Source organism: Biomphalaria glabrata, chromosome 9 (genome assembly GCF_947242115.1).
Source record: "Biomphalaria glabrata chromosome 9, xgBioGlab47.1, whole genome shotgun sequence".
NCBI classification, from domain to species: domain Eukaryota; kingdom Metazoa; phylum Mollusca; class Gastropoda; family Planorbidae; genus Biomphalaria; species Biomphalaria glabrata.
The window spans coordinates 4,893,964-4,966,052 of record NC_074719.1 but is presented as its reverse complement, the minus strand read 5'-3'; the positions used below and the strand labels follow the sequence as shown (position 1 = coordinate 4,966,052).

At 35.8% G+C, this 72,089-nt stretch overlaps 1 protein-coding gene, 1 long non-coding RNA gene and 1 pseudogene across 2 annotated transcripts; 2 read left to right on the top strand and 1 right to left on the bottom strand.

Annotated features, from left to right (window-relative positions):
• Positions 1 to 18,180: 18,180 nt before the first annotated feature.
• Positions 18,181 to 37,228, bottom strand: LOC129928051 (uncharacterized). The gene is made up of 5 exons (XR_008779639.1): positions 37,109 to 37,228; positions 34,607 to 34,625; positions 24,994 to 25,105; positions 20,410 to 20,674; positions 18,181 to 18,509 (listed from the first exon to the last, which is right to left on the bottom strand). It is a non-coding gene; the product is annotated as an uncharacterized LOC129928051 (long non-coding RNA).
• A 28,563-nt stretch (positions 37,229 to 65,791) lies between these two features.
• On the top strand, positions 65,792 to 66,700 carry LOC106072842 (craniofacial development protein 2-like). The gene has a single exon (XM_056041124.1). The coding sequence runs from the start codon at positions 65,792 to 65,794 to the stop codon at positions 66,698 to 66,700; it is 909 nt and encodes a 302-aa protein (XP_055897099.1).
• A 2,739-nt stretch (positions 66,701 to 69,439) lies between these two features.
• LOC106050273 (ankyrin-3-like) overlaps positions 69,440 to 72,089 on the top strand; it is a 20,024-nt pseudogene continuing 17,374 nt past the window's right edge.

The window sequence follows — 72,089 nt, the reverse complement described above, 5'->3', positions numbered from 1 at the left end:
GGCTCAGATTTTCAAAAAATTACACCACCTTTCAATGAAAAACTTCAGGGGAGGTAACTTTTTTAAAAGGTCAGGGAGTTCGTCATCAAAACAATAAATCATACTTCATTCATAAAAATCCTGCGGTCGCCCATGGTGTTTTCGGTATTTCCCCAAAAGGCATTAGTCTACTTATAAAGCATTAAAAAGATAGAAAAAAAATTCCGAAAGGAGAAAAGACGCTTTTAGTTTTGTGTGGCCAATCTGTCCATCTGTCCGTCCGTCCGTCCCATTTAGATCTCTGAAACTACAAGAGAAAATCAAAATCGGACATCATGATATTTTAGATCATTCAAAGTTCTGATGCAACGGCTACTTTTTTCTTTTCGAAATGTGAACCATCTAATTTTCAAAATTATATATGCAAGCAGATTTTCAAAAAATTACACCACTTTTCAATGAAAACTTCAGGGGAGGTAACTTTTTTAAAAGGTCATGGACTTCGTCATCAAAACAATAAATCAAGCTTCATTCATAAAAATCCTGCTGTCGTCCATGGTGTTAGTTGTATTTTAGGTGGTCAGACAAGAAAACAGCATATCGGCATGGTTAGTCAAGCATGTACTTTACACTATAAAATAATTATACAAGTCAAATGTTTTAAAAACTCCAACGATTTCGTTTCTATTTCTTTGGTTACTAGATCTAAATTTAAAATTCTAAATCTATGTTATATAATGAAATTTTAAACTTTACCGGCATGAGAAAGAGTTCTGGTTATAATGAATATAATTTTAACCTAAGAGTACCATTCTTTTCTAAAGGTTTTAATTCAAGCCAAAATACAAGCACACATATTTATTTAGACATTTTTTTTTTAATTTTAATTTATTGTGCATTAAGGTTTATGTAAAAAACATATTCCTTAATACTGATTTTATAATTGATAAATATTTCTACAATGTTAAAAGAATAAGATCGAACGTAGGAATGCAGTCGGATCATAGTCGGATGATTATATCTATATAGTTCAATACTTCCCCCCCCCCCCAAAAAAAAAAAATGTTATGAAAATTTTAATTAATTTTCTTGAAATTAGTTTGGATTTTGAAATTCATGATAAACTTTTAGTTTAACTACTTTATTTTAGTTGAAATCTAGTTTCAGTTTAACTTTTAAAAGGTTAATTTAGTTCCCATCATTAGACCTGATCAAATTGTGACACTGAGATTAATTTGAATAAGTTGATTGTTTGTACCTGGCCTTGTAAATAGTAATGCCATACCCATATTCTTTTTTTTAATTTCAACTTAATCTGCCCCCCCCCCTTCCTTTTCCAACGCCCCTTTAAAAAAGTGAACCATAGTATCTGTTACATCAAACTAGCTTTATAACGCAACCTATTTTAAAACCATGTTAAAGCCGGTGGACACCCTAGTCCTAAATACACTATTCTACTATCTGTATTGAAATATTTGAAAGGCTCTTTGATACTTTCAAACACTATCATCTTTTTTTAAATCAAAGATTAAACAAGTTTACAAAGACGGTTTGTGTAGAAGCACAAACTCAAAATCGGTCCCCGAAGTGGTCCACCCAGGCAGGTAAAAAGACAGGTTTCAATATTTTTCAGAAAGACTATCAGAATAAAATTCTATCAAAAGCAATTGACAGAAAAAAATGGAGAAAGAAGTTTGACAGATCTAGTGTGGTGCCCCAACGGTCCAGCTGACCAAGAGATAGGTGAAAGTGAAGGGGAACTTGGCCAAACTGTTGTCATTTAATGATTATCTAATTGATCTAATTGTTTTGTAAAGGATCAATCTCATATTCAATGCCACAAAAAAAAACAAAAAAAAAACATTTCCATAACAAAAAAAAAATCCTTTTGTTACTTCTGTGCGGGCCATAGTGTAGCGCTGCGATAATATAAAAAAACTACTTATAAATTGTTGTTTTAAATTATGTTCCATTTATATGCAAACTAAATAGATTTTTTCTTTAAAAAAAAAAACAACATTTTTTGTAAATTTAGTCGAGATATAAACGAGGTCGGACGGACGGACAGACAGACCACACAAAACTAATAACGTCTATTCCCCTTTGGGAAAAAATCATCTTAACAGTATCAGGATTGTATGGTGCCCCAACGGTTCAACAGACTAAGGGATAATTGAATGTGGTGAAAGTATGTAATTTTCTAATGCCAAATCAAGAAACATGCTTGTGTAAAAAAAAGATGTAGCTTCGGAACTATTCGACCGTTTACTTCGCTCGGTTGAATAATGTCTTAAGGAAGGATATATACCCGAAGTCCGTAGTGCTTTTGGACGCCTCCAGGAATGAGTTGGCGGAATACATCGCAGTGCCTTTCTTAAAAAATATTATTGTCTATCAAGCAAATCTTCTATATTAATCTGAGACATGGGTACTTTACAGAAAGCAACTAAAACTTCTTGAACGCTTTCACCAAAGATGTTTTCACTCCACCAAGGACATATGGCGGCAAGGCCGCACCACAAACAGCGAGGTTCCAGCGAAACGCCGGTAAGGACAGTATAGAGGGACTTTTTATGGTCCGACAGTTATGCTGGAGAAAGCACCATTCCGTATGGGTGACGGGCCTTTGCAAAAAGGCATTTTTTTTTTTTGTGATCTGAAAAGTGGTAGACGTGTTAGAGTTGTCCTACAGATGCGCTTCAAAGACCAGCTTGGCACCAACTTGCTTTAACTGTAATTGAATAGTGCATCTGACTGCAGACAGCTTTAGAACGAGATAGCTGGAGATTTGTTTTAAAAAAGGGCGAAGAATTCACATTATCGACCCAAAAAAATCTACTGTCGAGGATAGACATAGACGTAGACGGCGAAAAGAGATTCTAAATTGACCATCGGCATATAATGATTATGTTTGCGTTGGTTGTGGCAAACTATGTAGGTCGCAGCTGGGGCTGCGTATCCACCTAAAATACTGGACTCCTCCCTAACCCTAACCCTAACCCTCCTTAAACCTTAGTCATCTGCCGAAATTGAAAAACACTAAATGTGGCTCAACAAAGATGGTTAAGAAAGATTTTAGGAGTCATTTATAGAGATCGGATCTAAATCAAGGACATCCTATGACGAACTTGGAGTCGACCCCTTGGTAAGATTGTGACAGAGCGTCGCATGAGGTTTGCGGGACATGTTCTCCGACAAAATGAATTACGCATAAGAAGAGTTGCGATGACATCCTAGTACAACTTGGCTCCACAAAATTCATGGAGGTTCTAAGAGCAGATGGGAAGAGGCTTCAGACATTACCAGTGACAGATTTTGTGGAGAAAAATTGACGGCAATGCGGCGAACTGCGCGGGAGGGTCTAAGTCAGTAAGATTAGCACATTAGGTTTTGCAATAAAACTTTCTAATAGCAGGAAAATGTACTGTAGATACCTCAGAATATGCATTTTGTTGGCTTTTAATACCAGAAATAGTATTTGGCGACGGGGCTTCGCCCCGAGCTGGGGGAGCTCCTAACGCTTTCCCCAGGCCCCTTGCAAGCAATGGAGTCAAAATTTTTCTACTAACTACAGGAAGAACGTCTTCCGAAAGAATGAAGGGTCAGTATGTAATAAAGATTATGTACACACACATACATACATATAAATATTTTTTTCGCTGTGGGGGGAGGGGGGGGAGAACCCCCCCCCCCCCCCCCGAAAAAAAATCCTGGCTACGCCCATGGGGAATACTGATATTACCGAATATTACTGATAATATGGATTACTAATATTACCGAGTATTACTGATATAGTGGATCATACACAAACCAAGGCCTATAGGCCGCGGATAATATCCGGATAATGAGAAAAAAACGCAAAATGAATAAAATAATTTATTTAGACTAAAATGTGTTTGATAGGCAGTATGTCTTTAGCCTTTGCTAAATGTAATTTCAATTTTCAATCAGATAATTCTTGAAATAAAAGAATCGTATTTTAAAATGGTAATACACATAATTATAATTTAATCTATTTTCTTTTTAACTAGTCAATGAGAAATTAAAAGATTCAGAGACATTGTGCTTAGAGGGCATCCAAACCCAAGTAGGGGCAAGAACACAGCAATGATTAACGTTATTTTCTTTGTTGAACCATTGGGGGCACCTCACAAGATCTGTTAGCCGTCTCTCTCCATTCCTCTTTCTTCATTGTCTTGAATTTCTTAAACGCTCAGAAAGACACAAAGATAAAGGCACATTCCTCGTTCCATATGCTAGGACAAATTTGTACAGACACTCCTTCTTCCCTAGTGCTATTAGAGCATGGAATGGGTTGCCTGAGCTAGCCAGGAAAACCAGTGACTTGGCAGAATTCGAGTCATTGGTTAATATGCGTGGCTAGAGGCATGACGCGTAGGAAGTATTCATCTTCTTTGTTGAAGTAACGTCTGTATTATATAAGATAAGATTAGAATTGTATTCAATGACAGACCTTGTATATTTTATAGTTTCGCTTTTAAACTCTTTACTTTTTGTTCGCAATTTTCTCTAATATTAATAACACTCGGTTAGCTCAGTCGGTATAGCATTAGACTTTAGATCGGAAGGTCAGTAGTTCAAGCCTCTAATAGCAAGACTTAAAAAAAAACAATTTTGAATAGTATCCTTTGTTTATTTTAATTTTAGAAAAATTCAGTAATGTAAGTTAATCTACATAAAGTTGAAACTTGTTTGTTGTACTGGTAAAAAAAAATACTTGTTTTGGAAGACTAGTCTTATAAAGCGAGCCATGCATTTAGATTTAATATAGAATAAAGCCCCAAATGTTTAAAGGAGCATGGGGGTGGTGGGGGAGGGGCGAATAAGCGAGAGGGGAGAGAAAAGTAATATAAAGTTCACAGGCCAGAGTGCCGCCAGAGGTGAATGTGTTGGGGAGTGATGCTCGAATTTTACGGGCTAGTCTAATTCAACGAAATAGATCATAAAATCAGCTGCTCGAAGGAATGTATTGGGCAGCGTTTAAATCCCATCTCGTGGTCGAGAGGCTAAGCACGCTTGAACTTGGTTTGACTTGGCAGACTATATCTATGAATGGGGGCTCGAGGTTCGACACCCGACTTGAGCAGAGTTGTGTTTTATTGTGCGCCTAAAGGCAGCTCGGAAAAAAAATTGTCTTCTGATTACATATGTCTTTAAAAGAGCCCTGCCCTCAATGGACTTCCAGTGGTACGTTTCTCCCTCAAAAGCTACGGTGTGCGGGCTATTTCTGGAACTTACTCCCCAGTGATCAAAGACAGACAACACGCTACACTACTGTCGTGAATTTGCTTATTTGGTTGTCGCCCCTTAGTGTTTGTTTACATTTGTTAAACTGTGTACTGATGGTATTTCGTGTTGTGATCTCTACTATGTGTGTAGTTGTTTGTCATTCAGTGAAATAAAGCTTTGAATGTAACATGGTATTGTATTATTAAGTACAACTACTACATTCAAGAAGAAAATTAAGACCTACCTGTTTAAACTTTTTAGATTAGTTTGTCATTCTAGCTCTCGTGTTTATGTTTGGAATGTTATCACAGCGCCTTGAGCCTACATTTTGTTTGTTAACAGCGCTTTATAAATAACATTATTATTATTATTATATCCCCCCCCCCCCGGTTGGTCCACAAATGAGATTAGACCATATCGTCCTGAGAATGCTATAAGCATGAAAGTAGTGCTATATAAAAGCTATAATTTATTTGTATTATTAATGTTAGTGAGAAATAACGGGGATGGGTCCATGGCAATATAAACAATAAATAGCCCCAAAAAAGCAGGTGGGCAATGTTTGTATTTAAAAAATCTAAGGTAAGCCCTCAACTAAAGGAATGAACAATCACAAAAGTTCAACTTCTTACTAAAACAAAAAAGAAAAGAGAGACAGCCATCAAATAAAAAGATAGGCCTATCAATACAACAATCGATGGGCTGTAATTCAGTTTTCATTCCTTGCTCATATAAACATACACTTTGATATCCTATTCTGAACATTGCACTGGTGTGAATTACAAGCATCGACTCAATAGAACAGTTAAAATAATATAAAAGAATGTATTCCTTGCCTGGTTCTGCCACCATTGATATTTTTTGCTAAAGAAATAAAAACCTGTATATTCCCTCTAAACAGTGTCAAATAAAGAGTTTTCTGATGCATATTAAATAAGAAATGCAATATGAAATTAAATAAACAAAATTAAATTAAAAAGTGCGTATAAGATTTTAACTCACTAGCCTGGAAGACAGCAATGGAGATCAAAATGAATGCAACAAATATCTCAAAAGGCTTACAACTTCTTCAGATAGTCAATGTTCAATAGTGTTAGTAACAGCCAACAACAGACACCAAACAATCTTCTTTTCAGCTCCTTTTATATTCTTAACACCATATCGAAAATCAACTTAATTAAAGGTGAAAACATTCCCCCTCCAAAAAAAACAACTTTAGTTGTCTACAGTGGCGAAGTTAGGGTGGGGGGCAGGAGGGGGGGAGAATATGAAAATCTTCCCAGGCCCTCACTTGAGGAGGGGCCCCTGAATGAGTGGGGGTTTTTTACTTTAAATATTAAATATTACGCAAAATGCAGGGGCCCCAAAAGAGGTCAAGCCACTCGGGCACCCAAATAGAAAATTGCTATCTACGCCCCTGTTTGTCTAGGAATTGATTGAAACGATAAAAAGAGTCGCTGTGTGACTATAAACGTCAGTTAGTCTACCTTCACTGACAGGCACGGTGGCCGAGGGGGAATTCGCCGGGTTCAAATCCTGGTGAAGACTAGAATTTTTTTTTTATTTTGGGCGCCTCTGAGTCCACGTGACAACTTGGCTAACCGTGGGCCACAGAAACAAAAACATTGACTGCCCTAGAGATAGCAAGGACTACAACTTTCAACGATTAGATTAGAAACATACAGAAAGTTATTTTATCTCGTAGATTTTTATGAAAAAATAGAATGAAGTTGTTTTTTTTTTTCAGGTTCTTGGTCTCTCTGTAACAGAAGAAAGGATAAAGTTTCAACTACAATGCGCTGTACTGGTTTTACTTTAAAGTGATAAGTGTAACTCTTGAGTGTTTAGAGAGTCCTACAGATATAATATTCTTTACTATTTTATAATTTTGCACGCAGACAGTGACCGTTTCTAAAACAATATGTAAAAGAAATTACTTTTTTAAAAAACTTAAATTATACGCCTGCAAAGCCCACGAAAGTTAAGATAGATAGATAGATATAGATAGATATAGATAGATAGATAGATAGATAGATAGTTAGATAGATAGATAGATAGATAGATAGATAGATAGATAGATAGATAGATAGATAGATAGATAGATAGATAGATAGATAGTTAGATAGAAAGATAGATAGATTAGATAGATAGATAGATAGATAGATAGATAGATAGATAGATAGATAGATAGATAGATAGATAGATAGATAGATAGATAGATAGATAGATAGATAGATAGATAGATAGATAGATAGATAGATAGATAGATAGATAGATAGATAGATAGATAGATAGTGTTATGGCTTTTCCACCGTGTCAAATCCAAATAATGAAGAAAGAAGGAGGTAACCTTTACCAACTCAGTAAACACCGGGCGAAAGGCCGAAACAATCAAATTAGGTAGTCCACACGAGTGTTAACAAAATAAACGATTTTAATACTGAAAAAAAGGGATCCGTTCAATGTCCTTCGTTATTAGCCGTCTGTATCTTCAAAAGACGTGGTGTTTCTAGGGTCGAATAGAGCGTTCTTGTTTTTTAAAGATCTGTCACGTCACTTGTCACTAAGTAAAACTTTCCCCTTATTCCAGAAACAAATAACTAAATTCTAATCATGTCATAACAACTCCTCCCCTTCCCGCTAAAAAAAAATTGCCTGTCAGTTTTTTAATCTACTGTCTTAGTCTTACAATGTGCAAGGGCCAAAAGGTAGGGAAACATAAAAGACAACACAACTTGAGTCTTGCTTGCGGTTTCAACTTCTTCATCATTGTCCCAAACTCAAGTTGACCTGACCACATATTTTCCTCAAGTGTCACAAAGAGATACTGTCCAATGTAATGTGCCGTAGGTGACCGCAGATGTGGTTCGTTTGCGCTGACGCTATAGGTGTGCCTAGCTATTGTCGATCCATGTTCCAATGGTTGCACAATTTTCCCTCACACGTCAGGACAGACATTTCACCTAGTACAATAAATGTACAGTTATCACTACTCGTTCTCCCACTATACACCTAACATTTTTTCGGGCATTTACAAGTGTATTTTATTTCCTCTCTCCACTTACTTGTCCCCACACGACCTAACTCTTTACTGATGTATGGTCATGCTCAAATACAAACAATAAATTATAAAACTTATTTTCCTTGATATCACTACATCGTCGCCTTATAAATGCCCTATCATTTCATACCTCCATACATACAATTCCTACATACTACCCAATATAAATAACCAAACTGAGCCAATCTAATAATAACCAAATTACATGTATATTATAACATACATATACTATTCCAAGATACATTAAAACAACCTAAATACCTGTCTAGTTATGACTACTAGTTAAGTCAATTAATTAAAAACAAACAATTTAAATAAAATCCAACTTATTTACATACTATGATCTCATAGTGCTATGTTTCACAGGCTATCTACACGACTCATACATTTGTTCTCTCCAACTGGAGTTTACATCTCTTCTTACGCCACTATAGCCCGCGTGTGGCCTTCTACCTCTGTATGACTTGCGATTACCGCTACCACAGTCATCTCTTCTATCATCACTGTCGGATACAGGCCTGCGCCTCCTATCCGAACTCGCAATCTTCTGTTCAGACTGTTCTGCCCTATTCGAACAGTCTCTAGCTATGTGCCCATGTTTATGGCAGTTAAAACAAATTCTCTCCTTTTCAGGTTTGTTTCGCCTCATGTTACTTCCTCAACCTCTAACCTGTTTGTCAGCAGCGGCTCTGACACCTTCTACATTTCCTAGCAAGCAGGACATCTCTCGATAACCTCGGCGTGGCTACCCCTTCACAATACCCTGTATACAATGGAGATCGAAGGATTAGCATGCTTCGAACCTCTTAACTGCGCCGTCTGCCAATCTGACCGATTTAGTATAGCCTAAATAATTCTTAGATTTAACTAATCCCACTCGAACCGCGAGTGTACTGCTAGCTGTGTCCCGGATCACATTTATCTGTTTATTATTTATCATGCCCGGATATACTTTAAATCTATCTTCCCCACAATCAACGTAATTAATTTCTTCATCTGGTTCACTATGTCCACTATCACGATCCCTGTCTTGGATGCTCCTTACAAAATTAACCCTATCCGGTGGCCGATTATCCCTCTCTTGTCTACGGTTTCCCTGTGTCACGGATAAATGTGTGTATGTATGTATAATCTATTTTTACATTCTGCGCGAATGACCGGAAGTGTGTTGGTTGTTAGACAGAGACCAGCGTGTGTGATATGCAGTAAAGCTGATTAATATTTATTCGTTCGATCTAGTGGTTTCATTGTTTTATGTTGTTAACTAGAACTGAACCAGGGACACCTAGACGTATCGAGACCTAAGGTAGATTCTATCAAGATATTATTATAAATATAATAAGGAATCTGTGACATATTTGGGGGCTCGTTTATCTTGTTACTTGACTTAGTCTTGGAAGACATTAGGCAGAACTGCGGTTCGCCATTGTGAAAAGGTCAAGGACCAAGAAGTCGTGAAGTGTGTGCGCTCACGTGCAATGGCGGAAAAAAAAGTCAATCAGGCGAGACGAAACTAGGTCAAACACTGCGATAAAGCAATTTGTATTGTATATATCTGATGCTACACACATAAACAAGGATGGCAGACAAATTATCACAGATAATAGCCGCTGGAAAAGAAATGGGATTGTCGGGGACAGCTCTACAGGAGTGGGTGAAAGAAAGAGAAAACAGAGAGCGTGAGCAACGTGTTAAAGAGAGAGAAGAGAAGAAAGAAAAAGAAGAAAGAGAGCCTGAGGAACGTGTTAAAGAAAGAGAGGCGGTGGAAAGAGCTAAAGAAAGAGAGGCGGTGGAGAGAGCTAAAGAGGCAGAAGCAAGAGCTAAAGAGAAAGAAGCTGATGTAGAAATACACAAATTGAGAGTCAGAGAATTGGAGCTTAGAGAGACGAAAGGAGAAATCAAAGAGCATATAAAACCTGTATGGAAGCCAAAGTTGCCATCTTTTAATGAGAACGTGGATCAAATGGATGCATATTTGGCGAGATTTGAAGTGCATGCTCAAGCTACAGAAATACCTAAAACTCAGTGGGGAAGTCATCTTTACACATTATTACAGGGAAAGGCACTGCAAGCTTGTATCAACTTTTCTAAGAAAGATTTAGAGGAATATGACAAGGTGAAGGAAGTATTAATGAAAAGATACAACTTGACAGATGATGGGTATAGAGAGAAGTTCCATAAAGCTAAACCAGAGAGAAACCAGCCATTCCATGAATTTGTTGAGGACAAGCTACTTAATATGTTGGGTAGAATTGTCAAATACTGAAAAGACATTCGAAGGTCTCATTGATCATTCATCAGAGACAAGATCCTCAATCATGCAATCCTCAGTTAGTGGCTTTTCTACATGAAAGGAAACCGAAAGATGTGCCAACAGCAGTCAAGTTGTGTCAGCAATATATTACTGCACATCCAGAGCAGACAATTCAGAGAGAGGAAGACTTGATAACTAGCAAGTTTGCCTTTGCTGCAAAGACTAATGATAACAGGAGTCGATTTAAACAAGAATGGAGACAGGAACGTCTGCAGAAAAGAAGTGTGGGTGAAAAAAGAAAATGTTTTAAGTGTTTAAAAACGGGACATTTAGCAGCCCAATGTAGAAACAAAAGCCCATTAAGACGAAATGAGACTATGGGTTCAAGCAGAAGTCAGGAGTTTAAAACCAGCAACAGGGGAAGACCAACCGGACATCCGTACAATGCGTCAGTTTGCATAGACTATCAACATAGTGAACAACTCCCTCATGAATCTGATCAGTTCCAGATGGCTGGAGCAGTAACTTGTGACGCTGGGAAACTAAAAATGTATCCAGGATTTGTTGGGAAAAAATCTATTTGGGTCTTAAGAGACACAGGAGCGACCACAATCGAAGTGAAGAGACATGTGCACCCTCACCAGTTGACGGGTAAGAAAATCCAATTTATGACATTTGGAGGAACAATTGAAGAATACCCAACAGCTGTCATTGACATTGATACGCCATTTGTATCTGGGAAAGTTGAAGCATGTGTGTTGGAGACGCCTGCAGCTGACTTGATTCTAGGACACGTGACTGGCATAACTGAGCCTATCATCACAGATATCTACAAGTGGCAAAGGTCAGCAATCTCAATCTGGTGTAATAGAAAACATGGGACAACCGATCCTACATAGTTCAATTGAACAGCCAGAATCAGAATTAACATCCAGTTATGCATTGAAACAAAAGGAGGACCAAACGTTGGTTAAACTTTTTGAATTGACTGAGCGTCCTACCAGTAAATTTAATGTGAAAAATGAGCTTCTGATGAGACAAGATAACAAAGAGAAACTACAGCTAGTCGTCCCTGCCGCCCAAAGAAAAAGAATTTTGGAGTTAGGTCATGACTCACTATTTGCGGGTCATATGGGGACAGCACGAACAAGAAGAAGGATTACCTCCCCTGTCACTAGTGCCACTATTACCCTGTGCATTTCTATTGCCAGCTCCATTCCCTTTATGTTTCTTACACTGGTATGCCATGTGTCCCTTTTCTTGACAGTTAAAACATGTCACGTCCTTAAGGTTTCTATCACCCGCTTTAGGTATATCTATTTTCCTATCATAAATTTCCCTGCCATTGTTTTCATTTCCCCAGGATCTGTTATTTATGCTACCATAACTATCCCGACCATTGTTCCCACGTTCCCTGGGCCTGTCATTTCTCCTACCATAGGTGTCCCTATCACTAACATCATCCCTTCTACCATAATCCCTATCATTGCTATCATTTCCCTTGACATAACCTACCAGGTCAATGACTTTTCTGTGGTCTTTAACCGAAAGTGGGTTGTTTGGGTAAGCATTCTTAAAGATCCTAATGATTTTTACGAAGTCTTCAATTACATTAGGGTTTCTTTCTTTTATAAAGGACTGTAGCTGAGGGTCGCACTTATTGATAAAATTATCAACCAGAATGAAGTTCTTCAACCCCTCGTAGGTGTTCTCCACATTCTCGAATCCGAGCCATTTAGTGAAGAAGTCCTTTTCTAAGTTGATGGTAGTTTGGCTGAATGGTGTATTCTCGTAGTACTTTTTTCTGAATGTTGCCGCTTTGTGCCCGTATGCGTTTAGCAGTTCCTTCTTTAGCACCTGATAGCTGTTTTGCATCAAGTGGTCGTGGTTTTGGCAAATCGTGAGGGCTTGTCCATGCACGAAGTCCAACAAGATTTCAGACCACTCTTTCTCTCGGACATTAAACTTCGCCAGCTTGATTTCAAAACGTTTCAGATAGTCGCCGATGTCCTCCTTGTCTTCCGCAAAAGGCTGTATTTTCTTTTTCATCCATGCAGCGATACTATGGCTTTCTATGTTGGCGCTATTGTTGTTGTTTCCTTTGGTGGGCACACTTACGCCAGCCTCTATCCTCATCTATTCAACTTGAATTCTTACTTTTCTGTCCGCCTCTTTTTTTTTCTCCCTCTCGATGCGTTCCGCTTCTCTGACTTTTTCCCGTTCTACACGGTCTGCCTCTTCTCTTACCTTCTCCCACTCCAGGCGTTCTGCTTCTCTAATCCTCTCCTTCTCTAAGCGTTCTGTTTCTGCCGCCACCATCTGCTGCACATAGGGGGCCAGTTCTTTGCCGCGTAGTTCCAGTTCTGTCTTGGCCTCTTGGATTAACTTTTTTCCTAAACTCTTCTAGGTCGTAACCTGGAGCAGTTGCCATATTACTTATTTGTTACTTTACCCTACAAATTATCTAAATTATGGTACCTCTTGTACCAACAAACAAAACCCTTTCTTTACTCTGTTCTATACCAAGAACTTTTGGAATCAACCTCGCTCCGAGGCTTCCCACTATCTCCCAATTACCAACTTAGGTTTACCACAACTCCCGTTTTCTAAAATAGATAGATAGATAGAGAGATAGATAGATAGATAGATAGATAGATAGATAGATAGATAGATAGATAGATAGATAGATAGATAGATAGATAGATAGATAGATAGATAGATAGATAGATAGATAGATAGATAGATAGATAGATAGAAAGATAGATCGATTAGATCAGATCAGATGAGATCAGATTAGATTAGATTAGATTAGATTAGATTAGATAGATTATAATGTTTATAATTATGTTTCGAAAGGCTAAGAATGCACTTTGTATGTAAATCTCAGGCACAGCGTAACGCCGAGACATGATATGCTGCTAAACTAATTCCTTACAAAATTTTAAATAATAAGGTTTTATTTATTTTATGTTTAGTGCCACCATCAGGATAAAAGTCACTTATTTTTATGCTTTTTGTCTGTTGGTCGGTCTGTCCGTCACGTTTATAAAAAAACAAACAACTAAACGCTATTGAAGATTCGATTTAACCAACCTTTAATGTTCCTTCCAAAACATTGCAATAGATTTAAGTATCTTTTGTTCCGGATGTTTTTGTGAAAAAAAAAAAACAATGCTATTGAATGTTTGTTTGCTCCTTTAAATTATATTACATATAATCTCCGTGCAGTGAACTATAAAGAACTATGAAGTTGCTCCGGATATTATTTTATTAATAGAAAATGTCAAACGATTATTTGAAATAGCAACATTGACTTACATTACCCTTATATTCTTGGACAGTAAGTCACTATAGTTCAATTATCGATATCCAATTGTTCCGTATTTTAAACTTAAAACTAATTTATGTCAAATGACTATATGTTTCAAAAATATTGACAATAGGTTGTTCAGGATTTTAAAATAAGGAAGTAATTTGCTAGAAACGATTACTGAAAACAAAAAAAAATGTTTTTACAAATCGTCGCAAACATTGTTCCAAATTTTATATGAAAAATCTACTAACACAAACAACTGTTTGAAATCATTCTTCTAATAAATAAAACAAACAATCTTCTTCTCATGAAAACAATTCTAACTCTATTTATGTAAAATCGCACTTCTGTCGTACATTACAGTTAATTTTCTAGCTAAATGTTTTAAAAATCTAATTATCGTTAATATTATGTTTTTTAAGGGAAACAACTTCCTAACACCAAAATAAGGTAAAAAAAAAGTCTCTCCAGAAGGCTTTGGTACATATTAATTTCATAAGAAACCATTCCAAAAATTTAACTAACGGTATTAGATTTATCTAGAATTCCCTTTTTTTTCTCACTATATAATACAAACATCCGGAACAATCTATTATAGATACTTAAAATTATTGCGATGTTTCGGAAGGAAAATCAAAGGTTAATCACAATTTCAATAGTTTTGAATTGTTTTTTTTTTTCGATATTAATATGACGGACAGACAGACAGACAAAATGCACAAAAATGCGGCTTTAATCCTAATAATATTTATAATATCTTTAAATTAATTCTTTTAGAACTCTGTCCATTAGAGGTCTTAAACCCTTATGAAATCTCTGTTGTTAATAAAAACATTTTTTTTTAAGATAGTTTACTTCCTAGTTCAAACCTCACGTAGGACGACGGCTGATGGGAGCTCGCAGGGTTCGAACCAGGGACCATCGATAAATCCGAACGACAGTCCAGCGCGCAAACTGCACATTTTTTTTTTACAACAGCAAAGGAATCTTTGAAATATTATTTCTTTTGACCATCAAAATTAAATGACGTCTTAAATATTCCTTGCGAATAGACGAATCTAACAGAGATCGACTCCGACGGGGGCCGTCTCTGAGTTTTTGTGGTAACACAAACTCTCTTTGTAATCTTGTTCTATGATGTTTTTAAGATGGCTTTTAATATAGTTCCAGAGGCCATCAACTGGTAGATTAACATCTTATTCTAATAGAAATTATTTAAAAGTGTAATGCAGCTTTCTATCATTACCTTAGGTTACATTTATTCCCGAATAAGATTTTGTTTTTTATTTTTGTTTGATTACAGTTTATATTTCAATATATCATCCCAATGATAATTTACCACTATCTTAAGTTGAGAGGAGATCTAATGTGTTGCTTAAACATACCATTTTTAATATAATTGGATCTAAACTTTATTTCTATAACGTTTCTATATAAAAAGTCATAGATAGACAGACAGATAGATAGCTATAGACACTAATACAATTATATATATATATATATTAATACAGAGATTAGATAGATCGAGATAGATAGATAGATAGATAGATAGATAGATAGATAGATAGATAGATAGATAGATAGATAGATAGATAGATAGATAGGCAGATAGATAGATAGATAGATAGATAGATAGATAGATAGATAGATAGATAGATAGATAGATAGATAGATAGATAGATAGATAGATAGATAGATAGATAGATAGATAGATAGATAGATAGATAGATATCAAATTCATATTTGAGTAATAACATGCACTCTTCAATTCCATATTTTGACTACCTGCTTTCTTCAAGGCTTCATGAATCTTCGGTACGTTTATATTGTCTCTTGTAACAATATATTCACCTGTACCTGTTATCAAACTTTAATTTCCGCCAAAACATTTTTATAACAACATATTTGCATGTTTTTGTTTGTTTTGTTTTTTTTTTGTTACTGAATATAGCGTAACGTAAAAAAAATGGTTATTGGAAATTTACACATATATAGCAGTGTTTCTCAAATTGTTATGTCTCGTAGACCACTTGCCATGTTTTCCAATTTTGTTAGACCCTTGCTAAGATAATTATGTATTTTTAAAAACTAATCCACTTCAAATGTGTTGTGTGTGTGTTTTTTTTTCCACTGATTTTTAATTCCTATATATTTCTAAATAAAATTTAAATTAAAACGAATAAGGTCATTAGTGAGATGCTTGTATGAGAATAATTCAATATCGGCTACTCTTTTAATCAAATTTTATATTAAAATTTCTTAGTGCTATCCAGTTTTCATTAGAAGATTGGAAAACCTTGATAATAAGTAGGCACTATCATGTAAAATCTTTTTTTTAAGTTAGAAGAACTTATATCCCTGGCAAAATCTCTTTTTTTTTAGCGTACAGTGTACGGTTTTCTGAATTTTTCTATAAGTAGAGATATTGTAAGACACTCTTGAAGCTCGCAAGTGATTTTGAAGCTAACATATTGTCCGGAAAATATATATATACATTAATACAGAGATTAGATAGATAGAGATAGATTAATGATAGATAGATAGATAGATAGATAGATAGATAGATAGATAGATAGATAGATAGATAGATAGCTAGATAGATAGATAGATAGATAGATAGATACATACATACATAGATACATAGATAGATAAAGAGATAGATAGATAGATATAGATAGATGGATAGATTCTATCAGAACGTGGAAAATAATTAAGGAGATAAAGAGTTAAAAGTATCTAACAACTATCTATGTTTTACTTTTTTTTTCAAAAATGTTTTGGTTGTTCCTATAGGGTTGAAAATAATCAACATCTTGAGCAATAATTTCTTGCAGTACGATGGTGGACCGCAGTGGGTAGACTATGAACCCAAGACAATTGAGATGACCGAACGACAGTCCAGCGCGCTTACCGCACAAACCAGACAGCCATCTTTCAACAGCAATTTTGGGTCCCTATTAGTCATGAACCTCGCTCCATGGTAAGTATAGCACTTTGACCATGCGTTTACCTGGACTTACGTTTTAGATCAACTCTACTAAGTCTTGGGGCATTCTCTTCTTATTTCCATTGGAAGACAACGGCCACCCGCTCCATCAGAACTACGCCAGGTCGTCGCGAAGTGGGCGACTGCTGTCAATCAAAACAAGAACGGAGCGGTACAAAAACTCGTTCGTACCTCACTCGGTCAGACTCTATCACCGCCACTCATTGATCAGGGAACATGAAATGCACCAAGATACCTGTGTGTAGTCGCTGAATGAACTCTTTATGTTGTCTGTTGTATTTATGTGTATGTTTCTGTTGTGTTGTCTTTATATGAGAAACGAGTCATTGTAATCACAACAAATTTCCGTAAGGATCAATAAAGCAGTCTTAGTCTTAGTCTTAGTCTTAGTCTTAGTGGCTCTAGGGCAGTGGTTCTGAAACTCTGGCACGTGACCTTCGAATCGAGACCTCAAAATAAGATTGCTCGTCTCAATTATAAATATCTTAATGTCAATTACAAATTATATTTTTTTTTAAATTAAAAAGTAACGAAGTGTCATATAAACTCTACACATCTACCAATAACTTAAAAGTATAATGTAAAGAAGAATCGAATTTAATATAAACGTATTTACTTAACATTTTCACTTCATAGTAAACAACGTCAAGACCATATAATTGTATCCTGACGTCGCTAACTTTAAGAATTACTAAACTCACATAAATTTGATTACCATTACTTCATGCCTATATTTTTAAAATGCACATTTATATCCAGGTTGCTGACTATTTGCTTTTTATTTGTTTTTCGTTGCACCACTGTCATAGAATGAAAGTCTAAAACTTCCTTTGTATTGAAATTATTTTTGTGCAAGACTTGGAAGAAGTTGGATGTAATACTGCAGCGCTAAAAAAAAAAAATAACACAAACTTCTATCTTCCTTTTAAACAGCATTAGACATACAGTAGCTTACCAACACTTCCTTTATTTTTTGTACACCTGATATACCAAAAAGATTCCTATTTATAGTGTTTTCCGCCATGCATGAAAGTTTCCAATAAGTGAAAGGAAATAACAAGCATAAATGTAAATGAATGACAGAAGAACTGCAACAATATTAGTTTATATATATATATATATATATATATATATAAGACATAGAAAATAAAAACAGACCTAACAAATAAACTTCTTCCATGTGATAATAATTATTTATGATGATCTAATCTAGTTTTAGATGTATACAGTTCTAGATCTAGTTTTAGATTAAAAATCTAGTTCTAGAACTAGATCTAGTTCTAGATCTAGTTTGTATGATAAGCCGCAATGAAAATATTCATTTCTATTTGCGAGGTAAAAAGTCTTGTCCAAGTCTGTCAAGTCACTCTTTAAAGTACGACAATAATTTTTTTGTGCTGCCAATTGTATCTAATTTTGTAAGAAGATTAAATCTTTTTAGTTTCTCTTTATGTAGCATGTTATACATTTTGAATGTAAGGATAAGGTTAATAATTATTGTTTTCAAAAATATAAGTGTACGCTAAATGAATTTATGGAGATGCTGTGGCTGAGGGGTAAAGCACTTGGAACCGGAAAACCTGTGTTCAAATCCTGGTGAAGACTCTAGGTGGACCTCTTCGACGGCCGATTTTACGAAATTACACTGTAAAAAAATAGAAACAAGTTAAGAAAAGTAGCAAGAGAAACATTTATTGATTATTTATTTCATCTCTTATCATTGTAAATATTCGAACGTTGGTTTGTAGCTCCAAATAGTGAACATAACTATACCGATGTAGGTGTATCAAATCTTAATGGAGAGCATAAAATGAACCTAATCAAGCTTCTTTTAAAACCAAAAGGAATAAAACTTTCATTAATAAATTAACACAGTTTGGTCTTATAAGTAGATATATATATATCTTATAAGGGGCAGCTTAAAAAACACAATCCCATTATAGATTCATGCCAACATGAATATTTGTGGAAACTATAAAAAAAAATTCAAATGTAATCATTAAAAAAAAATTAAATGCTAGCTACCCACACGTATCGAGAAGTTTCTAGACAATGGTCTACCAGCCTATCCAATATGGGACCAATTTCCAGACCCAAAATCTGGTCTCCAGTAAAATTACTTTACTGAAATGTAAAAATTTTCACTGCTTTGTTAAATGTTTTTTTTTTCCAGAAATGAAATAAAAAACATTTAATACAAAATAATTTTTCTGTCAGCAACAGAACACACTTCAATATAGTATAGGCCTAGATATCGAGAGTTACTCAAGAGACAGGAAATAAGTGGAAGAGACAGGCATCTGTAATTAACTCTATCGCATTTAGTTCGTCTTTATATTCCCCACTACTTCTTGTATCCGGCCGGTTTCGACATGATAAAAACGTAAACATAACGATGTTACGGCCCTTGGGAGTATTGATATATATATAAACAACAGTTCTTACACTTAGATAAGGCTTGCCTTTTTTTTTAGTATTTTTACAAAACTTATATCAACTCACTCTGTGTCTGTCTTTCTAACCAAAAGTTTGTACACGTTATTTCTCCGACACCCAATCTCAGATCAAGCTGAAATTTTGCGCAATTATTTCTTTGACGTTGAGGGCCCAGGCCCTTTTGAAATATCAGTCTTCACCGAGATTCGAACCAAGGATCCTAGGTTCGGAAGCCAAGCGCTCAACCACTTAGCCATCGCCCCCCCCCTTTTCTGATATCAAATTAGTCCAAAAAAGTCTTAAAAAGGTAAGTCTTAAAGTTCTTCTTGAAAGTAGTGTAGCATGTTGTCTGTATGAAATCAATGGAGAGTGAGTTCTAAACCTTTGGTCCGTGTACTGAAAAAGCCCCTCAGACCGTAGCTTTTGAGGAAAGGAATCAGGAAAACGCTTAAAGACGGATCACGCCACTGACATCGCTGTGAGCTTATGGCAATCCTTCAGACCATCGTGCTGGATGGAGGGTGGAACCTGCTACCGTTCTACTTCTCGCTCCAGAAGAAATCTTTTCTAGTTTACAAAAGACTTAACAGAAACACTACTCCGAAAAAAAATGGACTAGTTCAATGAAAAAAAAAGTGGCTGAGGGGCCAATTCCTCTTCGTTTCCTATCAAGAGGTTCGAGTTCAAATCCAAACACAATTAGCGTTATGTTTGTGGAGCAGCATGGAAACCTTCTCCACGGGTACCTACTCCCCCCTCTCACTGTTCCACAAAAGAGGTGGGACAATAGCGCTTTGGGCATGCTATACACTAGCAATTAGCACTAATGAAAAGCAATTTAAAAAGAAGTATCAATTCACATTGTGAAAATAAAAGCTAAAAAAAAAAAAACTATAATAGGCCTATTTCTTTAATATATCTTTCTTTTTTCATTATATTATACCGCCTTCAGAACTTCAGATTTTATTCACAATTTTTCGTTTACAAATACTGGTTGTATACATTTTGTATTTCTTGATTATGACCTCAATTTTTAAAGCAAATTTATTTTTTAAGCGCGAAATTTAAATAAAAAATATAATTAAATTACAATAGAAACTGATACTCACAGTACTCCTTCTGGGCTAACAAGAAACGAAAGTATTTCGCCCTGGCCTCGTAGTAGTGCTATAGTCTGTGCTGTCATGCCACTAGTGTTGACAATATCCATGCTTGCACCTGAGCTTATTAACAATCTTACTATGTCAATGTGCCCTTTGTAGGATGCAAACATCAGGGCAGTACCCTGTTAGTTATCAGTCATGTTCACATTTGCTCCTTTATGCAAACATCAAAGGTGTCTCCCCATTAACATTTTCAGCCTCAATGATTGCTCTATATTGAATTAGTAAATCAACAATATTAGTGTATTCTTTGACAGAAAATTAATGTACCGTCAATGCAGTCCAACCATTTACCTCTAAATGATTTACATCTGCGCCAAATTGTATTAAAATCCCGACGATTTGGGACAAGTCTTTATCAGCTGCAAACATTAAAGATGTCCAGCCTTTTATATCAACGTCATTGGCATTTGCATTAGAATCAAGAAGTAACTGTACAGTCTCAAAGTGTCCATTAACAGAAGCAAGCATCAAAGAAGTTTGGCCGCTTTTTGTTCTTATGTCTAACGTCAGCTCCATGTTCTATAAGTAATTCTACAATCTTCGCCCTTTTATGGAAGCAAACATGATGGCTGTAGATTCATCTGTTAATATAGCATTTACTAATGCTCCATGTTTTAAAAGTAATTTAACTGTGTCCTTATGCCCATTTTGAGATGCAGCCATCAATGCTGAGAAAACATTTTCGTCTAATCCATTCACTTTAGCTCCAGCTTTCAGGAGAAAGTTGACTCAATCATTCTGTCCTATAATACACATCAGCATCAGTAGCACCCAGTCTATCGCCTGAAACAATTTTAACTTAAACTCTGAGCTCAAAAACACATACATTTTTACATTTCTTTTCTCGGTTTCGGGAGCTTGACCCAATAAGTTCAAAGCTATTTGTAACAATAAACGCTCATCTTCACAGCAACAGCTAAACTTGAACTGGAAATACTCAGAAAACACAAAAGCATTTAGCTCTAATATTTCTGACCTTAATGCTGGCAATTTTAGTATTTCTTTTGCATTCGGAACTGCAAAACAAGCAAAATATCTATAGTTTTTTTTTTAAGTTTATTTAATGGGAAAGAACTCCGCCCTTACAACTAAACCAATAATGTACAAGTTATTTTCCTTATTCGATACCACACAAAATAATCAATTAATTACCAATAATTAATTGACTAATTGGGTCTTTTTTTAAATGTTCATGTTTTGTTTTATGGTGGCCTGATTTGCTTGGGGATGCGGGGACATATATGTTACTGGATTAGAGACTTCCTACAATATTCATAAAATAATATACCTATTGTATATCAATAATATTTACAGTGTAGCATGAGCGGGTTTACTTAAAACAAAGTGCAGTACACAATGACGTGCCTGATAGTTCTTCCATATTGATATTAGTAAATTGGTGTGGCGAATGTTCTGTCATTAGAAAACAATAGGAGTTGTTGCTGAACATAAAAATTATATATGTGTCAGACGCGAATAGCCCAATTTTCAGTAAAAGAAATTACAAAAGTCATTTCTCTATAGAAGAAGTTACGCAGGCTATATAAAATACAACCACAGACCTATATATACTACAATAAATATAGGTTTTTGATTGCTAGTTACGATTTATTTAGGTAGGTGCTGTTTTACTATTACATACCACGTATTAGAGTTTAGAAAAACCCAAGTTTGTTTCTTGAGCAACGCTATTAGCTAACAACTCATATCAACTATCCATTAGTATATTTAGATCTATAATCTAATTCTAGCCTAGATCTATATATAAAAATCGAATAGATCTAGTAATAGTATAGATTCTACCTTGAGACTAGATTGCCGAGTCTAGCCTATGCTATGCCTATAGTCAGTTTTTATTAGAAAAAAGTCTAGATATTAATAAAGACTGAAGTTTTTTAATTATTAGATTATTAGATATAGACATAAGACATAGATCTAATAATACTGTAATACGTTTACTATACTCTATACTTAATCTATTAAACTAGAGATTTATCTATAGATCTATCTATAATCTAGTCAATCTAGATCTATACAATATTCACTATAATACTTCTACTTATAATGACTAATTTAATAAGTTAGTACTTAGACTATCTTAGTACTGTCGAAGCTCGATAGAAGAGTTTACAAACTGGTGCACCGACAACTTTCTAGAACTGAATGTAACAAAAACTAAAGAACTTATAATAGATTTTAGAAAGAAAAAACAAACTATGCTTGAACTGCAAATAAACACTACATCTATAGAACAAGTAAAGGCATATAAATATCTAGGCGTTATCATCAACAACAAGCTTTCATGGGAAGACCACCTTGGAACTCTGACAAAGAAAACAGCCCAGCGACTCTTTTTTCTATACAAACTCAACAGTTTTAAATTAAACAAGAAGATCCTTGAGACATTTTACGTCGCGACTGTACAGAATCTGCTAACATACGAATAAGTTGTTGGCAAGGCAACGCCTCATCTAAACTGTTGCAACGTCTAGAAAACATCATTAAAAAAGCATCAAAAATTACACTTACAACATTACCACATTTAAAGGAACTTTTTGAACAAACGTGCCTAAGAAAAATCTTGGAAGACAACGGCCACCCTCTCCATCAGAACTACGCCAGGTCGTCGCGAAGTGGGCGACTGCTGTCAATCAAAACAAGAACGGAGCGGTACAAAAACTCGTTCGTACCTCACTCGGTCAGACTCTATCACCGCCACTCATTGATCAGGGAACATGAAATGCACCAAGATACCTGTGTGTAGTCGCTGAATGAACTCTTTATGTTGTCTGTTGTATTTATGTGTATGTTTCTGTTGTGTTGTCTTTATATGAGAAACGAGTCATTGTAATCACAACAAATTTCCGTAAGGATCAATAAAGCAGTCTTAGTCTTAGTCTTAGATGTATTATAGTTTATTAATAGATTTACTTTTCAATGCCTAGACCCAAAAATTGCGAATGATGTCTATAATGACTGATTTTTTTTTTTTTATAATAATAGGCCTACTAAATCTAGGTCTAGAATCTACTTAAATCTAGTCTAAAATAATGACTGTCTAAGACTCTAGATGATTGAGAAGTTCACATAGAGGTGTTTTTAATAATACGGCATGTCGGCTGAAAGTATATAAAGTGCTTGTTTTGTTTTTTTATGTAAAAATAAAAAAGAGGCTCCGGTACTCAGTGATAGATTGCCTAACTTTCAACTAATAATAAATTAACAATTAACGTTGAATTACAAGAAAAGTAATCATTTTCCCGACATTGAAGAAAGGTGCCGGTACCCCATACCGGTGCGTACCGTCACAAAAATATATGTATATCTAAATCTTCTTTCATTTAATTTTTTTGCGGGGTTATTGCTACTTAATACATTGATACCGGATCGATTAAAATAGGGCCTAAGTATACAAGCAGGATTTTGAGCATTGGATAAATTTATTTTATAAGTACAAAGTTTTATGGAAGAGGCAATATATTAGTTGTTTGAAGTTTGTAACTTCTTAAATTCAGGCAAAAATATCGAAGCCTACATTTTTACACTCATTTCTAAACAATTAGAAGAGATGGACTGACTCATAGTGTAGCTTGTGTACATCTGCAAAAACACAAACTCAGTTAGACTTACAAAACTATTAAAAGAAAAACTTAGTGATTATTTTTACTGTATAATTCTATTATTATTCCTTTTTAGAATTAGGATATACAAAAAAAATTGCCATATGACTTTGTCTAACAGAAAAAAAAATGAAACTTACGTCTATTTATGCGGTTATTTATAGTTACCTAGTAATATAAAATATATTGAACTAACACGTACATTCATCATAATGCAGCCATGCGATTTTTCGTTTATAAACATAGCATTATTTAGGACCAATATTTTACAAAGGCTGCTTGGAGAAATCAGGTATACCCATTAGGAGAAAAACGACCCCTTTACTCAAGAAAAATTTAAGAAACTAGAACAGACACAAAATAAACATTGACATTCATAAGAAAAGAATATTCAAAATTGATTAGAGTAACACCTTTTTAAGTAATCATTTAAAGTTTAAAATCACTACAATTTTTTTCAACAATTATTTTGTGTATGAAATTGTGTATCGGAAAATGCCGGGTAAATGAAATAAGCTAGTCCTAAAAAAAATAACACAGATCTTGGGTAAAATACTCATCAAATAAAGTACTGTAAATGTGTAGTTTCACGCGCTAGTTTCAGGTCTTTTTTTATAGCCTCTATCGGATTATATCCCAACTACCCGTATTTTTGTGCAGAATTATTTTCTCTATCAGGAACACTTAAAATTATAGCATAATAATGTCAGTTTAATTTAAAAAGAGAACTGAAAAATACAAAGATATATAGGGAAAAAAAGCGACTTCCGGGCCAATACTTTTTAATCAAAGAAACGAAACGGACGTCCAACAAACCCTATAGATAATAATAAACTGTAATTCTTACGATATTTATACTAGAAATATTGCATGCAATCGTAATTTTTTTGGAAACAAATATTTTTACCTTTCAAAATGTTACTACATTCTTTCATCGTAGCTCTGAAATGTTCTCCAGATAAACCAAAACCTACTGTTTGAAGAATCGTTAAATTTGTATTATCAGCCAATTCCTTCCTCTGAAAAATAATTTCAACACATTATGACAATTAACATTTCGTCTTTTTATCAGATCAATTATATTAGTGCCGGTATTAATTTAAATAAAAAAGGCACTCTTCTTTTTTGTATGTTGTAATTCTCACGATTAGATTGCAGAAAGAACTTACGCTTTTAAGAGATCGATTAATGATAACTCGTATTGGCTTTTTAATTTTGGATTTCTGAAAACCAGATCGTTAGTAAAACATACATAATAGTTATGAAAGACAAAGCTTATATTAAGTGTAATTGTATCAATAAGTCTGGATCAGTCATGTAATTGTATAGGCTATACATGGTTGACCTAAATATATAAATCTTGCGATATAAATATTTTTACCAATTCTTTTGGTTCAGCTTTTAGCCTTCTCAATACGCTATGATTCTATCACTTCTCTGGACCAGTTGGGAAAGGGGGAGGGAAGATGAGAGTATCTTGGTGAATGTTTATATGATCGCTTTTTTTAAATACAGGATCTTAAGAATCCTCAAGGGGACTAATTAAACTTATGCAACCACATCTGTCAAGTGCGACTTCTTGCCCTTGTTCAAGATACCAAACAAAATAATTTATTACCAATAATTAATTAACTAATTGGTTGTGTTGTCAGGTAATAGAAATAATGGTGCAAATTTCTGCTGATATAGAGATTGGGTGTGGGAGAAATAACATGAACAAACTTGTTACCAGACACACTGAGTTGATATAAGCTTTGTAACAATAAAAAATAATCTTCAGCAGAAAGAATCTGCTCTGAGACCAACAATTGGACTCGTAGTAATCGAGTCAAGTTATAGAAATAAAAGGGCACACAACTCTTTACTATCAGCAATAGTCGAGATATTTAGTTCTCATTTATTTGTTCGCTCCCTTATTAAATACAAATAAACTGTTGTGGAACTGTTTCAACCCACAGTTGGAGTAAGACAAGGCTGCTTACTTTCACCAACACTCTTCAATGTCTTCCTTGAAAGGATAATGGAATATGCTCTCGAGGGCTATGAAGGTACTGTTAGCATTGGAGGAAGAAGAATTACTGACTTGCGCTTTGCAGATGAAATTGATGGCCTAGAAGGGACAGAAGAACTAGCTGACCTGGTGATGCACATTGGCAAGACTTCCGAAACATACGGCATGCAAATAAATGCCGAAAACAAAATATGACCAGGGCTTTAAAAGGGGCATCAGTATTGGAGGTGAAAAGCTGACTAGTGTTAGCAGCTTCAAATACCTCGGAGATATTGTATCAGATGAGGAAACGAAACCTGAACTACTGGCCTGAATAGCAGAGTCCACAGCAGCTCTTTCAAAACTTGAAATAATATGGAAAGACAAAAGCTTATCCCTCGACTCCGAAATCAGACTGATGCGCTGCCTGGTCATGGCCACATATTTATATGCCTGTGAGTCTTGGACGCTGACTGCAGAGCTAGAGAGGATGTTCCTAGCAATGGAATGGAGATGCTACAAAAGGATCTTAGGTATCACATTTAAAGACCGCATTACACTCAACCACCCCGACTTGTATTTGAAAGCTTTATAGTACAGTATAGTTTATGTATGTGTCAATGTGTAAAAATTAATTTGACCACTCTGCTTTACATCTAAATTCTTTCCTTAACTCTTTCTCTCCTAACTGACGATACCAGCGTTGATTCCACCAGAATCAGGTAAACAATTACGGAGAGAAAGAGTTAAAGCCTAATAGGTGACTCTAAACGGTTTGTTTGGGTGACAGATGTAAATATTACACTTGTACTAATCACCAAAATGTAAACGACGTGTTTGTTATCAATGTGTGTAGAACTCAAGAATGCTGAGTTCGTTCTTCCTGGAGCTACACTTGACAGGTAACAAACATAGAATAGGTTGATTTGGAGCTACACTTCACAGGTAACAAACATAGAATAGGTTTACTTGGAGCTACACTTCACAGGTAACAAACATAGAATAGGTTGACTTGGAGCTACACTTCACAGGTAACAAACATAGAATAGGTTGACTTGGAGCTACACTTCACAGGTAACAAACATATAATAGGTTGACTTGGAGCTACACTTCACAGGTAACAAACATAGAATAGGTTGACTTGGAGCTACACCTCACAGGTAACAAACATAGAATAGGTTGACTTGGAGTTACACTTCACAGGTAACAAACATAGAATAGGTTGACTTGGAGTTACACCTCACAGGTAACAAACATAGAATAGGTTGACTTGAAGCTACACTTCACAAGTAACAAACATAGAATATGTTGACTTGGAGCTACACCTCACAGGTAACAAACATAGAATAGGTTGACTTGAATCTCATTTGAGCAGGCAAAAAATACGTTTATTCAATAACAACAATATACTGCAACTTCTTGTCAGTTACACAAAGATAATCCAATTTGATATATAATTACATTTGCATAACAATGGTATCAAATATACAAGTCCTTTAGAATAGAATTTCACTTCTGAAATACGCTAGCGTCACATCGGGTAACAATAGATTCCAAATTTAAGTACTGAAAGCAACTACTAAAAATAAGTATACTGTCTCTACTGACTTCAAGTGACTACTCCCAAATGACCTAAAGTTACTACTGGCTAAAAGTCAAATTGGTCATTCTTACTTCCTCTTTCTAGGTCCAAGGTTTCTCGTGCTTTTCACCCTCTTGACCCAAGGTGAACGAATAACGGTTAACGTCAAGCGAGACTTTAACAGTAACCCCTAACCCGAAGATTTCAAAGTTTAACTACTACTAAACGGATAGCACAACATGGGGGCGACCATATGCGAAAAATAATTTAACAGATACTTAGTAATAGGAAAAAAAACTATGTATTGTAACTAGAATTCATGAGTCCAATAGATGGATAATTGGTCTCTGTCGATGCGTACCTGTATCTCTATAGCATCAGTTCTTTTGCATGCTGAATATTAAAACGCATCTTGGCTGTTATTTTGCTTAGTTGGTCCTATTTGACTATGATGGATATTGTTTTTGTATGGCTCTATAACGCCTCCTGTTTGTACTGTACATGGGAACTAGGCAGGGACAGCCTTAGATAACAGGAGGCCCTAGGTAAAGTGACTTTGGTGCCAACAAATGACATAGAAACATTAAAAATAGACAGCGAAAACAAAATAACGCAATTTATCTTATCTTATATTATACAGACGTTAATTCAAAAAAGAAGATCATGCATATTATATGCATCTCATAGTGTACTCGAAAGGGAACGTTGGACATACGTTTAGTTATTTCTTCTCCAAAAATTGTTTTGAGTCCTGTGTGAGGCCCCCATCAATCGGACGCCCTAGGCGGCTGCCTAGTTTGCCTAAGGCCGGCCCTGAACTAGGTATAGAGTTGGACTTACCTGATGCTTGGATCGCAGTTGTTATTTGTTGAGTTACATTGGAAGCGGTGGAGCCATGTTAATGAAGAAGTGTGCTTGTAGTTAAAGCTGTTAAGTGTTAAACTACAGTTGCTTATTTCACTGATGCATGCTCGAGGATGTATACCACATTTTTAACAAGTTGCCAAACTATGTTTTGAATGTTTCTCATCATTTAGGCTAATCGTAGATTGTGGTAATTAAACAAAGGTGCAAGTAACTACTGCGTTGGCCAGTTATGTCAATGTTGGTGTTTACGGACAAGTTAGCTGTTACTATTGTTTACTAATTTGTTACTAGAATGTCAGGATAAACGCTTTAAAGATAACCCTGACTGTCTTTAACGGTAACTATAAAAAAATAATGAATAAAGCGATCTTTCTGAAACGTTAATTAAATAGGCAGTCACGATAAATGATGTGAGCTAGTTGTAGGAACCGAAAACAAAAGGCTTACTTTCAATTCTTGTATTTATGACAAATTTTTCTCTCTGTAAAAAAAGTTGGCAGGTTAGGCTTGCCTTCTGTTAGGATAGAAATCTTTTCGCAGAATCGTTGACCAATCGCCCTTCTAACTTAAGCGTACTTAAAATAATACATACATATTTGTCCATGACAATTCTAAAACGGGTAAAAACAACATATAAGGCTACCGCCCACAGCCCAATTATGAGTTGAGCATTCAGAAAGATTTAAAATTCTCTGCAAGTTCTACGAGTCTCTGAAGACACGACGCTTTATACTATTTATAGATCTGATCCTATGTAGCTTGAGGATTGAAAGCGGGACAAATGTCAATCAAGGGACGTAACAAGGGCAGACTTAATTTTTTTTTTCAATAGCTGTGACTTTATTACAATACATCAGAATGTACACACGTACAATTTACCACTATGTAGATATACACAGACACAGTAATTTAAATAATTCCTGATTTTCTGAAAAGTTATCCGAGATAAAACATCTTAATGTGCAATGCATTTGAAAGTATTAACCTCTGCCAGATATACCCGGTCGCTGCTACATCCCTTTTTTTCTAATCACATCGCGTCATCCAAATAGCGAGTCGCATGAATACTTCTAAGACAAAGGATACTTCAAGAAAACAGAACTGCTACGTGGAATAATAACACAATGTTCTGTACAAAATGCAGCTGAAATCAAGCTCATAGGGCTTGGATGGCTGCCTGGTCGTGCGGTTTGCGCGCTGGACTGTCGTTTTGGATTTATCGATGGTCCCGGGTTCAAACCCTGCCCGCTTCCATTCCCCGTCGTCCTGCGGGAGGTTTGGACTAGAAAGTAAAACTATCTTCAACTCTGAAGGAACATCCGAAACATGTAAAACATTTTTACAAACAAGGGCTTATCAAAAGAAGCTTTCGATCATGGTGCGACACTTCAAATCAGGATATAATTAAACAGTCTCTTCAGCAAAGGTTTCAGATCTAACCACCTGGTCTTTCCATAGCCCAAAGTTTTGCTTTATTCTAAATCGGCAAACGGACACGAAGGGTGGCACAAAGAAGTGTGTCATCGCGGGAAACACTTTCACTTTATTGTGGGGCCGTGAACGCTTTCAAAAACTGGGTATCACTAACGAGCTTCTTTGCTTTGTTCATTATATAGGGTCCAAAACTTCATAAACGATTGCTTCACTTTTGGTTCTTGCACATTTGTATTTCCGCTCATACATTTTAAAGTATTTTAAAATTGCAGTCCATTGATAAATACTGTTATTATGGAAAACTGTAATGATACTGCAAAAGTACCTATAGTGGCTGCTACTTAAACTATAAGACAAACATTTAAATGTTGGAGGCTTGCTAGAAAGTTCCAATTGAAAATTACAATCTGTATTCAGATGTTTAGTTAAATCCAAATGTGCGACAGAAAACTGACCGACATTTCTAGCTTCGCACTCCACTGTGAATCTGTATTCAGATGTTTAGTTAAATCCAAATGTGCGACAGAAAACTGACCGACATTTCTAGCTTCGCACTCCACTGTGAATCTGTATTCAGATGTTTAGTTAAATCCAAATGTGCGACAGAAAACTGACCGACATTTCTAGCTTCGCACTCCACTGTGGTTATTGATTTTACTCGCCATCTATAAAGGGGAACTCTGCATCCTGTTCCTGTGAACTTTGATCTTGTTCTTTTTTTGTCTACGACATTTCCAACCCTGTCATCTACGTAAACAGAAAGAAAAGCCAAGCCAAGGAATATTGTATGCTGAAATTAATGAACAGAATCAGCGAGGAACACGCGGAACGACAACACGCCAAAAGTCGAAAGAAAACGTGATGACGTTAGTTTCTGAGAAGGCCGAATGCAGCAAAGTGAAAGCACTACTCATGCATTTTAAACAGGAGCCTGCTAAGCAGTGAACAGGAAATAAAGATCAAGAAGGAAGCGCCGCAAGACAGAACTTTTAAGTTACTAGTCCAAAGAAAGATTTTAAAATAAAAGCGTGACGTTGATTGACAAGACAATTACAAGAAGTATGTAATTTAAAAAAAAAAAAAAAGAGACAAAGCAAAAATGTCCTCATAAGCGTTTGGCAATGAATATAACACCAACATATTATTTTCGCTCTTAAAATATCAATATTGATTTGACTCTTAGGAAACTATTTAAATATGAAGAAACTACTTAGATTTATGTGGGTAACCCATACAACCAGAGCTAGCTCAATGGACCTCATTCACCAATCGCTTACAAACAACATCTAGCCACGTGATAATATTGATAAAACAATGCCCGTTTTCCCTTACAATTTTTCTCCAAAGCAATTCTCAGTCACTTTGTATATAGCTATTATTATATTAACTCATAGACTAAGGAAATTAGTCCAAAAGAATATTAAAAACCAACATCTTGTGTCGATTCTTCAACGAGTTATTTACAATATAAAATTCTTTTTCATTAAAATGTATCACTTATTCATTCATTCATATTCATTATCTCTATTTCCGTGGACGATGAAATAAGATTATTTAGCTATTGTTACTTAACTCTTTCTCTCCGTAATTATTTACCACATTCTGGTGGAATTAACGTTTGTATCGTCGGTTAGGAGAGAAAGAGTTAAGTTTAGGACAACAAAGCACTACTCATGCATTTTAAACAGGAGCCTGCTAAAACGCAAAATACCTAGGTGTTATAATAAAAGAAAAACTGTCATGGGATCACCATATTGATGAAACTATAAAAAAAAATATCAAACAAAGCCTTAGGGTTTATTAAAAGAAATTTCTATGAATCAAATAAGAACATAAAACTAAAATGTTTTTTAACCTTGGTTAGGCCAATAGTAGAATATGCATCCTCTGTTTGGGACCCCTCAACTCAAGATAACATTAAGAAACTGGAACAGACACAAAATAGAGCGGTGAGATTCAGAACAAACCAATATTCACATTTGACTAAATTTAGAAAGCCTTCAGAAGAGAAGACTCAAAAGTAAAGTAGCAATTATACATAAAACACTGAACCATAATCTTCAAATACAAAAACAAAATTTTATAAAATACTCTGAAAGACACAAAGATAAAACACATTCCTCGTCCCATATGCTAGGACAAATTTGTACAAATACTCCTTCTTCCCTAGTGCTATTAGGGCATGGAATGGGTTGCCTGAGCTAGCCAGGAAAACCAGTGACTTGGCAGAATTTAAGTCATTGGTTAATATGCATGACTAAATGCATGACGCGTAGGACGTAATCATCTTCTTTTTTTGAAGTAACGTCTGTATTATATAAGATAAGATAAGCCATTCTCATGATTGAAACTACAGCGGTTAAAGTTACCAAAAATAATTTTTATTTGCAATTTCTACTATATATCTAAATGAAAGCCGGCATTTCAATATCTTAATCACCAAACAATAATTTGTCCCACTTTAAGCACTTAACACTTTTTTGGTGCGTAACTTACTTTCGTTCGAGATTTATTTTAATCCACAGATCTAGATCTTAAATCTCATTCTCCTCTAGATGTAGTGAATTGTGTAGAGATTGAGTGCGAGGGATTATCCTTAGATCACTGTGATTACCAATTGTGATTTTACATATGTATGAAATCGCTCGTGTGCGTGAGTGGACACAATTTCTACAGTTTGAAATGTAAAGACTAGTTGATCATAATGTGTAGAACAATTTTAAAACGACTTGATCTAAATCTGCATGTAGGCCACTATCTAAAATCAAAAAGTTAAAAGTCCTAAAAAATTGTTACAGTGAGTATAATGACCTATTAAAAGTGTGTGTTCTCGAGGGGGGGGGGGGGTTTGTAGGCTAGGCTATGGTTAAAGAAGATTGTTTATTCTAAATAACGTGCCTCTCTAGATCTATGAATGACAACAACAAAAGTTTGCATAAATATGCTTAAACTATACTGGAAAAAAATATTTCCTTATTAATATTGTATTCCATGTCTTTTAATATTAATAGTGACTAGTTGTTAACATTGTGTATTTTTATGAGAAAAAAAAAACTACAACTGCTTGCATGGTTAGGTTTTAAAAATTAAACCTTTCGATTTCAGAAAAGGAAAAAAAACAGCTTTTGAATCAGAACTTTGGAGGATTTAAAATATCATGATATCGGATTTTTTTTCTAGTTTTTAGATCTAGACTGGACGGACCGAGACCAGTCGTTTTAGAAGGCCTCAACACTGATCTGTGACGTCGCAACCTGTGGGCAGTTATAAATTCTAAACTAAAAACTGGCACAAAAGCTTTCGCCATTGGTCCTTTCCCATATATCTATTGTATTCGGATTTCCGAATTATGAAAAATTGCATGCTCTTCATTCTTAGAGATTAAACAAAACTACACTGCCTCCTTATTTACAATATATATATAGGTGTGTGGCTGAAATAGATATGAATACTTAACTTTTATACTGCTCATAAATGCTGTATAATAAAGTACACAAAATTGTAAGTCACACATTTTCGTTTCATAAAACTCTTTAATTGGCCAGTCTATATTTATTTATGTCTATGTGCGGAAATTTTAAATGAAATGTTTTGTTTAAAAAGAGAAAGAATGCATTTAGTATAAAATTTAATATAATATAAAACAGTAATTAGCCCAAAAAGCAGTGTTTCATAAGTACAGGTAAACTATGAGTCCCACCAACTAACATTAGACCATCTGATAAAGGAAAACGATTCTTCCTTGAGGTCTTGAATCAAATCAATTATATCATCATTTAATAACATCAGTTAGGTCAGGCCCACATTGAAACATCTTCATAGCTATCATTTCATTGAATGTCTATTAATAATGTAATAATATTATAATAATAACATTAAGAAATCTCCATATCCTGTTGTCAGTAGGACAAACAATACTATCCCCTTCGTCTAAAGTCTGAAACATGTCTTGCATTTTTAAAATACGAATATATATATATATATAATTTTTTTTTATATATATATATATATATATATATATATATATATATATATATATATATATATATATATATATATACAATATGTATTCATTCTTTTCTTTTTAATTTAAAAAACAAAGCTAATCAATATCTGCTATTATGCAACAGAAGACACATTAATAATCAATATATATCTTATGTTTTTAACTTTGTTTGTAATCGCATGCATAAATGTTCAATAAAAATGCAAAATATTCAACTTCCGGACGTTATATAAATCTTTTCTTCCTCTTGTTGTTTTTATTTTACTCTTATCATATCTTATATCATACAGAAGTTATTTCAAAAAAAGAAGATGATTACGTCCAACGCGTCATGCATCTAGTCACGCATGTTAACCGATGACCTAAATTCTTAATAACGAATAGTTTTTTAAAAAAGTGAAAAGACATCTCTATTTAAAGAAACAAAACGGTTCGCTCTCATAACATAGTAAGTACTCGTTGAACCAGATCCATTGCAAGCTGCAAAATATCATGAAATCGATCTTAACGTGACAGACGGACAAACAGATCACACAAAACTGATAGTTGCTTTTCTCGTTTTTAAATTGGGGGGGGGGGCTAAAAACAAGCATAGACTATCAATATTGTATTATATATACGATAAGATAGTGTATACTTACGGTTTATTGTAGTATCCTCCTAATTAACACGAAAAGAAAAAATAATAATAATCATTTGACAATATTAAATGTGCATAGTAATATAATAATAATAAGGCTTGTCTTTGATTCCAAAGATTAGTGAGGAATGCAGTATTTACCGTGACTGCGTAGCCCCAGCTGCGACCTACATATTTTGCCACATCCAGAGCAATCATAACCATTGTCCGCATGTGGTCGATTTAGTTTTACTTTACGCCATCTGCGTTTGTCCTCGGCAGCGGATTTTCTTTTGGTCTCAAATGTGTATCCCGCGGCCTTCGTGAGTGACCTCCAGTTGTCTCGTTCATAGGGCGCATGCAGCCAGGTGCTCTCTTCTATGTCAGCTAAGGAAAGTTGACGCCTAAGAAAGTCTTTGAAGCGTTTCCGTGGGGCGCCTCTGTTACGTCGGCCACCTTTTAGCTCACCAAAAAAGAGCATTTAGCATACGTTCGTCTCCCATGTGGGATACGTGCCCTGTCCAGCGTAATTGTCGGACTATAAGAAGTCCCTCTATACTGTCCAAGGACATCGCTGTTTGTAGTGCGGTTTTGCCACCGTATTTCTATGATGGTAGAAAATGACGTGAAGCAGGGCTGGGTACTTGCTCCTACTCTATTCGCTATCTTCTTTGGCTTAATGCTGGGTCAAATGAGGCAGCGATTGCACGAAGGCATATACATCCGGTTTCGTTCAGACGGCAATGTGTTCAATCTTCGACGTCTACTATCCTATACAAAAACAAAGGAGATGGTCATAACGGAGCTTCTCTATGCCGATGATTGCGCCCTGCTAGCTCACTGTGAACATGATCTCCAGAACGCGATAAACGAATTCGCATACGCTGCCGCCTCTTTCGGTTGATCTATAAACCTCGGGAAAACTGAAGTCATGTTCCAGAACTCACCCACAATGATAGTAATATAGATATGCGATAATATATATACACACGTATTTTAAAAAAAGCAAAACATAAACTGTTCCGTTTAATGAAAACAATGAATATAGAGTAAAACTAAAATGTTAACATGCATGACTAGATGCATGACTAGATGCATGACTAGATGCATGACGCGTAGGACGTAATCCTCTTCTTGTTTGAAGTAACGTCTGTATTAGGTCTTTATAAGGTCGAGCGCCAGACTTCCAAACCATGGAGTCCTTGAGTTCAAAACTCGGTCGATTAATTTTGTTCAGTTGTGTTCTAATTACTCCCTTCTCAACACTAATGTCTAGCTGACATGTGCTGAAAACAAAAATAAAGGTCTTTGTGCTGAAGACTTTAAGAACTGGCGACAGAAGTTACAGATCATTGATCCTCTTATCTTATAGATTACAGACGTTACTTTATAAGAGAATACTATGACGTCCTACGCATTTCATGTGTCAATCTGGCCGTGCATGTTAATCAGTGTCAAACTCTGAGCTAAGTCGATTTTTTTCCTGGCTGATTCAGGCAACCCGTTCATTCTCAACGGCACTATGGGAAGAAGGAGCACTTGTAAGAGTATTTAATTAGATTTTTGTTTCTTTTTCTGTGTGCTTTCACTCTAAAATGGGCCTACCCTGGACATACTTCCTAACAAATACCATTATCCTGCTGCCTAACAAATACCATTATCCTGCTGCCTAACAAATACCATTATCCTGCTGCCTAACAAATAACATTATCCTGCTGCCTAACAAATAATATTATCCCGCTGACTAAGAAATAACATTATCCTGCTGCCTAACAAATAACATTATCCTGCTGCCTAACAAATAACAGTATCCTGCTGCCTAACAAATAACATTATCTTGCTGCCTAACAAGTAACATTATCCTGCTGCCTAACAAATAACATTATCTTGCTGCCTAACAAGTAACATTATCTTGCTAGTATCACGTGACAAAACTGATCGTTATTTGACAAACTTAAAGGCGTAACAAAGTATCTTCCAGGAAGCGCAATAAAGATCAGATGGTCTCTGAAAAAAACAGCTGGAGAACCTTACGTAGGCCACGAGACACATTTAAGGCCCAAAAAAAGTCCTCACCTAAGAAGAAAACTTTAACAGACCTCTATTGGGCAACAGCTTTGACTGCATTAGGATGTGCAAAATATGCAGGTCAAAAATGAGTTCAATTATAAAATAGCTGTAAATATATATTACAAACAATTCCGTTCGAATGTCAAAAGTATTTATGGAAATAAAATAGTACACATAGAAGAGTCTATAACATAATGAATATGTTCTCGTCCAACACTTTCTAACCTTTTAGGGGCAATATTGTGACGTACTGAGTTGCCCAAACACCATAACTTGCCTCTCTTCTATGCTGACCGAGTTCGAAAGACTGGAGCATATTTGCTGCTTGGGCTCAGGGGCGGCAGGAGATTACAAGAAAGATTTTTTACCCTCCACCTACGGGACGCCAATACCGAATAGTCAGTTTGGGTTTACTCCCTTAGACATAGACCTTACTATGACCTATTTAACTTACCCCACTGAAATGATGGTGTCACACAGGCCAATAGGATACTTAGTGTAGCTGGCAGTACGAAAGCTTGCATTCTTGTTTGTTTCTTTGTTTTTTGTTGTTGTTGTTGTTTTAGTTGCTGATTTGAAACTGTAAAAAAGAGAGAGATATGAGACAATTTATTTTAACAAAGAAACTTAACGTGGTTGAGTGGTGGTAAAGTGCTTGGCTTCCCAACCGGGGGTCCTGGGTTCGAATCCTAGTGAAGAATGAGATTTCTAATCTCGCGATCTTTTGGGGGCCTTTGAGTCCACCCAGCATTAAGGGTACCAATTTGAAACTGTCTGTTAAAGCTAAGCCATAGGTTCTTGAAACTCTAGGCCAGTAAAATCGAACAAGAGCTCCATTTCATCGGCCTGAATGAACAGTGTCTGGAAAAGGGTCTTACTAGTGTCTTTGCTCACACTGTCATTTCCTGTGGCACGGTCTCTCAGGGAGCCACTGCCATTTTCCTATTCTATATCAGGCTAAAGGTCTTGGGAGTTTTTTTACAATGCCGCACAGTGCAATGGGATTCTCTCGAGTGCCCTGGTTAATGGGTACCTCACCGTACCTGACGTGAGTTGGGGAAAAGTCAAGGCGGTTGATCGTTGTGCTGGTCACATAACACCCTGCTCGTTAACTAAGGGCTACAGAAACACATGACCTTTACATCATCTGACCTGTAGATCGCAAGGTCTGAACAGGGAAACTTAACAAAAATCTGTTAAACGATAATTACATAATTAATTGGAAAAAAAGGAACCAATAGTGTGGGTGAAATGGTATTGAAGAGAAATAAACAACAATGGTTGCAAAGGAACAAGAACATGAAAACGAGGCACACGACATTCTAAAAAGTTTCGACAAAGAATAAACAACGGCATAAATACATCAACTTATTTTATGCTACTAGTATTACCCACCGTCCACGCCCGTTGATTTGTCCCCAGCCTTTGCAATATAGCGTTTATTTTGTCATGGACCCCCCTCCCCCTTTTTTTTTTACTTATTTATTATAACTCATAATATCTTCTTATACTAATGGGTAACACTAGGACCTGGTTCAAGGCAGAGGGGAAAGGTGGGGCCCCAACAAATGTAAATATTTCTTTACCATTACAAAATGAAATTTTTAGTTTAACTGTAGTAATTCTTCTGTCTATAATTAGCACCTAATTACTGCATATTTATACAATCCTTAAAAAGTACAGTCTCTTATGGAAATTCCCCTAAGGGCCTCAACTTACTTGTGCCCAGTCTACAGTTCCACAATAGTAACGTTACTATAGAAACAGTAACTTTAAAATATGGAATGTTACAGTTCCACAATAGTAACGTAACTATAGAAACAGTAACTTTAAAATATGGAATGTTACAGTTCCACAATAGTAACGTAACTATAGAAACAGTAACGTTAAAATATGAAATGTTACAGTTCCACAATAGTAACGTAACTATAGAAACAGTAACTTTAAAATATGGAATGTTACAGTTCCACAATAGTAACGTAACTATAGAAACAGTAACTTTAAAATATGGAATGTTTCAGTTCCACAATAGTGACGTAACTATAGAAACAGTAACTTTAAAATATTGAAGATTAGACTACAGGTCCACACTAGTAACGTAACTATAGAAACAGTAACTTTAAAATATTGAAGCATTGAAATATAGAAACTGTAGCTTTAAAATATTGAATGTTAGTCTACAGTTCCACAATAGTAACGTAACTATAGAAACAGTAACTTTAAAATATTAAAGGTTAGTCTACAGTTCCACAATAGTAACGTAACTATAGAAACAGTAACTTTACAATATGGAATATTGGTAAACAGTTCCACAAGAGTAACTATATAAACAGTAGTTTTGTAAATAATGGAGATTATAGAAAGCTATTTTGAAAAAGCACATGATAGAACTGGAGCGCAGTAAAAAACCAAATTATCGCTTGTGGCACTTTGGAAAGATTTCTCCTAACAGACAGGCGTGGACCAAACACCTTCCCCCCTCCCCAAACTCCTGTCTGAAGGTTCCTGAATGGCTGCCAGTACTTCGATCTTGCATTATATACGTAGCAACATCCAGACCTGGACCAGCTGTTAAACTGCCGAAGACTTCGCACCTAAGGGTTATGTCACTTCCGTATTCTGTAACCGCCCTTATCCGTGTAATGACCGCCTTTATCCGTGTAATGACCGCCTTTATCCGTGTTATAACCGCCTTTATCCGTGTTATGACCGCCTTTATCCGTGTAATGACCGCCTTTATCCGTGTAATGACCGCCTTTATCCGTGTAATGACCGCCTTTATCCGTGTAATGACCGCCTTTATCCGTGTAATGACCGCCTTTCCGGCCAGGGTTTGTCTGATAGCTGTTTATGTTGTACTTACTTTGAACTTCAACCTTTGCTCCCAGAATGCAGCACTGATAGTTCAAGGTAGATGGGTGGTCTTTTTTCAAACTGATGCCTACATGTGTGGTCCGGTGGTGCAGCAAGTAATCAGATTTGAGAGCAGATGTGACCAATAAGCTCAACGGGTTGGGGAAAGCAGCGGCGGCTAAATCTCTGGTGTACCTCAGAGATCATTCAAGAAACATTCTGCCTCCGCGTCAAAAATAAGAACCGATTTCTAGAAAGTAGTCCAACAGATATAAGCTCATTAACTACCAGTAAGCCTGTCTTTTTTATATAGATAAGTTCTAAAAAAATGAAATCGAAAACTATTATACACGATATTGTAGGGAAAAAAATAGAAAATACACTTCAGTGTGACAAAATATAGATATTTTTTTTAGCATTTAGTTGAGGTTATTAACAAAATTAAAGACTTACATTGAAAACTGAAAGGCGAGAACCAATTGTTGACTTGCTTAGTAAATGCTATAAGTGGATCCAAAATGAAGTTAAAACTATTTATTCCTTAAAAACTGGCCTTTAAGTCAATATCCACACTTAAAAGAACAAAGCGAATGTGTTAGCCTTTGATATTAATGTTTATCATTTTGCTTGAAACAATCTATTTTCAATTAGAAGGGTTCTCGGTTCGAATCTTTGTGAAGACTGGAATTTTGAATTTTGGGATTTTTAGGGCGCTTCTTGGTCCACTCAACTATATTGGGTACATAAATTTAGTTCGGGTTAAGGTAAAGTCTGCCTAAAGGATTGGTCATAGTGTTGGCCACATGACACGATGCTTGTCAACCTGTGGCCAAAGAAACTGATGACCTTAACATTATCTAGCCTATAGCAAGTGGGACCTTTACTTGCTTGTTAAACAAAGATTCCTAGTAATACAGAGACTGGCCTGGGTGATTTAAAAATGAAACTTAATCAAATTTTATCTCAAATATTCTTAGTCCTAAAAGTATTTACACAGTAATGATTGCCAACAATTAAACATTTTATATTTTTACGGTGTAAGCATTTTCCATAACTATAAAAATTTCGGATCAACATGCAAAACTTTTTGGACTTTTGCAATTAAATGTTTGTTCAGCAAAGCCTAACTCTTAATGCAAATTTTTCTAATAAGAAATTTAGTTTTTGACGGTTGCTACAAATTGTACCTTTATCTTTACCTATCTCTTAGTCTGTTGGCCCGTTGGGGCACCAAGCAAGATTCGTCCATTCCTCCCTGTCTTTTGCCTTGTTTAGAGCCTCTATCAATGGCATTCTTTTATGTTGTCCTCCCATCGCTTTCTCTATCTGCCTCTTCTTCTTTTTCCTGGTACATTTCCCTGAAGGAAGGTCTTATCATAGATTTTGAGCTTGCGTTTTTTCACAATAGTTACCAGATCATCATGGGGTCCAATCGCTGCAGTTAAACTGTCTCTAATCTCTTGGTGTAAGGACACTATTACTTGTAATAAGTAACTAAAATGAGAGTAAAGACACTATTACTTGTTAAAGGTGGTACATACAATCCTCTAGTAATTTAGAGAGGGGATGAGGACCTACTATTATATTTTTAAATGGACCGCATGACCTTAAATCGCCACTAAATGTTTTAGTAAGTAATTATATTCTTTAATCTATAAGATAAGAAGAGATGGAGGGCCTGCCATAAATCTTCTGGAAAAAAAATGAGCACCACATTTTAGACACTACACAACCATACATCCCACTCGATAACTCCTGAGGGACGTTTAGTAGTTCTTAGTGTAATAACTGATTATTTAGTGGGCTTATTAACTACAAATTACCAAAACATTTAAGAGTCTAGATAATAGATATATCATGCCATCTTAACATGATATAGATTAAGCTAAACTCATATTAAAATACGGATAAATCTTGACATATATCTTGTCATTTCGACTGAAACCGATAAGATAAGCCACGCATTAAACTCAAAAACCATACATCCTGCTTGATGTTCAGTAGTGCTCAGAGTCATGACCGATTAGTCAGTAAGCTCCTTAACTACAGTTTTATGTGAGTAAACTAAACAACAAAGAGGCTATATCTCAATGATTTGTATGTTGATGATGTATTTTACCGTGGCAAAATAAGCCACTTATGGAAAAGTTTTTTAAATTATACTAGTGTTACTCAGCTGTTTCCGAAATGGCAAATCAAGCACTGAACAGGTTTATGACATGCGAAACATTGTCGAGAAAAGCCTGAAATACCAACATAGGAAGTTAGGCAAAGTGAATTTGGTGACCCCCCAAGTGAAATAGAAAAATAAAAATAAACAGTAGAAACAAATACGCCATTTATTTCAAACAGAGTCGACTACAAAACAAGCATTCTTAAGTCTTCCACCGTATAAAATCTTTTTTCCTCAGACAGGCATAAGTCCTGTATTATGATGGTTATTTTTTATCGGCTGATACGATATTTACTGTTGTTTTTGCACAGTCTATCTACAATTGTTCTACATTATTTATCTACACATTTTTTCTCTTCTACTTTATTACCAGTTTGACAGTTTCGTATGCATGAGAATATATTTTGGGTTGGTCAATTTATTTCCCATAAGCTCGCATCACATGTCACATAGTTAAAGTACATTTTCTGTTATCCAGTGTGGTTTTTTTTTTACAAAGCTTATATCAACTCACTCTATCTATCTGGTAAAAAGTGTGTACACATTATTTCTCCCACACCCATTCTGTGATCAAGCTGAAATTTCGCACAATTGTCCATTGACATAAACAAAACATGAATCAATAAAAAGAAAAATAACCAACTAGACAATTAGACAATTGAGTACTGGTAATTCATTATTTTGTTTAATAGCACAAGGGAAACTAATCCTTCAGTATTCACAGGTATGGCTAAATTTGTTGGGTTTAGTCCCCTTATATAAATGTTAACGCTATTTCTCCCTCACACATTCTCCGATCAAGTTGATACTTTAAACAATTATTTATTGGACCTAACAAAACATAAATCAATAAACAAAAATACTCGATTTTTAATTAAATATTGGTAATTAATTATTTTGTTTGATATCGAATAAGGGGAAAAGCTTGTACATTATTAGTAGATATAATTTTAAGGACGGAGTTCTTCCCCTTCATTTATTAAAAAAAAGGGGGATTTTTTTCATTATAAAATATTTTATGACTGGTCGAATTGAAATAATGTCAGAGAAGAAAGGGTCGAAAATAAGTGTACCGGCTAATAAAAAAACTAAACTCTTTATACTTTGCACTAACTACAGAAATTTCTTTTTGGTTTGTTATATCGAAGTTTAAGAATATCTACATTGTATACTGAATCAACTATCATCGATTTCTGGAGTCTATAAAGTTCAAATCGATTAGCGTATGACCCCATGTCGTCATGGACGTGTTAACACAGTACCAAGTGTGTAAGTATGTTTTGATACATTTGAGTTGAATGTGTTTCACAGTAGGTATAGTTTCTTCTATTTCATACCTTTCACAGTTTGTTGGTTGTATTTTGTAAGTATTAAATAAATGCTATGTTATATATAATGCATTCTAATTAAGAAAAAATTAAGCATGTTATAATCTGTCATTACGCTGTATGTTTATGTTAGCGGCAAAATAAACAATCTAGACATTGGCAGTTTATATTGGAAACGACCGCGCTACGAATGTCTAGAAAAAGTATCAGCAAACTATAAAAGGCCCAAATGAGAAAGAAATGTATACATGAAATACATTCACTTATGAAAAGGGGGAATACAGTATGAGCAACGAGATAGTTTAAGGTTAAAAGTATTCGCCTTCACCTATTCCATAGTTTGGTGGACCGTTGGGGCACCATACAAGATCTGTCGACCGTCTTACTCCATCATTGAACATCTTTCAATGGCAAGCAAGTTCATTCTTTTGCGTTGTCTTCCCATCGCTTTTTCTGTCTGCCTCTTCTTCTTTTTCCTGGTAATGTTCCCTGAAGGAAGCCCCAAAGACCTTGTAATATGGTCATAGAGTTTTAGTTTGCGTATTTCTTTTTGACAATAGCTTCGCCTGTCGATATGTTTCTTTAATTTATCTGAGTAATTTCTTGTTTAGAGGCGCGGTGGCTTGACTTCCGAACCGGTGGGGGGGGGGGGGGGGGGACGTCCCGGCACCAAATCCTGGTGAAGACTGGGAGTTTTAATTTCCGAATCTTTTGTCGCCTCTGTGTCCACCCAGCTCTACTATGTACGCGACATTATTTGAGGCAAAGTAAAGGCGGGTGGTCGTTGTGCTGGCTACGTGACACCCTCGTTAACAGTGAGCCATAGATACAGATGACCTTTACATCGTGTGCCCGAAAGATCGCATGGTCTGGGTTGGAAACTTTCTTTTTTTATATAGTCTTGTTTGAATATCCCAAGATGCTTCATTCACAATTCTTGTTTGAATATCCCAAGATGCTTCATTCACAATTCTTGTTTGAATATCCCAAGATGTCTCATTCACAATTCTTGTTTGAATATCCCAAGATGTCTCATTCACAATTCTTGTAAGATTCGAACATATGCAGGCGAATTCAAGCTACTGTGATGCTACATTAAAACCAACGCAAATAATTTAAGCTTGTGAACTCTAGTATTCATTACAACCCTTTTCAAATAAATGTCTACAATACAATGTCTAACTGTTCTACTTCTTCTCACTTCTATATTTAGATGTTAATCTATTTCGGTTTCGCAAGGTTGTCCTTGCCGGAGGTGGTAATGGATGTAAGCACTCCACAAACTATAAAATGCTTCCTAATTGTATCCGTCTGAAATAGCCTCTGACAACTAGTCCAACTCCTGGCCTTCACGTGTGGCCCAGATATTAAGTCCGGCGGAACTGTTTTCACCTACAGGAGAAGGGGCAAAGGCGAGTAATAAGAGCTTTAACCAGTAAGCTTCGGGAGTCAACCTTGAGGATGTATTAGGAGCTAAGGCAGTTTAAAGTACCCAGTGCTACACCCTGGAATTTTTTATTTCAATATCTTTGGGCGCCTCTGAGTCCACCCAGCTGTAATGGGTACCTGTTGGTGAAAAAAAGTAAAGGCGGTTGGTCGTTGTGCTGTCCACATGACACCCAAGTTAACCGTAGACCACAGAAACAACATCGGCCTTATAGACCATAAGATCTGAAACGAGAACTTTACTTTTTTTTTTTGCCACGTATTTTAGTTCCTTTGGACGTCTTTTTTTAATGAACATGTTCTCTTTGCCAGTTTATTCATGTTTGTTTCTTCTAGTCCAACTCGCACATAGGTAGAATGTGGAGGGAAGCTCTTCAATCCTATTGTCTTGTCTTTATAACCAATCGCACTATTGAGCGTTGTAAATGATTGTAATGATTCATATATGTTTGTTTGTTTTACATGTTTCGGATGTTCCTTCAGAGTTGAAGATAGTTTACTTCCTAGTCCAAACCTCCCACAGGACGGTGGGGGATGTGAGTGGGCAGGATTTGAACCCTCGACCGTCGATAAATCTGAAAGACAGTCCAGCGCGCAAACCGCACGACCAGGCAGCCATCCGATATTTTTTTACTGGATAGCCCTAATGTATAGTTCATAACTAAACTTACTATTATTTTTCATTATCATCCCATAAATACATTTCTGCACCTTGTATTCAATGGTTCAGTTCTAGTTATCATTTTAACTGCTAAAACATCATTCTTGAATCATTTGTTATTGGGTTCTAATAATTGATGGTAATAATTGATGTCATTTTAAAGGTATTTCTGAAGCGCTCTAGGACATGTACAGTAGACCTTCAGCTGTATTTCCCTGATAAAACATCTAGATTCTAAATGGACAGGAACAAGCTGGAGATTGCAGAATATATCGAGGATGTGAACAATGACCTAGGTGAAGGAGACAAACTTCAGTTTTGTGGATCATCATGTTTATACAAACACTACGCCATTTATATTGGTGAGTGTATTAGTTCTAGAAACAAACAAACAGATTTTTGAACAAAATGAATAAGGGTAGTCTATATTCTATAAGCTAAAAAAAATACGTTAGGAAAGAAAAAGAAAATAAAGCGATATGGCAAAATGTGGGGGGTAAACTTTTCCTTAAGTAAAAATGTAAGAAATAAACAATAGGAAAGATATTTAGAGATAAATAAACAAAATTAGCAATGACATGGGCGATGTAGTGAAACATCGGTTTCCAAGTGTGACATAAAGGGGAGTTTACTATTTTTGAGCTATTGTAAAGGCAGGAGCGACCCCCCTTAAGGTCATGTAAAGTATGTTTAGTTACCACTTGCTCCTGAGCTACCAGCTAGCTTACCACTGTACCTGTGTTATGAACTGTATATGTTTTTTATGTTAGATATTTGGTCGTGTGTCTTGGGCTACTTGGGAGTAGTGTGCCCTGTCCTGGAGCTCAAAAATAGTTATCTCCCCATTATGTCACACCAACCAAATCATATTTTACATAGCTTATATTCACTAATTCTGTCTGCCTGGTAAAAGGTTTGTACACGTTATTTCTCCCACACCCCATCTCGGATAAAGCTGAAATCTTGCAAATTTTTTTTTCTTTTACCTGACAACACAAGAATCAATTTAAAAATAAACCTATTAGTTAATTAACTATTGGTAATTAATTATTTTGTTTGTTATCTCGAACAAGGGGAAGAAATTGTAGTACACAAACATGGTGGTATACACTGTATTAGTTCACTCTAAGTCATGAACACAAACATAAAATAGGTAATCGATTAATGGAATAAATAGATACAATAGATAACTATACAATCGTCCATGTTCTTCGCTAGAGTGGTTTACCTTGTTGGCTTGAGAAGCCCGAGAAGGCCCACGAATTCAAATTCAGGTCCTTCTCTTGTTATATATAAATTCATTTAAAAAGCGATCACCCAGATACCTCGATCTTTCTCCCCCCCCCCCCTTTTTCCAACTGGTCCAGACAAGATTATTGTTAGTCTAGATCTATTACAAATTTATGACAAGACTGATCCAAAATAGTTTGATACACTTAATATGAGCTTTGTTTTTTATTTTTTTTTTTAAGTTTTCTTTTTTTTTTAATTTGCTTGTTTGTGCCACAAGCGTATGAGTCAAGAAATTTGATTCCACAGAGACCAAACATACACACAAATAATCATACACTTTTTTACAATTTATAGATTATCGATACTTCCGTATTTGAAACCTTGAAAGTACCAGAGATTCTTTCTTGAAAATTCCAAATAGTAGAAATAACAATGATATTGCAAAATTGTAATCACTGTAAGTACTAAGTACTCTTTGGGGTACAAGAATAAAGATATATAGTGAAAATTCGAAGGGGTGACGGCCAGCCATCTTTCAAACTTTCGCCCATTCCTTCTCATATATTTTAACTTATCGTATATGAAACAGACGTTACTTCAAAAAAGAAGATGATTACGTCCTACGCGTCATGCATTTAGTCATGCATATTAACCAATGACTTAAATTCTGCCAAGTCACTGGTTTTCCTGGCTAGCTCAGGCAACCCATTCCATGCTCTAATAGCGGTAGGGAAGAAGGAGTATTTGTACAAATTTGTCCTAGCATATTTGCGTCTTTTACTAAATTTTGTTTTTGTATTTGAAGATTATGGTTCAGTGTTGTATGTAGGTAATTGCTACTTTACTTTTGAGACTTATGTCCTTAAGGCTTTCTAAATTTAGTGGTTTTAATAAAGGTGTTACTCTACTCAAATGTGAATATATATACAGGGTGCGTCAAAAAAATGCATACACACTTTGAATGCAATGCTAAATTTCAGCACATTGAAAGCTTAATGTCTAATTAGAAAAATAAATGTGAAGGTGGTTCTGTACCACACACAGAACCGGAGTGGCAAGGAAGTAACTTTGAACAGCGGAAGTGGTATTGAAAGTTTGAGAATGTTGCTGCGGTTCGAAGACAGTGGAGACGTGAGTATGGTACAGAACCAACTTCAAGGTGAACAATTACACGTCTACGAGACAAATTTGAAATTCACGGAACAGTGTGTGATGTGCACAAAAGGTCGATCAGGGCGACCTCGTACAGCTACAACTGCGGTCTTGGAACTGTTTCAGCGTTCACCTCAAAACTCGTCAAGGCAAGCGGCACGTGAGAGTCATGTAAGTGCTAGTAGTGTGCTACGCAATCTGAGGCAAGGCAAGTTTCATGTGTACATTCCAAGGCTGGTGCGACAGCTAAATCTCAGTGGACACTTTGGTACGATGTACGGAATCAATGTTGACTCGTACTCAGCAATGCTGAAGGCCACCAGTTTGAACATTACTCTCATTTATTTTTCCCATTGGACATTAAACTTTCCATGTGCTGAAATTTAGCATTGTAGAACGGGAAATAAATTGTCTATGACAGTTCAAAGTGTGTATACATTTTTTGACGCACTCTGTATTATTAGCGTGTATTATAATGTGTTGTTTTTTAAATTTTATTATTATTTTATTGAAAAGGAAACATTTTAAAAAATTTACCATAATGTATTACCTGGGGTGTACGAATATATATATATATATAAAAGTTCCTCTTCAGACCTTGTGGTCTATAGGGCAGATCATGTAAAGGTCATCTGTTTCTGTGGCCTACGGTTAACAATGGTGTCATGTGGCCAGCACTACGTCCAACCGCCTTTACTTTTCCCCAACTAATGTCAGGTACCCATTAGAGCTGGGTGGATTCAAAGGGCACAAAGAGCCTGAAATTAAAAATCCCAGTCTTCAAGATGATTCGAAACCTGTATCCCCGAAAGGCAAGCGCTTTACCACTCAACCACCGCGCCCCCGGGTGTACGAATATAACTTTTAAATATTAATATTTTTTAAATTTCATTTTTTTTTTAAAGTTTCTTGTACATTTTCATGTTTACCCTAACCCTGTGTTGTTGTTTTTTTTTCTGTTTTTTCTTTCAGGAAACAATGAAATAATTCATTTCAAGAAGAATGGTTTTGTATTTGTTGTTGAAAGAAGCAGTTTAAATACTGATGCTACTAATGGTCCACCTCAGATTTGTAATGGATTAGATATTAATTTTACGTGAGTGGGCTTATATTATAAGATTTATGACACTGTAAAAAGAAAAAAAGTACTCTTTGATAATAATTACACTAAATTTCTTCTTAATGTAATGTGCAATCCACAATCAAAACTATTCTTATTTATATATTTAAGTCCATTACCAACTGCTGATATTGTCAAAAAAGCTTTGAAATACTTGGGGAGACAAGACTACAATCTACTATTCTTTAATTGTGAACATCTCTCCAACATTTGCCGCTACGGCAAAAAGATTTGCGAGCAGGTATTTTGTTTTTTAATTTAAAATATATTTTTAAGAATTCTGACTCACTCATCACTTGCCTATCACTACTTCTCCCACTTGTTGTGGGTGACAAAATACGAAAATTGAACCTGATATATCCTTTTGCCTAGGACAACTAAAATATTTTCACAATCGTAATCTACAGCTGTCTCATTCCGAAGTCGGCTGCAGCCAGATGCTAAACTGGTCTTTAAAACGTTTCCCTGGGCCACCTCCTTTCATCTCAACGAGAAGGACTGCTTTTGACGACAATGCCACCTAGCCTGCATCATTCACAACCAATCGCTAAACTCTTTACACCGTCACCATAGAAACACACGCACACACATTCCATAACATACTGGTAATCGAAGTCATGTTGGGTTTGGATGTGTGTTTATGGCCGCAGCCGAACTGTGCCAATGCCGCTTTGAAGTCTTTAGTAGTGGTCAACTATTGAACGCTTACATAGAATTCGCTGGCCAGAAGTAGAAGTGTGTTTGCGAGGGCGTTATAAAGCGGTCCGTTCCAAGTCAACGTAATATATACCAGAACGCTCGGGCTAAAAACGGAATTGTTGAAATGCGGGCTGATTTATTAAAAGTGAAATATAATGTAAGCATTAAAATTTTGAGGATTTAATAACAATAATGCGCCCAGGCTAAAATACAATATCGTAAAGCCTATCAAATATTTAGAATGAGAACTGAAAAGAAAATAAGTCAGATTCTTCTTCTTCTTGAAACTGTCAGGTAGAGTTGAGCCTTCGGCTCTTGGAACTCTAGGCCAGCAAAAGTGAATAAGAGCTCTCCCTCACCGGCCTGAATGAGAACAGTGTACACTGTTCTGTCTAGCGGGAGGGTCAGACTCGCGGCAAGAGGCCGCGTACACTAAAGACCCCCACCATTTTCCTTTTCTATACCAGGCTAACCATGCGGGGCACTAAATAAGACTATTTATTTAAGCTTGGAGTTTCGGAGGGAGACGGGAGAGCTGTGATGCTCCCATTTACGGGTCGGTCCAATGCAACGTAATAGATACTAGAAGGGTATATACGGAGAGGCGTTTACTTCTGGGATTTTCGCATTATTATTGTTATAGGTAAAAAAAAATTGAGAGAGATGGGATTGTGGCAAAATAAAAAAAATATATAACCTGGGAACAAATTTACGGGCGTATCAGGTGGGTAATGTCAGTTGTATATAGATCTTTCAATGTAATGATAATTTTACATTATTAGTCATTCTTACATTTAAAGATTGCACTTATCGTATAGCAATAGTATGTATTTTAAAAAAATGCGAGTAAAAATATACTTCAAAAGCTGGTCAGTAAAAAAAAAAAAAAAACAAAAAAGTGACATCGGGAAAGGAGAGAGGAATTTTTATTTCAAAAAGATAAAAATCACTATATTCTATTAGGAAATAAATCGTAATTAAAATAATAATTGTATTATAAAGATTGAAACATTGTCGGTTGCTTAAACGCACATACAATTATTTAAGTCATATAAATGTAAGTATTGGGAATGCGATTAAAGTACAAACCGGGTATAATCGGCGCCTTCGACATACGGTCACCGAGGTCAGATTTCGGATGTGTTTGTTGTTTGTTTTTAACTAATTGTTCATTTGTTTCTAAAACTTGTTTTTTTTTTTTTTTCAGATTTTCACATACACGCTGTTAGCTGTGGTCTTGTTACGGTCGTAGCGCAGCACGGTGTGCATGAATAATGGTGCGAATTTGTGTAATGAATGGAAGTGATGTTGAAAAGGGGAAGCCGGGAGAAATGGACAGGAAGAGAAATGAAATGTTCGTATTTACATAACTTGTTGTAATATTAAAGTATTTATAGAGTAATAACCTGAGAGTCTATTATTATTTCAAAGAGTCTTGTGTCGTAACAAGTGGCGCCCAACGGAAAAGGCAAGACCTGCGTTATAACGGTATCTAATTCCTGTCTACTGAGGTATTACTAGTACTACAAAGTGTAACAAAATCTCTAGATCTCTAGATCTATTAAGATTGAGAAAGTTAGCGTCATTTAAATCTCTAAAGCTATGTACTAGACTCACTGGTAAACATAAACCTTTAGTTGAAACTTAACTAAAAACATTATTGCTGAATTAATCAATTGGATTAACATTTAAATCTAGATTTATATCATTATAATTATTATGACGGCCCATTCTCTACATTCACGAATGTGAAAACGTACATCTTCATTGGTCTGGCGGGTCATAGTTCTCAACAATAACCTTTAACATTCAATATTGATGGAAATTTGTACGATTATTGGCACTGCTGTGGGCAACACTAGTGAATTTTGACTACGGTGGAGAACAGTGCCTATTTAGGACCAACGGATGTACACTGACTACGGCATATAAACAAACAACGAAAGATTCATATCACCGGCGGAGAATATACACTAGCATTGGAAGTTATACCAGCAGGAAGAAGAGTATTCCGGGAAGTAGATACATATTTGTATTCGAATAACATTAAACGTTTGTTTCATTACATTACATTTAGATAGGAACATTGTTTCCAGGCATTAAGTATAGGAGAATCAAATATATTTAATGGATATGGTCAGATAACTCGATAAAGAAAAATTAAAAATGGCGGATAAAGCTGAAATAGTTGCTTTGAAAGAAGAAGGGAGACTATTGGAATTAGAAGGAGCAGAGCTGAGAAAATATGTACAAGAAAGATTAATAGAAAGAGAGAAACTAGTCAAGGAAAAGGAAATAGAGAAAGAGAAGTTAGCCATGGAAAAGGAAATAGAGAAAGAGAAGTTAGCCATGGAAAAGGAAATAGAGAAAGAGAAGTTAGCCATGGATAAAGAAATAGAGAAAGAGAAGTTGGCTATCAGTAAAGAGAAATTAGTTACGGATAAAGAAATTGAGAAAGAGAAGCTAGCTATGGAGAAAGAAAGGTTAGCCATAGAGAAAGAAAAGTTGGAAATAAAAAAAGGAAAAGCTAAAGATGAAGGTACTGGAAAGAAAAATGACGTGTCTGGAAACAAATTGGCAAAATATAAAGGTACAATGTTTGATGAGAATAAAATAGACATAGATATTTTCTTAAAGAAGTTTGAAATTGAAATGAAAGAATTGGCTTTTCCTGAAGATAAATGGACATTTTTGTTATCGAAGTCATTTGCAGCGGAGGTACCGTCAAAGATCTGCATGAATCAGAATAATTACCAAATAGTAAAGGAGCAATTACTACGAACATTTGGAAAAACTGAGGCGTTTTATCGTCAACAATATGTCAATTGCACCATTGAAACCAACGAGGATCCCCAAACATTTTTAGACAAGATGAATAGCTACTTTGACAATTGGACAGAGTCATCAAAAATAGAGAAGACGTTTGATGGACTAAAGGTATTTCTTATGCTGGATAAAGTCATTTATGAGAGTCAGGACGAACTAAAAATATTCCTGCTGGAGAGAAAGCCAAAATCTGTAGATGAGATTGTAAAATTAATAAGGGCTTACAAAGTGGCGCATCCTGAAAAAAAGTTAAACAGAGGTAGCGATATTGAAGAAATAGTAGCATTTAATAGAGCTAGAGAAACACAAGACAGTTATAGCAACAATAGAAGATTTAGATATGAAGGACAGAATATGTTTAGAGGACAAGGAAGGATCCAAATAGATAGTAGACAAGGCCAGTATAATAGCTACAGATATCAAGGAAGATATCAAGGTAACAGACAGGGAAGATATGACGGTAGAAGAAATGGAAGAGATCAAAGTTTGTCGTTATTGTCGAGTTCGGGAAGTCTAGATTGTTTTCAAACATTTGTAGGAAATAAGGCTGCAAGAACGATAAGGGACACTGGGAGCACTATTGTTGGAATAAACAGAAAATTGGTTGAAGATCATGAATATACTGGAAAAAACAAAGCATGTATTATGTTTGATGGTAAAACAGTTCGATTACCCGTGGCCCGAGTGAACATTAAAACACCGTATTATACCGGGATCGTAGAAGCATGTGTTATAGACCATGATCAAATTGATTTGATTATTGGCAATATACCAAACATAAAGAAGTGCACGGAAAATGAGATAGCAGTTTGGAAAAATTGTTGTGGAATGGCCACTACTCGATCCTGTAGTAAAGATGTGGATGAAGGAGATTTGGCAAAGTTGTTTGAGTTATCAACTAAGGAAAAAGAGCAAGATGAAGAACAACATGAAAACACAGAAACAATTGAAATCAAAGACATAGGATTTAACAAAGAAAAATTTATCACAAAACAAAAAAAATGATCCAGAGTTACGCCAACTAGCAAAGAAAGGAGGTAGAGGAGGAAGATTCTATGTAGAAAGAGGAACTCTTGTTAGAGAGATTGAATGGCATGGAAAAAAAGTAATCCAGTTTGTGGTACCCAGAGAATTCAGGCAACTTGTAATGGAAAATGGACACGATATAGCACACACAGGACATCTGGGACTACACAAAACGAAACTAAGAATATTTCAGAATTTTTATTGGCCATCAATTAATAAGGACATAAAAAGTTATGTGACTTCGTGCCAACTATGTTCTAGAAAAGGAGCAAGAAACATAAAAGCACCATTACAAAGGGTGGATGTACCAGATAGACCATTTAGTAAAATAGCGATTGATTTAATCGGTCCAATGCCAGTGGTATCAAATAGGGGTCACCGTTATATCCTAACTGTGATAGACGTGTGCTCCAGATGGCCGGAAGCTATCCCACTCAAACAAATTGAAGCCAGAGATATAGTACAAGCATTATATACGTTGTTTACAAGATTTGGATTTCCTAGAGAAATATTGTCGGATAGGGGGACTCAATTCAACTGTCAATTGGCTACAACATTCTTGAACATGTTTGGGATCCAGCAAAGGTTTACAACCTCGTATTATCCACAGAGCACTTGTGAACGTTTTAATGTCAATCTAAAGAAATCATTATATAAAGTAATGGATGATAAACCCAAAGAGTGGGATATGGCAATACCGTCAATACTATTTGCATACAGGGAGAGTCGTAATGAAATAACAGGGTTTTCACCATTTCAAATGATTTATGGAGGAAATCCACGAGGTCCAATGACAATATTGAAAGATTTGATAATCCCACATGATCATATAGTAACTAATGACAGTTATGATATTGTGACAGAAACTAGAAATCAGATTATAAAGGCATGTGAAGAAGCGGATAGACAGATGCTAGAGAGAAATGAATTAACACATTCCAGAGTGAATGAACATAGAAAAATGACGGAATTAGAGGTAGGACAAGATGTTTTGGTTTTACATAAGGATAACAATAATGCTTCGGGCACAAATTGGCTGGGACCATACAAAGTAGCAAGGAAAATTAGCGATATGGATTATGAAATAGACATTGATTCGATGTTAAAAATATTTCATGTGGATTTGTTAAAAGAATTTACACCAAGACAAAGAAGGGAAGAAAGGAGTAAGGATGAGTCAATGACAATGAGTGCCTGTGTGACGGAAGAAATGGAGACAGAGGAAAGGTTTAGACCAATAGAGACAGTGGCAACAGAAAGTAGGCAAACATGGAAGGATGTCATGGTGGATGGAGTTTCTCTTGATAGAGCTAAAGAAATCAAGGCACTAATTGAGGATTATAAGAATATTTTTACGGATTTACCTGGAAAAACAAGTATTATAGAACATGATATCAAGTTAACCGGCAAAGTACCGAATAAACTGCCACAATATACGATCCCATTACACCATAGAGAAACATTACAGAGGGAAATTGACGAGCTACTAACACTTGGAATGATAGAACCATCTAGTTCACCATTGGCTGCACCAGTCGTGCTTGTTAAAAAAAAGTGTGGCAACTTAAGATTGTGTGTGGATTATCGACAGTTGAATAAAGTCACAGAATTTGACCCATTTCCAATGCCACAAGCAGAAGAAATGTTTACTAAGCTAAAAAATGCAAAGATTTTTAGCACGTTGGATCTGTCAAGAGGATACTGGCAAGTACCTCTAAAACAAGAAGCTAAACCATTATCGGCATTTAAGACACCTTCGGGCATATATCAATGGAATGTGATGAGCTTTGGCTTGGTAAATGCTCCAGCTACGTTTAACAGAATGATGGCCAAATTATTCAGCCATAGAAGAGACACAATTTGTTATTTAGATGATATATGCATTTTTAGTGAGCAATGGGATGAGCATATACAAAGCCTTGGGGAGGTTTTTAAAATTATCAAAGAAAACAATTTAACATTGAAACCAACAAAAATAAAAATTGGCCTAAGTGAAATTTCATTTTTGGGGTATAAGATTAAAAATGAGTACATTACACCATTAGAAGAAACTGTATCAAAAATATTGGACATTAAGGTACCAAAGACAAAGAAGCAAATTAGAAGCCTTTTGGGTCTATGCAACTTTTATAGAAAATTTATCTCAAATTTTTCAGAAATAATTGAACCCTTAACAAATTTAACAAAGAAAGGAAAACCTAACAATATAGTGTGGACGGAGGAATGTCAAGAAGCACTGGACATAATTAAAACTTTCTTTTCTGGGGCACCGATTTTGAAATTACCTGACAATACTAAGGAATTTATTTTGGCTACTGATGCATCAGCCATTGCAATAGGAGGCTGTCTAATGCAAAAATGGAATTGTGTCCCACATCCTGTTTTATATGTGAGTAGAAAACTGACCGCAGCTGAGTTGAAATATGCCACCATTGAAAAGGAAGGACTAGCCATTGTATGGTGTATAACAAAATTAGGGTTCTACCTAATGGGAGCTAAATTTGAACTATGGACGGATCACGCTCCCTTGGCCTTCATTAATACAAATAAACTAGGGAACAACAGAATAGCCAGGTGGGCATTGCAAATTATGGATTACAACTTTGAGGTCAGGACAATACCAGGGAAAGACAATGTGATAGCTGACACATTATCACGTTGTACCTAAGGAGGAAAAGAAATGGAAGTAAGGAAAGGAGCTAGGCCACGTCAATTTTGTTTCTGTTGGTTGGTCAAAAGAATAATGTCAGTAAAATCATTTTGGTGAGAACACAATGAATAGCAGTGTAATGAATAGACATCTATAACAGATTGGAACATTTTGTAAATATGCACATATTACATGTATATGTAATCGAAGACTGTATGGATTGACGAAGCTTTGTTACATGTGTGAGGTGTCGAGATATTAATATATGGTGTTATATTGAGAATTTGATGAAACCATTATTAGAAATGTAAAATAGAGTATTACAGTTACATTGTTAATTATAGTTTATAATTGTGAATTATGAGATTTACTCTGATTGGGTCGTTGGGGAAGTCTGGACATTATACATTGGGATGGATGTAAGTAATTTTGAACCTAAAATAATAATGTAGAGAATGGTGATATGTAATGTTGCTGTTAGAGGTTGTTGTTGTTTTTTGTTGTTGGCTTTTACCTGGTTTAAAAGAATGAGAATTAATGAAGATAATATAATTATATTGAACAGTGATTTATAATTTTATTTGATATTTAAAAGACGTTCGATGTACATCGAACTTGGCAAACAAGGGGGGTGTTACGGTCGTAGCGCAGCACGGTGTGCATGAATAATGGTGCGAATTTGTGTAATGAATGGAAGTGATGTTGAAAAGGGGAAGCCGGGAGAAATGGACAGGAAGAGAAATGAAATGTTCGTATTTACATAACTTGTTGTAATATTAAAGTATTTATAGAGTAATAACCTGAGAGTCTATTATTATTTCAAAGAGTCTTGTGTCGTAACAGGTCTTAATGTTTGTTTCTGTTCTTCCATTCAAATATTTCGGTCACTTAACAGAGGCTTACTTGTTCATCTTGTTTGTGATTGGATTTGGAATCTCTCTGTTTGCACTTTGGTTTCATCTCAAACTTTTTTACTACCTTGCTCAATACAAATCAGGCCAAGTTATCGATTGTTTTGTTCTCCTAGTTGTATCGGTTACTTCTTATATGCTCGGATATTTCTTTAATATGATTTTATTATACCTTATTCCACAAAGTATACACTTAAGACTATATTCTACTTTCCCAATGACTATAATGTGTAAGTTAATGCCAGATAAGTTCCCCAATGACTATAATGTATAAGTTAATGCCAGATAAGTTTCCAAATGACTATAATGTATAATTTAATACCAGATAAGTTTCTCAATATGTATATTCTGTAATTTAAAGTCTGACTGTTCACTGTTTCTAAGTATTATTTTTACCATTTTAAAGTAATGATAAATACGTTTGTTCACTATGTTTGAAAAAAAAAAGAACCATGATTTCTATTTCTAAAATGCCTTATGTACTGAGCTTGCTAGTCTTTTGAAGAAGTATGAAAATTAGTTTTTTTGGTGTCTGACTGTCCGTCAGTCCGTCTTATTTAAATTTCAATATCTAAATTGTTACATTTTTTCAATGAAATTCTTGTTATGCGTATATAAATCATTGCAGAACAAATTTAAGTTTGCATTAATCAGTAGGTAACAACTACACCTTAAACTGATTTCCACGAGCATTGCAAAAGAAATTGCTTGTATCTGCAGTATTTTAAGTTTTAACATCACTGTCGTCTGGATTGACTTAATAAATACCAATCATTGGTAACAAGCAAACCGCACTTGGACAACTATTAAAGAAAAAAAATTCTAAATAAATCTAAAGATTTCAAACATAAAAAAAAACAGCTCATGGATCAAGATTTTAACATTTCAAAATCATTAATGAGATATTTAATTGAATGGTCGCCCCCACCTCCGTTACATAGATGTAATAAAACGTGACCTGAAATCAGTGAACATCAATACTGACCATCGGGAAGACATAGCTCTAGACCGCAACAGATGGAGAGAGACAGTGACCAAGAAAGCTATGGACAGTGAAAGTACATGGGTCTCAGCTCAGGAAGAAAAACGTACAATCCGAAAAACGGCTAACTCCTCTACCACCGAAGCAAAAGCCACCTTAACCTGCGCTATCTGTGGACGGGAGTGTCTCTCCAAAATAGGGCTCCACAGCCACATGAGGAAGTGTGCCCTGAGATGAACCATAGTCGTTCTACGACTGAAGGAGGCCAATGGATATGAACATAACTTTTTTTTTGTCCTCATTGTTATGTCTAATGCATAATTGTAAGACATACTTCCTCAAGGATAATAAAGATGATTCTTATTATTATTGTGATGTTATTATTAGTATAAATATTATTATTAATATTTAGTTCTTGTGCTTGCATGACAGCACATTTTATAACGATTTCAGAAATATCATTTAATTAATTGTTAATAAATGTTTATATCGTTTAATTATGTTTTGTTGTATTGTTTTTCCCATTAGTATTAAGCTGGCTTTATCAATTAGGCATTTACTAACCTAATGCAAGAATGTATTTTTTTTTAAATAATGCATAATTAAGAATTAACAACAGACATATAAATATTATATCTAGACTTGACATAGAGATCTTTTAACACTACAAAAAAGACGTGTCTTCAAGTCCAAAGATTGATGAGGAATGCAGATAGATAGATAGACAGACAGACAGAGAGACAGATAGATAAATAGATAGATAGATAGACAGACAGACAGACAGACAGATAGATAGATAGATAGATAGATAGATAGATAGATAGATAGATAGATAGATAGATAGATAGATAGATAGATAGATAGATAGATAGATAGAGATATAGATAGATATAGATAGATAGATAGATAGATAGATAGATAGATAGATAGATAGATAGATAGATAGATAGATAGATAGATAGATAGATAGATAGATAGACAGACAGACAGACAGACAGACAGATATACAGACAGACAGATAGATAGATAGATAGATAGATAGATAGATAGATAGATAGATAGATAGATAGATAGATAGATAGATAGATAGATATTGTTATATAGGTAACTCTTTTTCAAAATGTAAGGGAAGTCACCCCCAATGTAAGAAAATTAATCTTTTCTGTCTTATGAAAGTAATCAAAGTCAAAGTCTAGAAATAATTCAAAACCATTTTTCGGATTTTAAATAGAATGTTCTATTATACTATTAATTACAGAACTAACTTTACGCAAAGGTATGATGTAAACCAGGGGTGGGCAACCTTTTTCCTATCGAGGGCCGCATTACACAAATTTTAGGAATGGGGGGCCGCATTAATTTATATTTAATCACAAATCAGCAAAATATGCTAGATAACTGTGTATAATATCTTTTAATTTCATTTTTTTCATTTACATTTCATTTTTTAACACTCCCAACTGATGAATTACAACAAAAGCCATTTCTGAAACTAATTTTACGAAACATTTTAACATTTTGCTATAGTTTTTTGCCACAAGATCTGAAAGGGGAACTTTACTTTTTAATTTTACTTTTTTCTCTAGCAGTGCACACCAACTGCTGTACTTGGAAAGTTGTTTTCATTGCAGGGTTATGTTATCTTATCTTATAAAATATGGACGTTATTTCAAAAACAAAGATAATTAAGTCCTACTCGTGTTCGTAGGTCAATCTAGTCATGCAATAGTTTAGTCTGCCTGTTCTCTCGGTTTGCGCGCTGGACTGTCGTTCGGAGTTATTGATGGTTTCGAGTTCAAATCCTGCCCGCTTCCATCTCCAGTCGTCCTGCGTAAGGTTTAGATTAGGAAGTAAATTATCTTCAACTCTTAAGGAAAATACGAAACATGTAAACATTTTATAAACAATAGTTAATACTCTAGTCCAGTCTTGCTATAACAATACTATACAACTAAGAATAAGAAAACAATTAAGAAAAGTGAAAAATCATGTAAACTTTGTTTTATTGATTTTTTTAAAATAGTTTTTTAGTATTAAATGAATAGAAGTTTTAGAAGTAAAACGTGTTTTGGATAATGATAAAAAATTACTTTATTAAATGTATAATTTTAACAAATTTTTTAGTGAATGTATATATGTATATATCATATAGGGCATAAGGGGGTATTGGAAAGGGGTAGTACCTTTGATGGTCCGGCATGCTGCACCTTTAGGTGGACGGCCTCACTGGTCCCCTTCCAACCCCTAAATCTCTCACATGTGGCTCCAAGCGCCATGCCCTGAAAAACCGCTTCAGCTGGCGGACTAAACCATGTGAGGGGGTGGTGATAACATGGCACCACTGGGCGAAAGGCCTTCTAGATTAAGGTCACCGGCCAGGGCGGAAGAGTCCCAGGATGGACTACAACGGCCACGTGTTCAGGACCAAGGCGATCCACCTAATTGGAGGCATTCGGCTGTGGTCAGTGTTACGTGCGCATGTTAATGTAAATGTGAAATGGTGCGAATGCGTGTTGAACGGAGAGGAGAAAAGAAAATGGAGAAAATAGAAACGAAATAGTGTTCTAGTGTTCATGAGAATTAAAATGAGTTCTAAGCGATGACGTTGTTGTTTTAGTGTTAATGTACTGTTTAAAGAGTCTCATTCTAGAAAGGAACGTAACAAGTGGCGCCCAACGTAAAGGTAAAACCTACGTAGTCCTTTATACACAGTTGATCTCCTGTCAACAGATAGTAGAGATATCATATTATATAGTCTAGATCTAGCGATAGGATACTATTCAATTTGATTAATAGTAATAGAAAATGGCGGACAAGGCTGAGGTAGCAGCGTTGAAAGAAGAGGGAAGGTTGTTAGAGCTTGAAGGGGCAGAACTAAGAAAATACGTACAAGAAAGGTTGATGGAGAGGGAGAGATTAGCAATGGAAAGAGAAAAAGAAAAGGAGAGATTAGCAATGGAAAGAGAAAAAGAAAAGGAGAGATTAGACATGGAGGACAAAAGAGAAAGAGAAAAAGAAAAGGAAAGATTAGACAAGGAGGACAAAAGAGAAAGAGAAAAGATAGCCATTGAAAGGGAAAAAAAAAACGAATTAGTTGCCATTGAAAGAGAGAGATTGGCGTTCGAAAAAGAGACGGCCGAGAAAAAGTTAAAAACAACCCAAGAAAAAGAGAGTGATAAAAGAAAAGGGGAAACTACAGGGAACAAACTAGCAAAATATAAAGGTGCAATATTCGAAGAAGCTAAAATGGACATAGACATTTTTTTGAAGAAATTTGAAATTGAAATGAGGGAACTGGAATACCCCGAAGACAAATGGTCATTCTTATTATCGAAGTCATTCGTAGCAGAGGTTCCATCGAAGATATGCATGAACCAGAGCAGCTATAGCGTAGTGAAAGAACAATTACTACGAACGTACGGAAAAACAGAGGCATACTACCGTGAACAATTTGTTAACTGTGCGATAGAAACAAATGATGACCCACAGACATTCCTGGACAGAATGACCAGTAGTTTTGAAAATTGGACTGAAACCGCTAAAATAGAAAAGACCTTTGACGGTTTAAAGACATTTCTAATGATAGACAAAGCAATTTATGAGTGTCAGGAGGAATTAAAAATATTTTTGTTGGAGAGGAAACCAAAAGCCATAGAAGACATAGTGAGACTGATAAGGGCTTATAAAGTGGCACATCCCGATAAGAAACTATCCAGAGGCAGTGACATAGAAGAAATAGTTGCATTTAACAGAACAAGAGATACACGAGACAACTACATCAACAATGGAAGACGATTTAGATATGATGAACAAAATAGATTTAGAGGACAAGGAAGGAACCAAATGGGTAGTAGACAAGGACATTTTTATAGTAACCGAGGGCGATACCAAAGAAATGTACAGGGAAGATACGGCGGAGTGAGAGATAGAAGAGATCAAAGCCTTTCAATGTTAACATGTGCAGGAAGCCTTGAGTATTTTGAGACTTTCGTGGGAAACAAAATAGCAAGGACGATACGAGATTCAGGCAGTACAATTGTGGGTGTTAATAAGAAATTAGTAGAAGAACAAGAATATACCGGCAAAACCAGGAATTGTGTGATGTTTGATGGGAAGACTATACAATTACCAGTTGCTAGAATTAAAATTGATACACCATATTTTACTGGAATTGTGGATGCATGTGTAATAGACCATGCTCATATTGATTTGATTATCGGAAATATTCCAGGTATAAAGAATTGCAATGAAAAGGATATGGGAAATTGGAAGAAGTGTTTCGGAATGAGTATTACTCGATCCAAATGTAAGGACCTGGATGCAGGAGATCTGGAAAAATTATTTCAGTTACCAGATAAGAAAAAAAAAAAAGAAGGATTAATAGGAAACTCAGAAACATTAGAACTTAATGATGTAGTATTTTATATAGAAAGAGGAATTTTGGTAAGAGAAATTGAGTCACAAGGAAGAAAAATTATACAGGTTGTTGTACCAGCTGAATTTAGAAATGTTATATTGAAGAATGGGCATGATGAAGCATATGCAGGCCACATGGGAATTCACAAAACAAAACAAAGAATATTTAGGGACTTTTATTGGCCATCTATTAGCAAAGACATCAAAAATTATGTGTTGTCGTGCAAAGTTTGTCAAATGAAAGGCACTAAAAAAATCAGAGCTCCATTACAAAAGGTAGATATACCAGAAAGGCCATTTAGGAAGATTGCGATTGATTTGATTGGACCCATGCCGGTGATATCAAATAGGGGTCATCGATATATTCTAACTGTAATAGACGTTTGCTCAAGATGGCCAGAAGCGATCCCACTAAAAAGAATTGAAGCCAGTGATATAGTTCAAGCGTTATATACATTATTTACACGGTTTGGATTTCCTGAAGAGGTACTGTCAGATAGGGGCACACAGTTCCACTGCCAACTAACGACAACATTTTTGAAAATGTTTGGAATTCGGCAACGGTTTACAGCCCCGTACCACCCGCAGAGCAACGGTATTTGTGAACGTTTTAACTGTACGTTAAAGAAAGCGTTGTCGAAAGTAGCAGATGACAATCCCAAAGAATGGGATGTGGCATTACCCTCAATCCTTTTCGCATACAGAGAGAGCCGTAACGAAACCACGGGGTATTCGCCATTTCAGATGATTTATGGAGGAAATCTAAGAGGCCCAATGGCAATCCTAAAAGAACTAATACTCCCACAAGAACATGTTGGAAATAAAGAAAGTTACGATATAGTGACAGAAACTAGAAATAAAGTAATAAAGGCTTGTGAGGAAGCGAGCAAACATGTGCTTGATAAAAATGAACTAACACAGTCTAGGGTGAATGAACACAGGAAATTGACCAAACTAGAAGTAGGTCAAGATGTTTTGGTATTACTAAAGGATAAGGAGAATGTACTATTCACGAAATGGTTGGGTCCTTATAAGGTAACAAGGAAAATTAGTGATGTGGATTATGAAATTAATATTGATTCAAGGCTGAAAATATTTCATGTGGATATGCTAAAAGAATTTAGGTCGAAACAAAAAAGTGAAAAAAGCAGTAAAGAAGACCCATTGGTCATGGGTACATCCGTGAGTGTAGACATTGAGACAGAAGAAAGATTGGGACACATAGAAACAATTTCAACCGATGCCAGTCAAACATGGAAAGATGTGGAAGTGAATGGAATTTCGTCAGACAGAGCTAAGGAAGTAACAACATTATTAGAAGATTTTAAGAATATTTTTACAGATTTACCAGGAAAAACGAATATCATAGAACATGATATCAAATTAACAGGCAGAGTTCCAAATAAACTACCTCAATATGCTGTACCATTGCATCACAGAGAAGCATTACAGAAAGAAATTGATGAACTACTTCAATTGGGAGTGATAGAACCATCTAATTCGTCATGTGCTGCACCAGTTGTACTGGTTAAAAAAAAATGTGGTAACATTAGACTGTGTGTAGATTACCGCCAACTAAATAAAGTTACAGAATTTGACCCATTCCCAATGCCACAGGCAGAGGAAATGTTTACTAAATTGAAAAAAGCGAAAATTTTCACCACGTTGGACCTTTCTAGAGGATACTGGCAAGTACCTCTAAAGGAAGAAGCTAAACCACTATCCGCATTTAAGACACCATTCGGAGTCTATCAGTGGAATGTGATGAGTTTTGGCTTAGTAAATGCCCCAGCCACTTTTAACAGGATGATGGCAAAGATACTGGGCCACAGAAGAGACACTATTTGCTATTTAGATGATATCTGCATCTTCAGTGAGGACTGGAACGAACACTTACAGAGTCTAAGAGAGATATTTGCTATTATCAAGGGAAACAATTTGACATTGAAACCAACAAAAATAAAAATTGGACTTAGTGAAATTCCTTTTTTGGGATACAAGATAAAAAATGAATCAATTACACCACTGGAAGAAACAGTTGCAAAAATAATGGATATTAGTGTACCAAAAACAAAAAAACAAATTAGAAGCCTTTTAGGTCTATGCAATTTTTATAGAAAATTTGTTCCAAAATTTGCAGAAATGATTGAACCTCTTACAAATCTTACCAAGAAAGGGAAATCTAACATTATAGTTTGGTCTGAACAATGTCAAAGATCGCTAGACAAGATTAAGAGGGTGTTTTCTGAAAACCCAATATTAAAATTGCCCGATAGTACTAGAGAATTTATTTTGGCAACGAATGCTTCATCCATAGCTATAGGGGGCTGTTTGATGCAAGAGTATAGTGGAATTGCACACCCTGTTTTTTATGTAAGCAGGAAACTAACCCTTGCAGAGTTAAACTATGCAACTATTGAAAAAGAGGGGCTGGCAATTGTGTGGTGCATAACAAAGCTAAGTTTTTATCTGATGGGGGCTAAATTCCAATTATGGACTGATCATGCTCCGTTGGCATTTATTAATTTAAATAAATGTGGTAATAATAGAATTGCTAGGTGGGCATTACAACTGATGGACTATAAATTTGAGATCAAGACAATACCAGGGAAAGAAAATGTTGTGGCAGATACATTATCACGATGTACTTAGGTTGGTGAGATTGTGTAGGGTATATAATGATTACTTACATGCTGTTAAGAATTAATCTATTTTATTGTTTACAATTGTAAATTCTGGCACGGAGTGTAGTAGATATTCCACAGAGGATTGTCCAATTGGGAGTATACACAACAATGATTAGTGAACAGATATAGATTTAAATTGAATTATAGGCGGGGAGTGGTATTAACGAAATCTGCATGATTACATAGAGATATGCATAGATATATATATGTGTCAATTGTTCATAATAACAATTAGTATTGTGATTGTTACTGTCACAATGGGTGAATATAAATGCTATATGTTAAATCTAATGTTAGAATTGTATTGGTGTTAATATGTCATTGTGTATGATTTTGTTTTGTAGTACATTATGGTTCTCTATGTTACAGAGAATTTAAAGTAGTTTTAACTTGGAATAGGCTGATAAGATATGTGACAATTTATATTTGGGACGTTCGATGTACATCGAACTTGTTAAACAGGGGGGGTGTTACGTGCGCATGTTAATGTAAATGTGAAATGGTGCGAATGCGTGTTGAACGGAGAGGAGAAAAGAAAATGGAGAAAATAGAAACGAAATAGTGTTCTAGTGTTCATGAGAATTAAAATGAGTTCTAAGCGATGACGTTGTTGTTTTAGTGTTAATGTACTGTTTAAAGAGTCTCATTCTAGAAAGGAACGTAACAGTCAGCATGGAGAGGGATGGGCGCCGCCATGCAAGTAAATAGCCCTTGTTACACCAAATGAGATGATGACCGTTAATAAACCCATACCGGCTCGGCCGTCGCCCGGGTTACCAAGGGCCGCGCCTACCGTTACAGACCAGGGCGGGGGTGAGAAGTATACTACTGGTCCGTGCAAAACTAAAATAAATACCAGAAATAAAATCACCATACGAACATGGAATGTGAGATCACTAAGAGACGAAGGACAAGTTGAAGAGCTCACACATGAACTTAACCGACTCCGTTTCAACATCATAGGACTTTCTGAAATGCGCTGGAAAAACATAGTTGAAACAACAACAGAAGATGGCCATAAACTGTACTACAGTGGACTACCAGATGTTCACGAACAAAGAGTAGGATTTCTTGTACACAGGAACTACAACAACTGCGTTGTGAATTGTTACCCTATATCCAGTCGACTCATCTCCATACGTTTAAAGGCATCACCCTTCAATATCACCATCATTCAAGCCTACGCTCCTACATCAACATATGACGATGAGGCAGTAGAAGAGTTTTATGATCAATTACAGGAAGTGGTCAATAAGGTCCCGAAAAAGGACATCCTTGTTGTACAAGGAGACTGGAATGCCAAAGTAGGAAGTGACTCCTATCAAACCTGGAAAGGCACTTGTGGAAAATACAGTAACCTTTCAACCAATGAACGAGGTCAAAGACTATTAGAATTTGCGAAATACAACAATCTCTTACTGGCTAACACACTAGGATGCCACAAAAAATCGCGTATAACCACATGGCACAGTCCGAACGGAGAGCACCACAACCAGATCGACTATATCATGGTGCAACAGCGTTTTAAGACAAGCGTCCCTACAGCTAAAACAAGAAGTTTTCCTGGAGCTGACATTGGAAGCGACCATGACCTTGTTATGATGACCCTTAAAGTACACCTAAAAAAGGTAACAAAACAAGGACCTACCAGGATAAAATTTGACCTGGACAAGCTGAAAGACCCCAAAGTAGCTGCCATATTCGAGGCACAAGTAGGAGGACGCTTTGCAGCCCTCAACATCTTGGACTCCAATGACCAGGATATCGATACGCAAGTCAATATGCTAAACACAGCAGTCACAGATACAGCCCTAGAAATATTAGGGAAGCTCCGCCCGCCCAAAAAAACCCTGGGTAACAGAGGATATACTCCAACTCTGTGACAAGCGACGGGAGCTTAAAGGGGAAAAGCTGTCCGACCCAAAATATGTCCAAGAATACAAAAGCGTCAACAAACGGATTAGAAAGGGAATGAAAGAAGCGAAGAAAAAGTGGATAGAGAATAAGTGTCAAGAAATTGAACAGGGACTTAATAGAAACAACAGCAAAAAAGCGTACCAATTAGTAAAGGACCTCACTACTTCAAAGCATGGAAGAACCAACACAATACAAGACAAAAACAACAAATGCTTAACCGAGGACAAAGATGTGTTGAAAAGATGGACGGAATACTGTTCAGAGTTGTATAACTTTGAAATCTCAGGAGATCCAGAGATACTAAATGTCCCGACAGTTTCCAACATTGACGACTATCCGATTCTTCGCTCGGAAGTAGCAGCAGCAGTAAAAGCCCTGAAAAAGGGAAAATCGGCCGGAGTTGACAACATTCCTGGCGAACTTCTTCAGGTGGGAGGAGAAACTATGATAAACGCACTCTATATGATTTGCAACAAGATCTGGCAATCAGGAGATTGGCCCAAACCCTGGACCCAATCACTCATAATAACCCTTCCAAAGAAAGGCAACTTACAACTCTGTCAAAACTATCGCACCATCAGCTTCATAAGTCATCCCAGCAAAGTACTGTTAAAAATCATATTAAACCGGCTAAAACCGATAGCAGACAACATCATATCAGAAGAACAAGCAGGTTTTAGACAAGGTCGCAGCACAACAGAGCAAATCCTAAACCTCAGAATACTCTGTGAGAAATATCTCCAACACCAAGAGAATCTTTTCCATGTCTTTATTGATTTCAAGAAAGCTTTCGATCGAGTATGGCACGGAGCACTCTGGGCGACAATGGAAAAGTACAACATTAATAAAAACATAATCAAAGTTATCCAGAACCTCTACAAGGAGGCCACCAGTGCGGTGTATTTCAACAATAATATTGGGGACTGGTTCAAAACCCTCAGTTGGAGTAAGACAAGGCTGCCTACTGTCACCAACAATCTTCAATATCTTCCTTGAAAGGATAATGGAAGATGTCCTCGAGGGCTATGAAGGTACTGTTAGCATTGGAGGAAGAAGAATTACTAACTTGCGCTTCGCAGATGACATTGACGGCCTAGCAGGGACAGAAGAAGAACTAGCTGACCTGGTGATGCGCATTGAAAAGACTTCCGCAGCATATGGCATGCAAATAAATGCCGAAAAAACTCAAATTATGACCAATAGCCATCAGGGCTTTAAAAGAGGCATCAGTATTGGAGGTGAAAAGCTAACTAGTGTTAACAGCTTCAAATACCTCGGAGCTATTGTCTCAGATGAGGGAACAAAACCCGAATTATTGGCCCGAATAGCACAGTCCACAGCAGCCCTTTCAAAACTTAAAATAATATGGAAAGATAAGGGCTTAGCCCTCGGCACCAAAATTAGACTGATGCGCTCTGAGTCATGGCCACATTTTTATATGCTTGTGAGTCGTGGACGTTGAATGCAGAGCTTGAGAGGAGGATCCTAGCAATGGAATTGAGATGCTACAGAAGGATCCTAGGCATCACATTCAAAGACCGCATCACAAACCAAGAAATCAGAGACAGGGTTACTGTAGCGATCGGAGCTCATGACGACCTGCTTACTATTGTGAAAAAACGAAAGCTTAAAACCTTTGGCCACATTACAAGATCTACGGGGCTCGAAAGACCTTTCTTCAGAGAACAGTGCCAGGGAAAAAAGAAGAAGAGGCAGACAGAAAAAGCGATGGGAGGACAACATTAAAGAATGGACAGGCCTGCCATTGAGAGAGGTTCTGAACAAGGCAAAAAAAAGGGAGGAATGGAGAAAGACGGTCGACAAATCTTGCCTGGTGCCCCAACGGTCCAACAGACTAAGGGATAGGTAAAGGTAAAGGTATATATCATATAGTTAAATATTTGGAGTTTTAGATGATTGAATTTCTCTGATAAGTGAAGATAAAAATTATAAAAAAATATCATGCGTGCTAAAAATGCACCCACTATATCGAAGTGCCCAAGATTTAAAAATAGCTAGAAAGTCGATTTAAACTAGTCCTCTATTTAGCTATCGGTAGCCTACCATAAAAGATTGTGTTAAAATGGCCCGTATAACTGTATTCACCAATAGAATCGATAATGCACCAAAGACAGGCCAATCGAGAGACATTCGTTGCTTACGCGATAACTGTCAGTTATGTGCATTGAGTGGCTTATCGATTTTATCGTTTAACTAAAATCTACATTTTAGCTGCCTATTGGTTGAAAAAAAAACATTATTATTTCTTATCAAAAATAAAGAGAACGTTTCTATCTGGGTATGTATATGTTTTGTAGTTTTGTACAAATTTTACATGTTTCGGATGTTCCTTCAGAGTTGAAGATAATCTACTTCCTAGTCCAAACCTCCCGCAGGATGGCAGCGGACAGGGTATTAACCCAAGACCATCAAGAGGACCGAGCGACAGTCCAGCGTGCATACCGCATGACCAGGCAGCCATCCATATGTATAGCATATGTATATGAATTTGAATGTTTGTATTTCTAAGTAAAAAAAAAAATAAAGAACTATAGAATAATGGCAATATTTATTTATTTTTTTTTGTATTCGGTATGTTTGTATTCACATTTGATATTTTAAATAGTTTTGATTCTTGTTCATTGGAAATTTTTACACTAATAGTTTATTACAGTAATCTTCTCTTAGTTTACTTTTTGATATTTTAGATGTTCTGATGACAATGAAATTCAGTTAGAGAGAGGGGTGGAACAAATAGAAAGTAATATGAACAAATTGCAGTAGTCATTAAATGGAACCTAAAGGAAAATGTAAGAAAATGAAAAGATAGGAAGAGATTTTGTAATAAATGAACAATGTCAAGGACGTCGTAGCGAAAGGTCAATGTTGCCAACTCAATCATTAACAAGTTGCTTTCTGCCACAAGCGAAAGCGTTTGAAAGAAATTTTATAAAAGAGTATTGAATTTCTCGGTTAATGCGTCTAATCCGTTTTTAGTTGCATTGGGTGTATTGATTTCCACAAAATCTGACTACTGATCTGTACTTTTGAATATATGTCTGCAATATTTATGGTAAGTTTCAAATCTTATAATAGACTTTATTCAGCCATAACAATAATTGAATTTATAAAACGCTCTTAAAAAGGTATCTTCTAGGCACTTTGAGAAAATAATAGATATTAGAAGTCATTGGTTTTCCTGGCTAGCTCAGGCAACCCATTCCATGCTCTAATAGCACTAGAGAAGAACGAGTATTTGTACAAATTTGTCCTAGCATATGGGATGAGGAATGTATTTCGGCAGCCTAATGGTTACAATTAGAAAGCAAAGAACAAGATCGATTAGATGAATTACATTAGATAGACAGGCAGAAGGACTGACGGACGAACAGACAGACAGACAGAAAGGTTTATAGATAGATAGATAGATAGATAGATAGATAGATAGATAGATAGATAGATAGATAGATAGATAGATAGATAGATAGATAGATAGATTAGAAAGATAGTGTTGTATATACTCCAACAAATCTGAGTTATTTTTCTTTTATTCAGAGCATGTTCATTTTTGCTGGTGTTGAACGAGTCAGTACTGAAAAAAATATGACATACAAATAAAGAAACCAAACCATCAAATCAAAGCTAAAAAAAAAGAACAGAAATGTTAGAATGTCATAGAAAGAGATTTCGGAAATGGACAAGCCGAAACAACAGAAATACAGCACTAAGTTCAAGAAAGGAGATATGCTTCAGTGTTTGATAGGCACTGAAAAACATTTTGGAATTTATATTGGTTAGGATTTGTGTTACGTATGCGTATTTCTATTTCAGTTTGTTAAATAGAAACTATTTAACGGAAACAAAAAATCGTAAACATACCTAAACATAAACCACAGACCTATGTATATTATAATATCTATAGGTCTGTGACATAAACATACAAAAATACATTTCTACAATTATTCTGGAGCAACATTAGTTAAACATAACAAAAAATTAGATATAGAGATTGATCGTAGTAGAGAACAATCTATGTTTTCTTAATATTTATTCCATCTTGTAAGTTCGTTTTTAAGAAAGGTTCTTACATTTAAAAATGTATAATCCTGTAATGACTAATAATGTAACTTTGTTTTAGGATATAATCGAATAGTTCATGCTGTGAAGTGCACAGAACATTGCAAGGGTGGTTCTAAAATTGTTAATATCAACAAAATTCAAGATGTAGCCGAACCTGAGACTTTTGAAATAGATAATAGCCGAGACTCAACCATCAAGTAAGTTATTTAATGCTTGAAACATTTCTAAAATACTTTTACTTGGAAATAGAACTTATAATCTATTTTAAAGCCAACGTTATTTAAGGCTTTAATAATTTCTCCTGGAGAGCTGAAGCTAGTGTGAACAGTATAGAAGCACTACTTACCATTCAACACCTCTGCTAGGTGGGGCATTTATCTCACATGGGGGACGACCGCATGCTGAAAGCTATAAAGGTCAACTCGGGCGCCATTTTGGCCTCATTGGCATAGAAAAAAGTAGCTGGCAGGAGTTGGCCTCTGAAAGAAACGGAAAGTTCGCACGAAGGCCATGAGAGACACATCTGAGACCCAAAGGAAAGCTCCTGCAGAAGACAGGCGCAGAAGGAGTACAAAAAAAAAACTTAAACAGACCCCCGGCGGAGAACTGCTTTGTCTGCATCAGATGTGGAAAAATGTGCAGATTGCAAATGGGTTTGCATAGCTATGTGAAACACAGCACTCATCCTTAATCTTCAGAATCGAAGACGTTGCCTTAATGCATAGGCTGTACAAACTCAACCACACACAACCACACACACACACATATATATAATATATGTTTGTGTGTGTGTGTGCATATATATATATATATATATATATATATATATTGTTATAACTCTGCCATTCGCACCGCCATCTAAGCTAGAAGGTGCGCATTGTGATAAACTAGACTGGGAAGAATGTCAACATTAGAAGAGGAGAACGATTTCCGCCCAGGTAAAGAGCCAATATGGAGAGATTGTGCCTAAGATAGATGTTGTTTAGTGTAACTGTGATGTCGTGTGAATAAACGTCTATGTCTCGTTGAGTTGCCTCACTTAAGTTATTACAATTGGTGTCAGAAGTGGGATTTTAGGCAACTCAACGAGAGGAGGTAGTCTTTGATTACAATGACATGTTTGAAGCTATTACATCAGCTCTCAATTAAAGCGCTAAGACAAGAGCTTCAGTACCGAGGTTTAAAACCCGTCGGTAGCAGGGAAACGCTCACGGCTCGTCTTCGGCAGGCCTTGATTGATGAAGAAGAAATTCCGGAAACCTACTAATTTGAAAT

What these genes read in the sequence shown, in the direction of transcription:
- LOC106072842 (XM_056041124.1), top strand. Translation starts at nt 65,792, where the DNA reads ATGCGCTGGAAAAACATAGTTGAAACAACAACAGAAGATGGCCATAAA.